Below are 72,089 nucleotides of genomic sequence, written 5' to 3'. Positions count from 1 at the left end.
CATTTTGTAAGCCTCATTATTATTTTCTTCTCTCTGTATCTATCTCATGTGTTGAGAATTGTCCACCCTAGTATAGGTGATTCTAAGGATACTTTGGAAGATTGTAAAGATAATTGAAGATAGGTTTAGTTTCTTGGTAATACTCTACGACAGAAAGGATACAAGGGTTAGAGAATATGAAGGAATGACTATTTCATTCTGCTGCGTATAATGTAAGTATTCTTATCATTATTTCTCTTTGAATTAAATTTTAGAAACATGTTCTTGGTTATCTAATATTAATTTGTTTAATATTATATCTACATGAAAATAAATAAAGATTATGTATAAGTTTTCCAACAACTGGTATCAGAGCCTTTCGTAATCTTTATTTTCATGCATGAACATGTTAAAATTAGATTTTTTGATATGTTTGAATAATTGGATGGTTTTCCATGTTTTTATGAAACATATTGATTTTATGTGATTATTAGCAATTTAAAGTTATTTTGTTGTGTTCTCTATGCTATTAAGTTTTATATATGTTTTATTTTGTGTAAAACATGCTAAAAATTAATTAAAAACGTTTTTGGTTTGAAAAATTGCACAAAAATTTATTTTTCCGATTTTTTTTTTTGCCTGACTACCCATGAGTGCGCACACCAGCGCGCGCATCACCATCTTGGGTACTCTTCATCCGTTTTTTTTTTAAAAATTAAATTGCGAAAATTAATTGTTTATAATCAAAGCCAAAAGTATCATACTTGTTATTGCATTTTATGTTTTTTAAAATAAGATATTTTTGTTAGTTGAGATTTAAATAAATAGAAAATTTCTACAAAGATTCAAATTCAAATTTAAAAATACACTAACAACTTAATTTTAAATCTTTTTAAATATTAAAATATTAGAATTAAGAAAACATATATTTAAGATATTTTCTTTTAAATTCTTGAAATTTGTTAGTTAGATATTTTCATGGATATTTGAATTTGTTTAACTGTTTTGAGATATTTTAGGGTTGTTATAATTAAGAATATTTTATTTTCTTAAAAAATGGTTAAAATATTAGCTAATAATTGTAACAACACAAGATATTTTTTTAAAAACAGTTAAGATATTGATTTTAAAATTTAAAATTAGTTAAATTTTGAAAAATATCATTTTTTTCAACCAATAAATAATATATATTTTTTAATAAATGAGATTTAAATTAACTTTGGTTAATTGTTGATAAATCCTATTTAAATTAAATTAATATTTTTTCAAATTAACCTAAAACCAAGTTAATTGTTGATAAATGAAATTTAAATTAACTTTTGTTAATTGTTGATAAATTTCATTTAAATTGACTTATTTTTGTAAAAAATTAATTAATTCGAATTTTTTGATAAATTCTAGATAATTAATTGTGGTATTTTGGCACATGAAATAAATTGTGGTATTTTGGCATAAATTCATAGACTTGCTGATATAGTAACATGATTAGGCTCATCCAATTATAACATGTCTGTGTGCACTATATGTGATATTTTTGCAATTAGGCTTAGATTCATATAGTGGCCCATATGTTTGTTAGATATATGGTTTTTGCCAAATAAAATATTCATAAAATGATAGGTTTTATTTTAAGAATTATATTCGATCTCCACCGTTGGTTTAACACAGTCTATAACTTAATGGGGACTTGAGACACTTTGATTCATCCCCATACGGAAGGTGTTCATTAGTTATTTTGACATGGTTAGATTTCGAAAGATAGATAATTATAGGTCAAATTCTACTAGACTCACCCCTACGGTGACTACTAGAACTAAATCTATGATTATCAAAACCGTGGGTCTAGCTCATAAAATAAGAGATTTTTTTCTTATTTTGATCGAATAATAGGTTGTTAATGATGGTGTCCATTATTAAATAACTTTACAACTTTATTTAACTAGTGGTATTTTTTACTCTCGCCAACCGGGACAAGGATATCATAGATTAGTTCAAAACTTAAAGAAATAGAGGCATGATTATTTTGGTATTTTTTTTCATATCTTACATATTTTTGGTATATGTTGTGATATTTCTTGAAATTTGTGTGAATAGGAGTTTTATTGAGCAAAAATGATTGATTTTTATTTTATTGATAATCGGTAGTTTTAAGTATGGTTGTGTCTACTCCCATCTTTTCTCAACTTTCGATGGAGAAAACTTCCTTAAAGGGAAGCAAAACATCAACATTGGGTTGATTGGTGTCAACTCCAAGTTCGTCATGATTGAGGAACCCCCAGAACGAGCACCGTCACCGCACGTTCGTAATGGCACTGTAAATGCTCGTATAGCACCATCTCCGCACGTACATGATGGCAACGTGAATTCTCGGATGGCACCGTGTCCGCACGTTTGTGATCAACTCAACTGTGGTCTGACGCAGCTCATGAACGAGCTTCAAATTTTTGAGCCTATCATGGGTGGACCTAGTAAGGGAGGAGAACATAAGACTACTGTTGTTGCTGCTGATCCAGCTAAGGCTAAAGCTAACCAAGCTTCGTCTTCGAAAGCTAGAAACAAGAGGAAAGGTGGAGAAAACAACAACCCCAAGCCTGCAAAGGCTGCAAAGATGAATGCACAACCTAGTGCACATATGCCTAAGGGGATAAACAAGAAAGGTAAGCATAAGTGCTTTCACTGCAAAGAGATGGGGCATTGGAAATGAGATTGCCCCAAGTTTCTAGCAGCGAAAAAATAAAGGTAATGACTATAGTTCAATTATCTTAGAAACATATGTTTTAGAGAATGATAAAACCATTTGGATTATTGATTCTTGATCTACCAACCATGTTTGCAACTCTTTACAGCTTCTTGAATCGTGGGAGGAAGTGGACGAAGTCAGCTTAAAGCTTAGAGTTGGGAACGGAGCGTTCGTTGCGGTCCAAGCTAGAGGAAGAGCTCGTCTGAAGTTCGGAAATAAATACTTAATTTTAAATGATGTATTTTTTATTCTAGATTTTAGTAGAAATTTAATTTCAGTTTCCCTGTTGCAATTAGAACAATTTGTTATGACTTTCACAAGTTCTAATATATCTATTTATTTCAATGGATCACAATTGTGTATTACATGTTTGGAAAACGAGCTTTATATTCTGTGACCTAACAAACCCCTCGCTCTTAACAATGATTTATTCAAAGTAGTTAAACCTATGACCAATAAACGTCAAAAAATCGATAACGATAATATGACGTATTTAAGGCACTTGAGACTAGGTCACATTGGCTATAATAGGATTCAAAGACTTACAAAGGACGGGCCTTTGAAGGAACTCACCTTAGGTGAATTACCTGTCTGTGAATCTTGTCTAGAAGGTGTTACGGATTTTCTACACGCAAGTATACGTGTTCGTTTAACATGTAATATAATGTAAGAAAGGTTGAACCCACAAGGACTGTTACCAAGTACCAATCATTAATCCTAATATTCTATTTGGTTAACCATAATTTGATTATAAGAATTAAGTAAAACTATTGAAATAATAACGTAATTGCAGGAATAAAATAATAGCAAAAGAAATAGAATTCAATAATTAAATGAACTATGGAAATTAACTTCATCTACCATCCACTTTATATTTTAGTAACACAAATTATACTATTCAATTCTCTCTCGTGATAGCAGGTCAACAAAAGTAACTTATATTCTTACTAGGATATACAAGTCTCAAACTTATGTAAATTTTCTACATCTCTGTGATAAATGAACATAAGAAAGGCATTAAGCAAGACAACCCTAAAGCTACACATACCAAATAGGCACTCTCGTCCTATAATGAAATCTATGTCTATTAAATTACAGCATAATCAATTCTCACTTCTCAGATTTCGAATCAAAATCATGTAATAGATGGCCAGTCAATCACAAGCATTAAGCCTAAATTCAAATAGATCACAAGATAGAATAGAAATCATAAAACTTGCATTAATTCAATATAAAGTTTCAAGAGAATCCATTATCACCCTAGAAAAAAGAGTTTAATTCATGACAAAATTCATAATAACCATAGAAGAATTAAAAAGCATCCAAAATACAGAAATTCAAAGTAGAAAAGAAGAAAACTGTTATGAATTCTTTGATTCCACTTGCAATCCTCCACAATGTGCCTCCAATCGTCTCCTAAGGTTAATCTCCCCCTTAAAAACGTCATTAAGAAAGCTTTTATAATCCCTAATTAATTCAGTGCAAAAAGACAAAGTTGCCCTTGAAAAATGTCCTAAATTTGGCTTCCGTACGGACTGGCGCCGCAGCTCTAATGCATTTTGCGATCCAGATTTCGTCTCTGGATTTTGTAGCGTTGCAGCGCTGTCTGATAGAGCCGCAGCTCTAATTCTAATTTTAATAGAGCCTCAGCTCTGTCTGATAGAGCTGTAGCTCTAATTCTGGCAGATTCTTTTCTTCTTCTCTGAAACTCTTAGGGCTGCAGCTCTACACCATAGAGTTGTGGCTCTATTTCCAAATTTTCACCAAATCATCAATTCGACCCCCAGTTTCGCCTAGTTTCCATTCCTTAGCCCGTTTAACACCATTTCTTCAAGAATTAAGCGCTTTTCCTCCAAAGTCAATCTATTTCCTTAATAACCACACTTAATCCTGAAAACACAATAAACACCGGCATAATATCGCACAAAACCAAATAAAAGACTAAAATTTCATCTTAAAACACGCCATAAAAACATACCAAAACTAGTCCTAACAGAAGGAAACTGACCAAGCATCCATTCTCTGCAAAAGGGTGATAGAGCCACTGAACCACTTAGACTTGTTCATTCAGATGTATGTGGACCTTTGAATGTACGAGCCAGGGGTGGTTTTGAGTATTTCGTCACTTTCATTAACGATTACTCTAGATACTCATGTCTTTACCTAATGCATAGGAAATTAGAAACATTTTCAAAGTTTCAAGAATTCCGAGCAATGGCTAAGAACCAATTAGGTAAAATGTTAAAGATCTTGCAATCTGATAGGGGGGGAGAATATTTGGATATACAGTTCCAAGATCAATTAACTAAACTTGGGATTTTATCACAACTTACTGCCTCAAGTACTCCGCAACAAAATGGTGTGGCGGAACGCCGGAACAAAATTTGACTGGAAATGGTTAAATGAATGCTTAGTTACTCACCTCTACTAACTTCGTTCAGGGGACATACAATTGAAACCGCGAACGGCATTCTCAATGTCGTGCCATCTAAATTAATCCCCAAAATACCTTTAGAATGGTGGAATGGTCATGAACCTAGTTTACACCATTATAGAACCTGGGGGTGCCCCGCCCACGTCCTGAGGATAAACGAGGGAAAGCTAGAACTGTGAACTGAAGTTTGCATGTTTTTTGGCTATCCTAAAGGTACTCGTGATGGAATTTTCTATATTCATTCATAAAATAAAGTGTTTACTTGTACGAATGCTACTTTTCTGGAAAATGACTATGTTCAAAACTTCAAACCATGCAGCAAAGTAGTTTTAGAGGAGATGGTTAAAGAATTGACTCCAACCAATGTTCCATCGTCATCAATGCGAGTTGATGATGAAATTCCCACTCTTCATGTCCAACCGACGCAAGTCAATTTAAACGAAGAAAGTACCAATGTTCCTAAGCAAACAGTCATAGAGCCTCGTCATAGTGGGAGGGTTTCTGGGAACCCAGTTTGCTATGGTTTGGATTGTGAAACCAATATGGTTATTGGTGACACTAGTGATGATGATCCATTGTCTTTCAAACACGCAAAGGCTAGCCTTGAAAATGAACTATGGCTCGAAGCCATGAAACAGGAAATGGATTCCATGTACTCAAATTCCGTATGGGATCTTGTGGAAGCACCTAGTGACTTTAGGGCCATTGGGTCAAGTGGATCTACAAGATGAAACAAGGTGTTGATGGAAATATCGAGACTTATAAAGCTCGATTAGTGGCAATGGGTTATACCCAAAAAGGAGGCGTGGACTATGAGGAAACTTTTAGTCTGGTAGCCATGCTCAAGTCCATTCGCATCCTCCTATCCAAAGCAGCCACTCTCGACTATAAGATCTGGCAAATGGACGTCAAGAAAGCTTTTCTTGATGGAAAGCTTGACGAAGTCATTTATATGGATCAACCAGAAAAATTTAAAGTAGCTGGACAAGAAGGAAAATTTTGCAAGTTGAATAGGTCCATCTATGGACTTAAGCAAGCTTCTCATTCCTAGAATCCTATTGTTGACGGTAAGAACTCGTCAACGATTGATGGTTAGAAAACTTCAATCTCTATACAATAGGAAGCTTTGAATCAGATAGAAAGAACTCTAAACAACAGGAGGAAACTCAGGCCACCATGAAAACCAGAAACATATATTTCTTAAGTCTCGTTTTTACATTAAGTTTTTCAACCCCTTAGCCTGAGGGGTTGGAGCCTATTTATAGGGGGGGGGGGGGGGGGGGCTCTATTGGCCCTGGATACAAACAAGTCCTAGACCACAGGGACGTACACAGGTACTCTGATAGTGTAGTGGCTCAGGGCGTAGTGGTGTCTACCCTGATGGTGTCAGAGTCGTGGCCTAGGACATAGTACTGTCGGCTCTGGCGTATGGTCGAGGGTGTCCAAGTGGTACCACTACTCTTCGTACAGGTCTGTACCGCCACTACTCCTCAGACGCAGATCATAGGGCCGTGCCTCTATTCTCTCCACAACCGTACGTCCCGTGTCAGTGCACGTGTTCCGTACTCGGTCGTCCTCATCAATCCCCGTTCAATGCTCCATGTTCGTTTAGCATATCAATAAGGTTCCTCCAAGTGATCCCGTGCCTATGTCAAGGAGGCTTCAACCTATGCGCGTCCTGAGAAGTCAAGGTGCCAGGGGTCGGGGCCGACTTATGCCGGTCACATGGACACGAGGCTCGCAGCATGGGCCCCGCAACGAAGCCACACCCTCGCATAGCGAGGCTGGCCCTCTTCCCTCGGGTGTAGGCGTGGCTCGGGGTACGGGTGCCGCGGCAAGGCCACACCCTCGCATAGCGAGGGTGTCTCGCGTAGCGAGGCTGGTCTTCTTCCTTCGGGTGTAGGCATGGTGAGGTCCGATGCCTGAGGGGTCAAGGCATTCGCTGATGGCCATCCGAGGACTCTCGCATAGCGAGGGTGGCGTTCGGTTTGGCGAGTGGCCAAGGGCCCTCGCATAGCAAGGGTGTCTCTCTTAGCCCAACTCCTCCAACGCCGTGTGATATCCTCATCCCCTTGTACGTGCACTAAGTAGCATGTAGGATGCCTCGTAGCATAGAGCTTCACTTGTGAAATAAAATTCACAAAGGAAAATTTTCCACATTTACACTTCCCCCCAAGTCTATAAGTATACTTTTAAGTGTGCTTGTAGACTCTCTCTATTTCTCTTGCTTGACAGGCACGGCCACCCTTGGGGGACTTAGCCTTGGAAATTCTTCAACGTCACTCAAAGAAGTACGAGGTGAGGTTTAGAGTTGTGTTTTTTTTTTTTTTAGACTTAAGGGGCTCTAGTAGGTCCCTCTTATTGCGGTTGTTCGTGGATCACATATATTTCTTTGATCTGATGGCGATAATCTTTTCGGTGCACCTTGATTATACTTGTAAGGACACATTAACCCGTTGGGTTGTTGGGGTCCTTTTATATTCATTGCGCGCGCTTGTTACTTTTTGTGAGAAGCGTCCTTCTCGTCCTTATACATAGTACTATTTTTTCCAAGGGTCCCTTGTAAGACCCTTTTTGGCTAGCCGGCTTAATGGCCGATCTAGACTTATTGGGTGATTCCCTCCTTACGGCCTCACCTCTTGGGGTGTCGGCCTTTAGTTAGAGGTCATCCTTTTAGACTGTTCCCTTGATATTCATAAGGGTAGCTAATCCTTTTGAATATAAGAGAGATTTTTTTTTTTTTGCTCATGCCTCCTGTCCTACCCCCCAAGTGCTTGGTGAGATTTAATTCAGCAGGCAGTTCGGTTGATGCTCGTATGAAAAAGAAAAAATCACATGTGAAGTTGTGAACATTTTCATTTATAGCAGTCAGATTACAACGGCATGCATATAGAAGGCTTACATCTACTTGGGAGTTATGTAGGTAACCTCTTTGATTCTTGTCTACTGAGATTGCCTATCCTGCGACAAACTAAACACAGCTACTGCCTGTGCTGGGAGTGGAAGTCTTACTGGTAGTACTTCCTCAGGTGCTCCGCGTTCCATGCTCGGGGTATGATGGTGTCGTCCATGTGCGCCAGCTTGTAAGTGTTCGGGGGTATGCACTGAGTCACCTGGTAGGGCCCCTCCCAATTCGCCCCTAGCACTCCTGCGCCTGGGTCTCACGTGTTAGGGAGTACCTTCCTTAGCACCAGGTCGCCAACTCTAAAAGTTCTCTCTCGCACCCTCGAATTGTAGTACCTTGCGGCGCGCTGCTGGTATATCGCCACCCTCATTTGTGCTTTTTCTCTCTTCTCTTCAAGCATGTCTAATCTTTCGGTCAGGGCTACGCGGTTGGCTTCATCTCCATATGCCTGTACCCTGTGGGACTCGACTTGCATCTCGATTGGGAGCACGGCCTCGCACCCATAGGCCAAGGAGAATGGGGACTCCCCAGTAGTCGTGCGTGGGGTGGTTCTGTAAGCCCACAGCACATTTGGTAGCTCATCCACCCAGGCTCCCTTCATCTTTTCTAGCTTTGTCTTCAGGTTCTTCTTAAGGACCCTGTTTATGGCCTCCACTTGCCCATTGGCCTGGGGGTGCACAACCGCGGAGAAACTCCTCCTTATGCCCCTTTCCCTACAATATTCATCGAAAGCTCCTCCCTCGAACTGGGTACCATTGTCGGAAATAATCTTGTAGGGTATTCCATATCTACAAACAATGAACTTGTTGACGAAAGAGGTGATGTGCTTGGCGGTTATCTTCACAAGGGGTTCTGCCTCTACCCACTTAGTGAAATAGTCCACTGCCACCACCGCGTACTTCGCTCCACCCCTGCCTGTAGGAAGAGCGCCGATTAAGTCTATCCCCCAGATAGCGAAGGGCCAGGGGCTGGTCATGCTGGTCAGTTCACTTGGGGGTTTCTGAGGGTAGTTGGCGTGCCTCTGGCATTTGTCGCATTTCATGGCAAAGTCATGCGCATCTTTCTCCATGGAGGGCCAGTAGTATCCCTGTCTCATGGCCTTCCTAGCCGTGGAGGGTCCGCTCTCGTGGTTGCCGCATTCTCCCTCATGTATCTCATGTAACACTTTCAACGCCTCTTCCTCTTCTACACGCCACAGGAGTGGCATTGAGAATCCTCTTTTGTAAAGGACCCCATCTACCAGGGTGTATCTTGCGGCCTTGTACACCAACCTCCGGGACTTGTTTTTATCTGTAGGCAAGGTTCCTTCTTCCAGGTACCTCTTGATTGGCTCGGTCCATGATTCCCTTGGGACACCAATCATGTGCACGTCCGCGCCTTCGATGCTGGGCTTGGCTAAGTATTCCACGGGTACTGACTCCAAGATATCACCATCCTTGGTAGATGCCAGCTTTGCGAGTGCATCGGCATGGGTATTCTTTTCTCTGGGGATTTGCTCTATATTATATGCCACCAACCGTCCCAGATAGCCCTTCACCTTTTCCAAGTAGGCTGCCATCTTGGTTCCCCTTGCCTAGTACTCCCCCTTTACTTGGCATACTACCAATTGAGAGTCACTGAAGATATGAAGGTGCGTCACTCTTAGTTCCTGGGCCAAACGCAGGCCAGCTAGGAGCGCCTCGTACTCCGCCTCGTTATTGGAGGCTTCAAACCCAAATCGGATTGCGCAATACATTTTGTGTCCCTCGGGCCCAGTCATCATGATGCCCGCTCCTGATCCTCCTTCATTTGACGCCCCGTCAACATGAAAACTCCACTCCTCCAAACCTCCTAGCTCCTCCTCCATAACAGGCTGCTCCCCTTCTTCATTCCTTCCTTCATTCGATTGATGGGTGAGTTCTACTATAAAATCTGCCAGCACCTGTCCATTGATGGAAGCCCTTGGAGTGTATACAATATCAAATTGACTTAGCTCGATTGACCATTTCATTAGTCTCCCCGAAGTCTCAGGCTTATGTAAGACCTGTCTCAAAGGATTGTCTGTTAGGACTTCAATTGTATGTGCATGGAAGTAAGGCCTCAACTTCCTCGAAGCCACCACTAGTGCGTAGGCCAATTTTTCGATCTCTGGATACCGGTTCTCTGCATCCACCAAACGCTTGCTGATGTAGTATACGGGTTGTTGCTGCTTCTTCTCTCCCTTAACCAAGGCTGCGCTGATGGCATGCTCAGACACTGCTAAGTATAGGTACAGCTTCTCGCCCTTCTCTGGCTTTGCCAATAGGGGTGGCTTCCCCAGGTGCTCTTTCAGCTTGACAAATGCTTCCTCACATCTTTCATCCCAAGCGAACTTTTTGCTCCCTTTGAGGATGTCAAAGAATGGGAGGCACTTGTCGGTGGACCTTGAGATAAACCTATTAAGGGCCGCCACCCTTCCCGTTAGGCACTGCACATCCTTCTTATTCTTTGGCGGGCTCATCTCTATTAGTGCTTTTATCTTGTCAGGATTGGCTTCGATGCCTCTGGAAATGACCATGAAGCCCAAGAATTTTCCTGAGGATACCCCGAAGGTGCACTTGACTGGATTCAACTTCATCCGGTATTTCCTGAGCGTGTCAAACATCTCACCAAGGTCTTTGTTGAGCTCTACTGCTTCTTTGGTCTTCACTAACATGTCATCCACATACACCTCCATATTCCTTCCTATCTGGTTGGCGAACATTTTATTCACCAACCTCTGATAGGTGGCTCCCGCGTTTTTGAGCCCGAAGGGCATCACCTTGTAACAGTAGAGCCCTTTGTCTGTAATGAATGACGTTTGCTCTTCATCTGCTGGATTCATTGGGATTTGGTTGTATCCTGAGTAGGCATCCATGAAACTTAGTAACTCATGTCCTGCCGTCGCATCTACTAGCTGATCTATCCTGGGAAGTGGGAAGCTGTCCTTAGGACAAGCTTTATTCAAGTTCGTGAAATCGATGCAAGTTCTCCATTTCCCATTCGGCTTCGGCACGAGTACTGGGTTCGATACCCACACGGGGTAGAAAGACTAACGGATGAACCCGTTGGCCTTCAACTTGTCAACCTCCTCCTTTAATGCTGCGTATTTTTTTGGGTCTAGCACCCGCCTCTTTTGCCTAACGGGCCTTGCTTCTAGGGAGATGTTCAGGTGGTGGCACATCACACTGGGGTCTATACCCACCATATCCTCATGACTCCATGCGAACACGTCTAGATTATCTTTCAAAAATTTCATCAACTCCTCTTTCACATCACCTTGCAGGCTCCTCCCTATCTTCAATTTCCTTAGGGGTTCCTCCGTCACCGTAACCTCCTCTACTTCTTCTACTGGTTCTGCTCTTGACTCATCCACGACCCGAGGGTCCAGCTCCTACGGACCCCTCGTGGACATACGTAGCGCCTTATGTACCACCATGGCCATTGGCTCACACGGTTTCACAGGCGCATGGAGTGAGGTGTTGTAGCATTCCCTTGCCTCTTTCTGTTCTCCCTTCATACTAGCGACCCCTCCTGGAGTCGGGAACTTGACAACCAAGTGATATATTGAAGTTATGGCTTTCAATTCTCTTAGAGAGGGTCTCCCCAATACCACGTTGAAAGCTGATGCACAATCTACTACAACAAAGTTAGACATGACTGTAGTCTGCCGGGGTTGCCCCCCCATGGTGAGTGTCAATTCGATCATTCCAAGGGGTTGTACTGAGTCCCCTGTGAATCCGTATAGGGACGACTGGCAGGGCTTCAGATGACGAATGCCCAGCCCCATCTTTTCCAAAGTTGGGCGATATAGGATGTCCACCGAGCTCCCATTGTCCACTAGGACTCGATGCACACGCATATTTGCCAATTGAACTGTCAACACCAACGAATCATTGTGGGGAAAGTGCACCCCCCGTGCGTCCTCCTCAGTGAAGGTGATCGAATCGTTTTCTCCCTTGAAGCTTTTCCGGGGTCGTTGTTCCAAACTCATGACACAGGGTGGTGGACTTCGCCTGGCTTCTCTAGCATACCGATCTCGTCCTCTGCCGGAGTCCCCTCCAAACCCTGGACCTCCGAAAATAGTTCTCACTTCTCCTCGGATCTCTGGAGCGTCTCTTTGGCTTATCCTCCGACTTCGGCCTTTCTATCCTGGGGGTGTTACTGGTGGAGTGTCTGGTCCTCCCGTCGTCTACTGGGACAGTGGTTTCCCGACCCTTCTCTTTCCTCTTCGGCAGGGTCACGTTCGACTTACCTTGCGACAAGCCATTCAGCATCTCCTACATGCTCTCTAGGGTAGTCTCCAGTCTTTGGTTTTTACGGTGCAGTTCACGAATCTCCTCTTCATAGAAATGAGATTTAGAACTCGAGCTCATGGAATGGACCCAGGGTTGCTTATCATGTCTACGCGTCGAGGGGCCCGGGTCTTGCCGGCCGGAGTTCGGTACCTGTGGTGGTTTGGGAGGAGGGAACTCGTTGGCATTCCCGGGTGCTGCAGTAGTTGTCCTTGGAGGATTTTCACCGGGCGGGATGGCCGGTGATGAGGCCTCCCTGTCATTCTCGTGAACCTCGGGGTCCCGTAGGGGATCTATGTCTCAGGGTGGAGGTGGATCCTTCATGGAGGCCTTCAGCTGGACTCCGGTAAGGTGGACCTTTACCTCTCGAGGCTCCCTGAGTCGCTTCGAACGTCTTGGCATTTCTCCTTGCTGGAAGTAATGGCAGAACAATAGCTTGGTGCTTACGTTCCCACAGACGGCGCCAAACTGTTGACGGTAAGAACTCGTCAACGATTGATGGTTAGAAAACTTCAATCTCTATACAATAGGAAGCTTTGAATCAGATAGAAAGAACTCTAAAAAACAGGAGGAAACTTAGGCCACCATGAAAACCAGAAACATATATTTCTTACGTCTCATTTTTACATTAAGTTTTTCAACCCCTTAGCCTGAGGGGTTGGAGCCTATTTATAGGGGGGGGGGGGGGGGGGGGCTCTATTGGCCCTGGATACAAACAAGTCCCAGACCACAGGGACGTACACAGGTACTCTGATAGTGTAGTGGTTCAGGGCGTAGTGGTGTCTACCCTGATGGTGTCAGAGTCGTGGCCTAGGACATAGTACTGTCGGCTCTGGCTTATGGTCGGGGGTGTCCAAGTGGTACCACTACTATTCTGTAATACTGAAACTCTGCCAAAATAGAGAGATAAAAACAGTAATAATATAGACTCGTGGACTAGGTGGATTTTAACCACTGAACCACGTAAAAAGATTTGTGTCTTTGAGAGTTTATTTCTTATTTTGGTTTATTATTAAGCACTAACCAACCTTGTTATTTTCTTAATACACTGTTGGCAAAAAATCGCGTCAACAGATTGGTGCTTTCATTAAGAGGAGAAATTAGTGCTTTCATCAAAATCCCAGTCAAATCTCATCATGGTGGTCACTCGCTCAATGCACAACAATGAGATAGAGCAGCCTGGTGGGCAGGAGGCCCATCATACCGCTGTTTCAAACGAGCATGGCCCTGAAGTTCAACAACGTCCGGGAAAGCAACCAATGGGCCACGACGATACTGGGAGTTCGGCGTCATTGCCACCGAATCCAAACCCAGACTACTTAGTTGCGGTTGAATTGGAAAATATGCAGTTAAGAAGCTATCTTGCTAAGGCAAATAGGAAAATTGAGGAGGTTTTGGCTCGGTTACCCCCTCTTACAACCGACGTTAATGTCGGAAAGAGGCAAAGTGGGTCTCATAAGTCCCATAGGAATAATTGATCCAAACCGAGTTGGTCAGTCAGAACTGCCACCCCAAGTTCTATGCCTACGGAACGAGATCGCCAAAATTCCCATCCTAGTGGCCCTCATAGAGGTCATCAGCACATTAGTCGATCGGTTATAATTGCGACCCCAAGTTCGGTGCCTCTGTCGCACGTGCCTGGGAATACCCATGGCAACCCACGAGGAGGGGCTAGAATAGGTTCACAAAGACAAAAATTTCCAGCCAACCCTCCTGTGTAACGATCGGTTCATCAGGCGCAAAGAGCTAGAAATGATGAGGCGGAATAGAGGTAGGCTAATTTAGTTTGCCCTAATGGGATAAGGATTTCCTCGCCAAATAGGCATCCCCCGTCACCCATAAGACATCTGACGCCACCTCGTCCTACACGGGACATTCCTGCTTATGGAGACAGTAGAAGAAATCTTCCTCCCTCTGCCCGTACCTATGTTCCACAGACAAGTGGTGAAAATCCGAATCCTCGGCCTCAACCACGAACTGTTAGCTTTGCAAATGGAAGTTATTGGACGGAAAGTTGTCGAAGTGGTAGGTCCGAGGGCGATCTAAGGAATCATCTAAGTTCAGCTCAAAGCCCTCAATATGATCCACAGCTTGATCTGCGTGATCACCTAAATTCGCAGAGAAGAAATTCAGCTCGGGATGAAGGAGTCAGTTACACTCATCGAGAGGGAGGTCTTTTCAATGTACGAGATAACAGGATTGTCCCACAAAACCAAGCTCGAACTTGGAGGGACAACAAACTGCCAAGTGCGTCCGATAAGATGGGAGTTGCTGAACAACCCCAGAATAACCTGGGGACTAGGGACTAAACCCTTGAAAGGCTAGCCTAGATGGAGGAGGTAATGAAGAAGCTTCTATCGGAGAAAGAGAAAGATGAGTGTGACTCAGAGGATGAGCTCGAGCTTTTCGCCCCAAATATTACGGCGGCCGCATATCCAGTGGGATTTAGGATGCCACATTTGTCAAAGTTTGACAGAGACGGGGATCCGTCTGATCACCTGAGGATGTTCAACACCATAATGATGGCCCACAACATCGGGCCCGATCTAAGGTGCCTTATATTCCCCTCGACTCTGATTGGGCCAACCAGGCAGTGGTTCAAACAATACAAGAGGCATTCAATCAGCTCGTGGAAGAGTTTTTCCACTGATTTTAAGAGAGAATTCAGGGCTCCCCAGGCATCTCGGATTAAGGCTAACTCATTGGCTAATGTAAAGCCGCAGCCCGGTGAACCGTTGAAAGCATACCTAAGTAGGTTTGCCAATGCCGCTGCCGACGAAAGCTCCAAGCTCATGGCAATGAGGATGGAAATTCTTGTTGGAGGCGACCTGTGGCAAGAGTTACAGAGGAAAGGAGTTAATACTGTCGATGAGTTCTTGACACGAGCTCAAAGATGGATTAACCTGGAAGAGGCACGAGCTTCTGTCGCAGGAACCATCTAAGTCCCTGTCCAGCCTGTTGGAGCAGTAACGAATGTTGCAGCTATGGCTCAAACCGTTGCCCAGAATAACCAAGGGGGAAAAATAAGAGGAAGGGAAATGGTGAGGGCGACTAGAGTGGAACAAAGAAAAACAAGTCCGTGGAGAAATTTAAACCAGTCTACACAACATATACCAATCTCACGGATACTAGAGAGCGCATCTACTTAGCTAATTCTACTCGCCTTCCATGGAAGAAGCTAGAACCGCTAAAAAACCAAAGAGCGAAGAGAGATCCTTCGAAGTTTTGCCGATTCCACAATGATATTGTTCATAATAGTGATGACTGTAGACAGCTGAAGGATGAGATCGAGACTCTCATCAAGGCGGGACCTTTGGCCCAGTACGCCCGGAATCAAGCGACTCTCAGTCAGCCCGCTGGACAAAATCCTCTGTTAGCTCCTGAGGCTCCAATGAATCAAGTTGGAGCTCGGGTGAATCAGGACAATCCTCCTCCAATAACAGGAGTAAATATAGGCACCATTTTGGGAGGACCTCATTAAGCAGGCAAGAGCAGAGGTGCCCAAAAGAGGTACATCAACGAACTGAAGTCCCATAATGGAGTGGAGTTCGTCTCGGAACAACGGTTATCAAAGCAGTAGCGATTGGAGAAACAACCAATCATTTTTAGAGAGGAAGATGCTAGCCATGTCCAGTTCCCACATAACGATCTTCTGGTCATAACTGTTCAGCTCGCCAACTGGAGAGCTCAGAGGACACTAGTAGACAATGGGAGTTCTGTGAATCTACTTTTTAGGTCCACCTTAGAAAAAATGGGATTGTCTGTAACCGAGCTAAAGGCAACCTCAATGATTCCATATGGGTTTTCTGGTGAAGGGTCGGCTGCCATCGAAACGATCGAATTAGTGGTAACATTGGGTGAAGGTCCATGAACTATCTCCAAGCTGCTTGAGTTCGTGGTCATTGATTGTCCAGCCGCGTACGATGCGATCTTGGGGCGACCTGCGTTGATGGCGTTTAAAGCCATAACCTCTATCTGCCATCTAGCAATCATATTCCCTTCATCTGCATGAATGTGCACCGTTACAGGCGATCAGCTCGCTGTCAGGGAATGCTACAACATTTCTATGAAGGGAAAATCACAACCTGGGCAGCAAGCAATGGCCATAAGTGACGGAGGTGAGGAGTCCCAGGAAGTGGAAGTTGCTTGCGGGACGGAAGAACCTCAACAAAACAAAGGATGGTGATGTCGCCCCAAGTGATGATATCGACCCACGAATGGACGAGGACAGATCAGAGCTCCAAGCTATTGAGGAGACAGAGGAAGTAAACATATATCCCAAAGACGCTTCAATAGTCATTAAGATTGGGAAAAATCTTGGTGATGAAAGGAAAAAGGAGCTGGTTAAATTTTTACAAAGGAATCTAGATGTTTTCGCCTGGTCACATGAAGACATGGTGGGAATAAGCCCGAGTGTGATTATGCACAATCTAAACTTGGACAAAAGCATGCCTGAAAAATCCCAAAAACAGAGACATTTGGGAACATTCCGAGCTGAAGCACTGGAGGAAGAAGTAACTCGGCTATTAAAGTGTGGGTTTATTCGTGAAGCAAAATACCTGATCTGGGTCGCGAATCCTGTGCTGGTCCCAAAGCCAAACAGAAAGTGGAGGACCTGGATCGATTTCTCTGACCTGTACAAAGCTTGTCCTAAAGATTGCTTTCCACTGTCTAGGATTGATCAGTTGGTAGATGCCACCGTGTGACACGATCTCATATCTTTCATGGATGCGTATTCTAGATATAACCAGATCGCGATGAATTCTGCGGACCAAGAGCATACTAGCTTTATGACTCCAACTAATGTATTTTGTTATAAATTTATACCCTTCGGACTAAAGATTGCCGGAGCTACCTACCAACGGTTAGTCAACAAAATCTTTGTTGGTCAGATTGGGAAAAATATGGAAGTGTATGTCGATGATATGCTAGTCAAATCCAAGACTGCCGATAATATGAGACTGAATCCCCATAAGTGTACTTTCGGAGTGGCATCGGGAAAATTTCTGGGATTCATAGTCAATACAAGGGGGATAGAGGCAAACCCTGATAAAATCAGATCATTGTTGGAAATGCCCTCACCTAGGTCGCGTAAAGAAGTTCAGAGTCTGACTGGAAATGTAGCAGCTCTGAACCATTTTATTTCAAAATCCACTAACAAGTGCTTGGCGTTCTACAACTTGCTCAGAGGAAACAAGAAATTTGAATGGACTAAGGAGTGCGAGCAGGCATTCCTCGACCTAAAAATGCACTTAGCCGAGCCCCCAGTATTGTTTAAGCCTATGTCTGGAGAACCTCTGTTCCTTTATTTGGTTGTGACAGAAAGTGCAGTCAGTGCTGTGTTAGTTCGAGAAGAAAACCGCGCTTAAAAATGGCATATTATATAAGCAAGAGACTTCTCGGAGCTGAATTACGATATCCATTGATGGAAAAGATGGCATTCTATCTAATATTGGCTTCCAAGAAGCTCAAACCATATTTCCAATCCCATTCAATCCACGTCATGACCGACCAACCCTTAAGGCAGGTATTGCAAAAACCTAAAACGTCGAGACATCTCTTAAAATGGGCGATTGAACTCAGCCAGTTCGAGATACTGTACGTACCACAGAACTCAATCAAAAGTCAGGCCCTTGCTAATTTTGTGGCTGAATGCATCAGATTTCAAGAGGAGCTTTTGAAGGAACCGGTGTAGGAGTTGTGGAAAATATTCTTAGATGGGTCATCGAACGAGAACGGATCTGGAGCTGGGATCATATTAATCTCTCCAGAAGGGCATCGATTCCATACAGCTCTAAGATTTGGATTCGAAGCATCTAACAATGAATCCGAATATGAGACCTTGCTAGCTAGACTTAGAGTGGCGACGGAACTCAAAGCAAAGGCCGTACAGTGTTATAGCGATTCCCAACTCGTGGTCAATCAGGTGTTAGGGGAATATCAAGCTCGAGGTACCAAGATGGTGGCTTACCTAGCCAAGGTAAAGGGGGAGCTATCAGAATTTGTGTACAGTACTGTTGAACAGATACCTCGTGAGCAGAACTCTAATGATGGCGCTTTGGAAAGACTTGCCACCACCAAGGAAGCTGAAACATTGAATTTAATGTCAATGGAGTTCTTGGAAAGTCTGAGCGTGACAGAAAAAATGGTAGAGATCGAGATGATCGATACAAGGCCGACCTGGATATCTCCCATAGTGGAATACCTTACAATAGGAAGGCTACCTGAGGAAAGAAAGGTGCAAGAAAAATACTCTATCAAGCTCCGATGTATGTGATAGTGGACGGTACATTATACCGATGTGGTCATTCATTGCCTCTCCTACGTTGTGCTCTGCCTGAGGAGGCTAAAAACATTCTCCAAGAAGTGCATGAAGGCTTTTGTGGAGATCATGCTGGGGGCAAAACCTAGCACTGAAAATATTGAGGCAGGGCTATTTTTGGCCCACTTTAACAAAAGATTCCATCTCGTATGTTTAGAAATGCAACAAATGTCAGTGCTTCACCGCAGTTGGCAAAGCTGCTCCAGCAGAGCTAACGATGATCTCATCCCCATGGCCATTTGTATTTTGGGATATTGACCTAATAGGATCCTTACCTATGGGAAAGGGAGGAGTTCGTTACGCGGTAGTGGCAATCGACTATTTCACGAAGTGGGTAGAGGTCGAGACTTTGGAAACCATCACTTCGAAGAGAGTCCTGGAAATTATGGTGAAGAATATTGTATGTTGATTTGGCCTTCCTAAAAAGATTGTGTCGAATAATGGGACCCAGTTCGACAGTGATCTCTTCACTAAATTCTGTGAAAAATACGACGTTATTAAGAGTTTCTCCTCAGTAGCATATCCACAGGCCAATGGCAGGTCGAGGCTGTGAACAAGACCCTAAAGGCGAGCCTTAATAAGAGGTTAGACGAGGCCAAAGGAGTATGGCTCGAACAGCTTTCGCAAGTACTTTGGGCATACCGAACTTCTCACAGAACCTCCACGGGACCCACTCCTTTTTCCTTAACTTTTGGAAGCGAGGTCGTCCTTCCAATCGAAGCTAGGGTGGCTACTCACAGGCAAAAGGAATTTAGCTAGGAACGGAATGATGAATTACTTAATGCATCTCTCGACCTGATTGATGATAAACGAGAGGATTCGCAGTTACAGCTCGCCCATTATCAACAAAAAATCACTCGTTACTTTAATTCTAAGGTCAAGAGACGAAGTTTTGGATTAGGCGACCAGGTGCTCCGAAGGGTCTTTCTGGCGAATAAGGATCCCAAAGATGGCATTATTGGCCTGAACTAGGATGGTCCATATTAGATTGTGGAAGTTTTGCATGAATGGACCTTCAAGATAGCTCGGCTGAATGGGAAGATAGTCCCACAGACCTGGAATGCCACGCATTTAAAAAAGTATTATCAATAATGCACTCATCTATGTAAGGCTTAAATATAAAAGCCACTGAGTTAAATAATAGATGGATTATTAAATGATTTTTCTTATTGAAATGGTTTTAAATAATTTTTCTTTATAAGGTTGTATTAGCTCGTGTATTGATGTTTGTAAAAGCACCCAAGAAAGTCTCTACATTCGGGTTACTTTGGGGGCATATAACCCAAGGCGGATCAGAATAAGATCAAGATCACCAGATACGTTTAAATCACTTAAACCTTGGATACAACCATGTCAATAAACTTAGGGAGCTTGGAAAATTGATTATTCGACGGCCTTTTAAGAGCTCGAGATGTCAAAAAACCTATCACGAACTAAGTTTAAATCAATTAAAACCCTAGATACAACCAGGACCAAAACTTAGAAGTTAGGAAAATTTAATATTCGATGGCTTTTCTAAGAGCTTGAGTCATCAATAAACCTAACACGAACTAAGTTTAAAATATTTAAAATCCCGGATATAACCGAGTCCAAGGCTTGATCCTTAACAGGTATGATATAAATCAACACGTAAAGTTTGGATATAACCGAGCTCAAAATATCTATCCTGATCTAAAAATAGATTCCTAAAATATTGAATGTACAAGTCTAAGAAGTCATAAACATTAGAGATAATCAAGGAAAGATAAATAGATTAAAAGTGATATATATAAATTGAAATTAAATTTGTCCCGAGGAGAAAAACCTCGACCTGAGCCCATGGACAATTGTTTACAAACAAATAAAAAAAACAAAAAAGAATACCATCGATCCCCTCCAGGATGCTCTGAGGACATGACCTCCTCGCCTTCCTGCTCGCCCGCTGCAGAAGTATCCCCTTTTTCTGACGATTCTAGCAAGATCCGAGCCTTTAATTTTTCAAGGTACGGTTCCCATAGCGTAGGAGACATGAAAGAAAAGTTGTCATCCTGGTTAAAAGCCCAGCAATGATACAACATATCTTCCATGAAGGACAGTGCAGCCGCATTTTCTTCTTTTACTGCAGCCTCAGCCTCGAGCAGCTTTGCCTTGGTTTCATCAACCTCAGCCTGAAGCTGGGCAGTTTAGGCATGGAGAGTAGCCAAGGAAATTTTTGCAGCCTGCTCGCTTTCCTGGGATGACGTGAGGGCAAACTTGGCATTTTACTCGCTCGTTTAAGCAGCAGCGAAAGCAGCTTTGGCGACATGCTCGCCTTCTTGGGCAGCGGTCAAGGCAGTCTTGGCGGCATTGATCTCGGCTTGGAGCTCGTCATTTATAGCCCTAGCCCGGGCTATGCTGCGATGTTGAGCCAGGGCAGACTACAAAATAACAAGGCAAGTTAGTTACATTCTTTGACATGATAAAAAGAAAGATGTCACCAAGGAAGGATAACTTACTATGAGGATCATCCCCAAGGCTGACTGCAGGATATTCTCCGGGCTCCGCTCCTCGATCGTCCTCAAGTCCCTCGAGCTGGCTCTGTAAGGGTGCCCCACCATGTGGATCACCGTCTCGTACAGGATTCCCCGAAAGGCTTCGGGGATCTTCTCCCGATCCTGGGGATCAACTGGTATGCGAAAAGTAGTAGTTGGGGCAGCGGGAGCTGGGGGATTAGCTTGTATTACTTGATCCCGAGAAGGCGCGAACCGAGGTGGAGGAGGAGGAGGAATCTGTTATGAAAACTTGTACAAGATCTTTATTTATTTTCATGTAGATCTAATATTAAACAAATTAATATGAGATAACCTAGAACATGTTTCTAAAATTGAATTCACAGAGAAACAAAGATAAGAATACTTACAGTATACACAGCGGAATGAAAGAGTCCTTCCTTCAGTTTCTCTAACTCTTGTATCCTCTCTGTCGCAGAGTATTATCAAGAAAATGAACCGATCTTCTATTTTCATCACAGTCTTCCAATGTATCCTTAGAATCACCTAGACTAGTGTGGGCAATTCTCAACACATGAGATAGATATAAGAGAGAAGAAGAGAAAATAACAAAGAGGCTTAGAAAATGACTTGTGTTTAGACAGAATCTAAAACCTATCAGAAAATCTGACTTGTGACTTTATGAACTTGTGTTTTTGACTTCTCCCTAAGCACTCATTTTATAGACTCAATTAGGCCATTTAATTTAATTAAAAAATCAATAAAATAATAGCCAATTTAAAGCCCTAGGTCGAAATTATCATGGGCTTTAGGCCCGTGAAATTTCCCATTTGATTATAAGCCCATTGGACTTATAATCAATGCCTGTATTATTTTCTATTGATTTAATTTATTAAATCCTTTATCAAATTAATTATTTATAATTTGAACCTTGATTTAAACATATTTATTAATTTAGATAACAACTTATCTTAATTAATAAATCTGCCATGATTTCTCTTTTCTTCTCAAAAATACATAACTCTATGAAACTATCCAAAATTGACCTGGTCAACTTTGATAATTCTAATTGATAATTAAATCAAATAGTTGAGACTATCTAGATGATTTTATCCAAGGTACAATGGGGACCATGGTCCTATGAAATCAAGCTCCAATAAGTTATCATAAATCTAACAAATAAATTTACTATAGACTCGGAATTGCACTCTTGAATTCATAAAACGCTCTATAACAAATATAAATGCGCTATTAATTATCCATTGTTACAACCATAATTGTCACTCAATCCTCTATAGACGGTCTACAATGGGATAGGACTAAAATACCATTTTACCCATCATTGTATTTTATCCTTAAAACACTTAGTTCCTTGTAAATGATATTTGAGTAAACTAATTTAATTACTGAAATGAGATCTCTATCATTTAACACCTTGAACCAAACTAAAAGGAAAGCATCATTTCACTTCTTCATCAGAAGCTATAGATGTTCATATCTATGATTAACAATTCCACTCAATTATACTACCGAGTTCCCAAGATATAAGTATGGGCTAGTCAGTAGGGTAAGCTGGTAACGAACAAGTCAAAGAACTCAAATAATACAATCACTTAGAATACTAACTACTCAGAATTGAGATTGAATTGACCTATGGTCAACTATATGATATGACTAGAATAGATAATTACGGTATGTTTACTTATCTTATCAACTGTCAATATCAGTCCTGTCCGATGTAACAAATACATATGATCTTATCTACTTTGCTAATGTTCTGGAAAGAACATAACACTGCAATGTGTAAGTAGATCATATCGTAGATTAACAAGTTAGTGTAAATCCTGTTTACTAACTAATCTTAGGACTAACTTATTTTGAACATATAATCATATTTATATTCCACTGTGATTACGTCACTATAAATACGATTAACTATATGCTCGGGATTTAATAAAAGTTTATATTAAACAAATAATCATGAAAATAAAACATGTGAGCAAAGTGATTGACCAAGTCAAAAAATGATTTCTATTCTTTTATTGATAATAAAATGAGATTACAAAGAATTTGGGTTTTAATTAAGGCATAAAACCCCAACAGAATCCTCTCAGTGATAGTAGACGTTGGAGTTGGCGAGCTCATGCCCTTCCTCTTAGTAGGGGATTTTGAGGCATTTCCTGTTGTTGGAGGGGCTTTCTTTGTATATCGGGGCCTCTTCACAACAGGGCCCGAGCCGGCTTTCCCAGCCTGGAAAGTCGTACGGAGGTCAGGAGCTCCGGGTTGTTTCATCGCGTCACCTGAAAAGAACCAAAAGGGAATTAGTTCACAAGTAAAGTAAAAAACATACAAAAAGAGAATAAATAAAGGTCCTACCCTCTAGGCTGAGGGAGGAGTCTATTATCACGACCTCTGGCCTTAGGACTATTGGAGGAGAAGGAGAATCTAAGTCTAATATTTCTTGGACCCTAGGAGGATTGGGCTCAGGTTCTACCTCGGGGCTAGACTCGTCTACATACTGCATAAATCTTGGGGAAAAGGCGCCCTGGAGTAGGGAATGCCAGGTCCTACGGTTGGTCTCGTACTGCTCAAAGATAGCGGACTTAAAGTTTAAATTATGGTAATTGTTGTCATGACGCAACACTAAGTGGTCCACACACTAGAGCAGGGTGACATTACGGTCTGGATTGTTAGGGTGATGGTGGATGAGCTGATTTGGGTTAAATCTAACTAACCTAAAATCGGCAACAGCCCTATCTAATGCCACAAAGGGGTATGGGTTACCTTGGCCAGAGGGGCCGGCTGCTGCCCCCGACGCAGCTCGTTCTAAATCGGGTTACAGAATAGCCTGGGGAACCCGCCTCTTCCACACAAGAGGCACCTCATCCACTTCCTGCTCCTCGCCTTCGGTGGTCGGTGAGTCCTCTTCTTGAAAGGGCGGGAGCTAGTGGATTGTCGGGAGAGTAGCCCAGGTCCTTCTTAAGGCCAACATCTGGCCTTGGCTAATCAAATTGCACGCCAGCATCGTGACATCATTCATGAGCTGGCGGTAATCCTTCTTGCTGGGTGGGAGCCTAGACAATGTTTCATATTGACCCCCGAGGGTCACTGGATTCCTCGTCCTCGCAAATATGGATGCACAAAAAATAAACTCAGTTAGCACATGCACAAGGAAAATGTCTTGAAAAGAGTAAAATTTTACGAGCTGAAATCAGAGACTAAAAAAAACTTACGAGGACGGTTGAAGTATCGGTGCTAACAGTTTTGGAACCCGTTCGACATAAAGAACTGGTCTTTGTAGTCGTTGGGGTGGCTTGGGAGCTCAATGACCGGAGCATAGTTTGGGAATCTGGTTAGGTAGTAGAACCTGTCACCTCAAACCTTTTATTTTTGGCTGGCTTTGAGGTAGAAAAAATACAGTATATCTACCGGAGTGGGGACCTCCCACTCGTGCTTCAAAAATAAGTATTTCAGCCCTTCCCAAAGCTTATGAGAATTTGGGGGGAGCTGAAAAGGTGCCAACTTCACTTAATTTAGGAATTCAGAAAAATATTGGTCCAGGGGAAGGAAGGCCCCCGCCTTCAAATGTTCATCACTCCAGGCCGCGAAGTCGTCCTGGAAAGGGGAGCAACTTTGTTCCCCTTCGAACGGAGGTCGGGAAATAAGGACTTCGGTCCCGACCTCGATGTTATGGCTCAACATAATTTTGTTGACCCTTCCTTGGGTCGTAATCTTGGAAGCGATTGTCTCCGCCTCGAAGAAAGCATTGGGGTCAACCACAACTTCCCTCTCCACCACTGGGCCGTAGTGAGGAATGGGAGATTCTGGGGAGATTTCTTTCCCTTTGTTTGTTTGCTGGGCAGCGAGCTGGGTGCGTTCTTCTTGGGAGCCATCAGATTGCCTAACGAACAAGAATTACGAGTTAGTTAGTAGGCAACCTAAGAGTTTTTATGGCACGGAAGTACGGAGGGGAATATTGTCTCTGATATACGAACTGAGTTAGTCTCAGCCCGTTGCATGATGCCACACACTATCCTAGATTACGCGCCTTGAATTTCTAACAAACCCCTGATATTTAGGGATTTGTGTGTCAGAGTGTCAGACTGCTACTTCCCTTGGGGGCAGTTTAGTGCAAAACCACCCAAGAAGCGTGACCCTTAAGCAACCTGGTTTCGAACCCTAAAAACTTTTCATCTTCTATATTCCGAATGAGTATTTCCTAAAATTACCCAGTTTTATGAATATCATAGTTCTAGAGATATTTTAAGACCTACTTAGTAAACCTAAGTCGAAGCCTATGTGCCAAAAACATTTGGAGAACAACCTAATAAGGACTACGGTGAACTGCAGATGGGCATAAAAAGAAAAAAAAAAAGACCAGTAAAAAAACAGAGTTTCTTCGAAATCAATAGACATGGCACTTACAGTGTATTCTTCAACAGAAGGGAATTAAGCTTTGCAAGGAAAAGTTCTTAGAAGACCTCTAGATAACTGGGTAGACCTCCGAACAACTAAGTGCAATGAACAATTTCTGGGTTTTCTGAGAAAGAAGAGGGATCAGATGTGAAGAAGAAAATATAAGAAAGTTTTCAAATGAAAGGTGGTAAAATCTGAAAAGTGTTTCCCCTATTTATACATAAACGGTATAAGCTAATTTGAATCATCCGATTTGGTTACCACAAGATCTAAGGGCCAAGGTTGAAAAGACAAAACGACGGCAAAAAGGTGACAAGACAATTATTGCAGTCCTCGAAACCCAAACAGACGCCAATTGCGGTATACCATGTGTCCAATACTCAAGTAGTGGGCAGGCATGGTTTAATGCAGCAGAAATCTAAAAGTCCCTACTGTGTAGGCCAGAAGGTGACATCATGAACCACGAGCACGGACTTGGGGGGCAAATGTTGTACCCTAATTTCAACACGATTCCTTCACTCAGCTCGGGTACAGCTGGCAAATAAATATGCGGAGAAATGAACAAGGAAATGATGTCTATTTATTATCCACGTAAGCAACTCCAGTTTCACTTGGGCACGAGTGATGTCAGGCATCCTGGGTTTAACCCGAGCTATAGACATGAAGGTTGTGAAGCACGAGCTCATGATATTCAAATGGCTACCGAAGTACGAGCTCAGAGAGATATCCAGCTCGTGGTAATTCTAATATATTGCGTACCTGCGAATCCCCGAAGACTTGGGTACTTTTATACGATCATTTATGGCCAGCTTGTAATATTTAATGTCCTAGATATTAGGAGACCATTTATTTCGTTATCAGATCATATCCTAGTATAAATGGAAATAGTTTATATTAAATGTAATAAATATGTAAATTTGTGATTGACTCACGCGGTTACCCAAACCTGTTCATGGAATTTCTCTATAAATACTAGGAATATTGGACAGGAAAAGGAACAATTATTCTATAATACTGAAACTCTGCCAAAATAGAGAGAGAAAAACAATAATAATATAGACTCATTGACTAGGTGGAATTTAACTACTGAACCACGTAAAAATATTTGTGTCTTTGAGAGTTTATTTCTTATTTCGGTTTATTATTAAGCACTAATCAACCTTGTTATTTTTTTAATACATTGTTGGTGAAAAACCGCGTCAACATTAGTCTTCACTATACAAATTTTCCAAATATACTTGAAGGATATTCCGATGCTAATTGGATATCAGGGGTTGGAGATAATGTCTCCACCATCGGCTGGGTGTTTACTCTTGGAGGAGGTGCAATCTCATGGGGTTCCAAGAAGAAAATGTGTAAATCACGCTCAACCATGGAAGCGGCGTTTATAGATTTTGCAGCAACCGACAAAGAGGTCGAGTGGCTTAGGAATATCATAATGGATATTCCTTTAACCTTGAATATGGTATCAACATTTTCAATACATTGTGATAGCCAATCCGCACTTGCTAGAGCATATAATAGTGTGTATAATGGAAAGTCTAGACATATTTGTAACACCCTGGATAGCCAAGACTGCTACACTATGTACTTATAAAGGTGCAGGACTTGCTAATCAAGTCATTAATTTAAAAACGTGTCACTAAACATGTATGAGCTAGGGTTAAAAAGGTTTTGGTTTCAAAAGTTTCACTTTATATAATTACACAGTTTTATACATGGGATCCCAAAAAGAAATAGAGTTTTAAAGTTGGTTTATAGAATCTCCAAAATATAGACAACCATCAGCCATACTAAGGCAAAATAGACATTTCTCGTTCTCGCGTCCCTGCCTAAACCCCAACCGTGGTGGCTGAGCAGCTGGTCATGTACATTAGGCTCACAGAGCTCTCCAAGTCAGGGCTGATCAAACTTGCCCTTGCCTTTACCTACACCACGTAGCACCCTTGAGCCAAGGCCCAGCAAGAAAACATAATGTGCAACACAAACAACAATAACATATAGTCAATTCTTTAAGCATGATCAATCATTAAATATTCCACATTAACCATTCAGCACACACTCAGAATCAAAGATGCAACTAATCACAAATAACATTCAAGTCTCATAATAATCAGCTCACATAATAGTCAGGGCCGACAACTTAGGCCGCACCCTCTGTTTACCCCACTGACTCCGACCTGCTTAAACCGAGCTCAGTGCATAATAAGCTGTCCTCGGCTACCAGTGGCAAAGCCGCGCCCTGTACGCTAGTGTAACCCTTGGCACTCTTAGGCTGTTGGTTCACTGTTTACATGGCATAATTCCATCCTTTCAAGTGTTCATATTAGGGAGCCCTTAGTCCCATTACAAATACACAACCGGGTGCAGTTTTCTTACCTTTAGTCTCTGCGTTCACTGATTACGAGCGACGCTCCTCCAGCACGATCCGTTCCCAAGTCCTAGAATTAACACCTAGTCACAACCAAGGTATTGGGTTCCATTAATATTCAAGTAAAGGTTTCCAGGCACAATACAAGCTTCCGGGACATCGAATTTCCACCAAGCACGGTGGGGAAATCGATCCCGAGCACCCTAGGCTAGACTCCCGCAGCTAAAATCCCCAAATGTTCAAGAATGCACCCAAGGGCAGCGGCCCTTGAAGCCTAGCCGCGACCCGCCTCTAAAACAGAGCCCAAGGCCCCCTGCAAGTAGACACGCGCCGCGGCCCTGCCCAAGGGCGCTGCGACACTTTCCCCTGGCCAGGGCTCCTTGGCTCTCTTGCTTCGTAGGGCCACAGTGCTCTAGAACAGAGCCGCGACCCTCCCTTTTGTGCCCAAAAAACCACCATTTCTAGTATCCTAACCCTATCCAAAGCATCCTAACTCAAAACCAACTATTCACAAAACTTTTAACTTGACTTTAACAACATAATCCAATAGAAATTCAGCCTAGAAACCTACTAAAACTCCATTTTGATCCTCTGAAACCTAGCAACCCAAAACACCAAAACCAATCATGCAAAACTCAAATTTTAACCTCTGAATTACAAATTGAAGCTTACCTATTTTGCTGAACCACCTTCTTGACGAATTTCTGAGCTAAAATCCAAGCTTCTCAGCTTAATTCAACCCTTAAGCATCAAAACCATAAACTCCCTTAATACCTAGTCAAAACTCAAAATTCAAATGCTCAGAGACATGATTGAGCCCTTACCTTAATCTTGGTTGAGTTCCCTTAGCTGAGCACTAGATTTAACCTAAAAGTTCCAGCCGAAATCACTAAATTCCAGCTGATTTCCCTTGGGTTTTCTGTAGTTTCTTGGGAGAGAAAAGAGAGAGAGTATGAGTCGGTTTGTGTTTTGTTCCCCTGTTTTTGATTAAGTTAATCTAATCCTAGCCAGTTAAGTCAATCCCGAGGCTCGGTGTACCGGAAATGTCCTCGAGGGCAAAACGGTAATTTTCCCCAATATTCCCGCCTAAGCTTTCTATCCTCAAATATATCTCCATATATTTATTTCCATAACCCAATAGTCTAAATAGCTACCCAATACCTAAGATACCCCTGACTTATCCAAAGTCAAATACTAAGCCCCGTTGTGACTTTTCCCGCTATCTATCTCCCTAGGATCGCCTTAAGTCGCTCACTGCAAATCTACCCACATAATAATGTGGTTCTCACAGATATAACATTTAACTACATTTACATTCAAATAATCATACAAGCATGCATTAAATCAATAAATTCACTCATAAGTCAATTATGCCTTCCCAGCACACTAATCAGGGCCCTTAAGCCATATTAGTGATTTTGGGTCGTTACAGCTATCCCCTCCTACTAAGAATTTCGTCCTTGAAATTTACCTGAATAACTCAGGATACTGATCACGCATCGCTGACTCTAACTCCCAGGTCGCTTCCTCAACCTTGCTATTTCTCCACAACACTTTTACTAACGGAATTGTCTTATTCCGTAAGACTTTGTCCTTCCGATCCAAAATCTGGAATGGTCGCTCTTCATAGGACAAATATGTCTGTAACTCTAAGTCCTCATACCTCATCACATGCGTTGTATCTGAAACATACTTTTGCAACATGGAGACATGGAAAACATCATGAACTCTTGACAGTGACGGTGGCAAGGCCAACCTATAAGCCACCCGTCCAATCCTTTATAGGATCTCGAAAGGTCCAACAAACCGAGGGCTCAGCTTGCCCTTTACTCCAAATCTCCTTACCCCTCTCAATGGTGAGACTCGCAGAAACACGTGATCCCCAACCTGGAACTCCACGTCCCTACGCTTAGGATCAGCGTAACTTTTCTGTCTTCTCTGGGAAGCGAGCATTCTGGCTTGAATCTTCTCAATAGCCTCATTAGCCTTCTGCACCATATCTGGCCCTAAGTACCTCCTCTCACCCATCTCATCCCAATGAATGGGTGATCTACACTTTCTCCCATATAGCATTTCATAAGGTGCCACTCCAATTATGGATTGATAACTGTTGTTATACGAGAACTCAATCAACAGTAGGTACTTACTCCAAGACCCCTAGAAATCAATCACACACGCCCTAAGCACGTCCTCCAATACCTGAATTGTCCTCTCAGACTGTCCATCAGTCTGAGGATGAAAAGCTGTGCTAAACTTCAACTGAGTCCCCATAGCTCTCTGTAGAGCTCCCCAAAACTTAGAGGTAAAGATGAGATCTCGATCAGACACAATAGACTTTGGAACCCCATGGAGACAAACTATCTCCCTCACATACAACTCTGCATACTGTTCCACTGTATAGGTCAACTTCACTGGTAGAAAATGAGCTGACTTGGTGTATCTGTCTACTATCACCCACACCGAGTCACGAAGTCCCACTGTCCTGGGTAGTCCTCCCACAAAATCCATCGTGATGTCCTCCCACTTCCATTCTGGGATACCTAAAGGCTGAAGCAATCCCGCTGGTCGCTGATGCTCAGCCTTTACCTGCTAACATGTCAAACATCTAGACACATACTCTACCACATCCTTCTTCATCCTGAGCCACCAGTATAATGCTCGTAGATCCTGATACATCTTCGTGGTACCCGGATGAAGCGAGTATGGCGTAGTGTGAAACTCATCCAGTATCTCTCGTCTGATCCCCTCATCTACTGAAACACAAATCTGCCCCTGATATCGAAGCATACCAGTCTCAGAGACGGAATAATCCTTAGCTGTCCCCGCTAAAACATGCTGCCTAACTTCCTGCAACTGTGCATCCACCAATTGTCCCTCCTTAATCCTCTCTAGCAGGGTCGACTACAAGGTAATATTAGCTAATTGGTCTACCACCAGCTCTGTCTTTGTCCTAGCCATCTCTTCAGCTAACTCTCTCGAGATCTGGGTGGAACTATACAATTGTCCTGGGCCCCTCCTACTCAATGGATCTGCTACCACATTGGCTTTCCCCGGATGATAAAGAATATCACAGTCATAATCCTTAACCAGTTCCAACCAATGCCTCTGTCTCATGTTCAGATTCTTCTGAGTGAAGAAGTACTTTAAACTCTTATGGTCCGTGTATATCTCACACTTCTCTCCATACAGGTAATGCCGCCAAACCTTCAGTGCGAATACCACTGCCGCCAGCTCCAAATCATGAGTAGGATACCGCTGCTCATACTCCTTCAATTGCCGCGATGCATAGGCTATAACTTTCTCATTCTGCATCAGCACGCAGCCTAAACCCATCCTCAATGCATCACAGTAGACTACAAATTTTCCTTCCTCTGAAGGAAGACTCAGCACAGGTGCAGAAATAAACCGTCGCTTCAACTCTTGGAAACTGTTCTCATACTTCTCTGACCAAACAAACTTCTGATTCTTCCTCCTCAACTCTGTCATTGGTGAAGAAATCTTTGAAAACCCCTCTACGAACCGTCTGTAATAACCTGCCAACCCAAGGAAACTCCGCACCTCCGAGGCATTCCTTGGCCTCGGCCAATCTCTTACTGCTTCTACCTTGGACGGATCCACCTTAATCCCTTCTGCACCAACTATATGCCCAAGGAAAGTCACCTCTGGCAACCAAAACTCACACTTCTTAAACTTGGCGTACAACTGATGCTCCCTTAACCTCTGTAAAACTTGTCGAAGATGTTGCTCATGCTCTACCTCTGAACTGGAGTAAACCAAGATGTCGTCGATGAAGACAATGACGAACTGATCCAAGAAGTCCTTGAAGATCTTGTTCATAAAATCCATAAAAGCTACCGGGGCATTGGTCAAACCGAAAGACATGACCAAGAACTCACAGTGCCCATATCCCGTCCGGAAGGCTGTCTTTGGTATATCCTCATCTTTGATCCTCAGCTGGTGATAACCAGATCGTAGATCAATCTTTGAGAACACCATCTTTCCCTGCAGTTGATCGAACAAGTTACCAATCCTTGGTAGAGGGTACTTATTCTTTATGGTCAACTTGTTCAATTCTCGATAGTCTATACACATCCTCAACATCCCGTCCTTCTTCTTAACAAATAACACTGGTGCACCCCATGGTGAGTAACTAGGTCTGATGAAACCCAGATCTAGAAGCTCCTGCAACTGTATCTTTAATTCCTTCAACTCAGCTGGAGCCATCCTATATGGTGCTCGTGATACTGGTTCTGTCCCCGGTGCTAACTCAATCTCAAACTGAATCTCCCTGGGCGGCGGCAACCCTGGTAGATCCTTAGGAAATACATCCAAAAACTCACACACCAATCTGGTCTCTCCCGGCCCTGCCGGCATAACCCTAGTAGTATCCACTACATTGGCCAGAAAACCTATGCATCCTCCCTGTAACAAGTCTCTGGCTCTCAATGCTGAAATCATGGGTACGCGAGGTCTACATACCGCACCCACAAAAACAAAAGGATCCTCGCCCTCAGGCTCAAAAGTCATCGTCTTCTTCTTGCAGTCAATGGTAGCCCCATATCTGACCAACCAGTCCATCCCCATAATCATGTCAAAATCCTCCATGTCTAACTCAATCAAATCCACCGAAAGTTCCCTGCTATCAACCATCACTAGCAGTGCCCTAATCCATCTCCTAAAAATTACCAGTTCCCCTGTAGGCAGTAAAGTCCTAAACCCTACAGTCCGATATTCACTAGGTCTACACAATCTATCAATCACTTTACTAAAAACAAAGGAATGTGTAGCACCAGAGTCAATCAATACAGAAAAAGGAAAGCCAGCGCTAGAAGGCTGACCTGTAACTACCGAGGGACTAGCCTCGGCCTCTGCCTAAGTCAAGGTGAATACTCGAGCTGGAGTCAAGCTATCCACCTTTCTTGCTTCACCTTTCTTCACTGTTGGGCAGTCTTTCCTGAGATGCCCCACTGTTCCGCACACAAAGCAAGCCTTGGCCCGACACTCGCCCAGATGGTGTCTTCTACACCTCGGGCACTCCGGATAGGTTCGCCATGCCTCGCCCCCACCCTGACGGCCACCCTGTCCACCCCGACCCCTCCTATCAGGACCAGCAGCGGTCGAAGTGTGAGGAGTCTTTCTCTTGAAGTCACTAGGGCCTCCGCCCCTACCTGTCCCTAAATAAGGAGGCACCACTCTGCGGCCCACGCGCCTCACCACACTTTCCCTCCAAATCTTGTTCTCCGCTTCCTCAGCGGTAAGAGCCTTCTCAACGGCCTAGGCATAAGTTGTTCCTCCAGGTACCGTTGTAATCTTGACATCCCAGGCTATCATAGCATTAAGCCCCCTGATAAATCTATCTTGCCTAGCAGCATCAGTAGGCACATGATCTGGTGCAAACTTCGCAAGCCTATCAAATTTTAGGGCATATTCAGTAACAGTCATATTGCCCTACACCAAACCCACGAACTCATTAACTTTTGTTGCCCTGACGGCAACAATGTAGTATTTCTAACTGAACAAGTCTCTGAAGCCTTCCCAACTCAAAGCAGTAACATCCCTGGTCTGCGATGCCACTTCCCACCAGATGCAAGCATCTTCTCTAAACATATACGTGGCACAGGCCACTCTGTCATGTCCCTCTATCCTCATGAAATCTAGCATAGTAGTAATCATAGTTAGCCATTGCTCGACCTTTAGTGGATCAGGTCCCCCCTTAAATATTGGAGGTTGCTGCTTCCTGAACTGCTCATATAACGGCTCCCACCTGTTCCCAACCTCCCCAGACTGTACAGTTGGTACCACTGCAGGTGGTACAATAGGGGCAGTGCTCCCTGATGCAGCCTACTGTCGCAATAGGAGAATCTGTTCATCCTGGTTCTGTAATCGAGCCTACATATCTGCCATAAGTTGCTGCCAGTTCTCAGGGGCTGGCGGAGGAATCTGGCCCTAGTCATCACCCCTGGTCCCAGACTTAGTGCCGGCTAGTCGCGTAAATTTTATTGGACGCATATCTATCCAAGTCAATCTGCAATCAACGACTCGGCAATCAGACCATGATGACAAGGTAAAAGCTTCTCCAAAGTTCACCAATGGTGCATAACCAATCACAAACAATCAACATATAGGCATTTATCCACATGCACCGGCTGCTAATTAGCATGACCCAATCTCTTCACACAATAGCTATGAATCAAGCATTCATCCACATACATTGTGATAGCCAATCCGCACTTGCTAGAGCATATAATAGTGTGTATAATGGAAAGTCTAGACATATTTGTAACGCCCTGGATAGCCAAGACTGCTACACTATGTACTTATAAAGGTGCAGGACTTGCTAATCAAGTCATTAATTTAAAAACGTGTCACTAAACATGTATGAGCTAGGGTTAAAAAGGTTTTGATCTCAATAGTTTCACTTTATATAATTAAACAGTTTTATACATGGGATCCCAAAAAGAAATAGAGTTTAAAAGTTGGTTTACAGAATCTCCAAAATACGGACAACCATCAGCCATACTAAGGCAAAATAGATATTTCTGGTTCTCACGTTCCTACTTAAACCCCAACCATGGCGGCTAAGCAGCTGGTCATGTACATTCGGCTCGCAGAGCTCTCCAAGTCAGGGCTGATCAAGCTTGCCCTTGCCTTTACCTACACCACGTAGCACCCTTGAGCCAAGGCCCAGCAAGAAAACTTAATGTGCAACACAAACAACAATAACAAATAGTCAATTCTTTAAGCATGATCAATCATTAAATATTCCACATTAACCATTCAGCGCATACTCAGAATCAAAGATGCAACTAATCACAAATAACATTCAAGTCTCATAATAATCAGCTCACATAATAGTCAGGGCTGACAACTTAGGTCGCACCCTCTGTTTACCCCACTGACTCCGACCCGCTTAAACTGAGCCCAGTGCATAATAAGCTATCCTCAGCTACCAGTGGCCAAGTCGCGCCATGTGCGCTAGTGTAACCCTTGGAACTCTTAGGCCGTTGGTTCACTGTTTACATGGCATAATACCATCCTTTCAAGTATACATATTAGGGAGCCCTTAGTCCCATTACAAATACACAACCGGGTGCAGTTTTCTTACCTTTAGTCTCTGCGTTCACTGATTACGAGCGACGCTCCTCAAGCACAATCCGTTCCAGAGCCCTAGCTTTAACACCTAGTCACAACCAAGGTATTGGGTTCCATTACTATTCAAGTAAAGGTTTCCGGGCACAATACTAGCTTCCAGGACATCGAATTTCCACCAAGCACGGTGGGGAAATCGATCCCGAGCACCCTAGGCTAGACTCCCGCGCCTAAAATCACCAAATGTTCAAGAATGCACCCAAGGGCTGCAACCCTTGAAGCCTAGCCGCGACCCGCCTCTAAAACAGAGCCCAAGGCCCCCAGCAAGCAGACACGCACTGCGGCCCTGCCTAAGGGCGCCGCGGCGCTCTCCCCTGGCCGAGCCTCCTTGGCTCTCTTTCTCCGTAGGGCCGCAGCGCTCTAGAACAGAGCTGCGGCCCTCCCCTTCGTGCCCAAAACAACCACCATTTCTATCATCCTAACCCCATCCAAAGCATCCTAACTCAAAACCCACTATTCACAAAACATTTAACCTGACTTTAACAACATAATCCAACAGAAATTCAGCCTAGAAACCTACTAAAACTCCATTTTGATCCTCTGAAACCCAACAACCTAAAACACCAAAACCAGTCATGCAAAACTCAAATTTTAACCTCTAAATTACGAATTGAAGCTTACCTCTTTTGCTAAACCACCTTCTTAATGAATTCCTGAGCTAAAATCCAAGCTTCTCAGCTTAATTCAACCCTTAAACATCAAAACCATAAACTCCCTTAATACCTAGTCAAAACTCAAAATTCAAATGCTCAGAGACATGATTCAGCCCTTACCTTAATCTTGGTTGAGTTAACTTAGTTGAGCACTAGATTTAACCTACAAGTTCCAGCCCAAATCACTAAATTCCAGCTGATTTCCCTTGGGTTTTCTGTAGTTTCTTGGGAGAGAAAAGAGAAGAGAAGAGAAGAGGGGAGAGAGAGAGTATGAGTCAATTTGTGTTTTGTTCCCCTATTTTTTATTAAGTTAATCTAATCCTAGCCAGTTAAGTCAATCCCGAGGCTCGGGGTACCGGAAACGTCCCCGAGGGCAAAACGGTAATTTTCCCCAATATTCCCGCCTAAGCTTTATATCCTCAAATATATCTCCATATATTTATTTCCATAACCGGATAGTCTAAATAACTACCCAATACCTAAGATACCCCTGACTTATCCAAAGTCAAATACTAAGCCCCATTGCGACTTTTCCCGCTATCTAGCTCCCTAGGATCGCCTCAAGTCGCTCACTACAAATCTACCCACATAATAATGTGGTTCTCACAGATATAACATTTAACCACATTTACATTCAAATAATCATACAAGCATGCATTAAATCAATAAATTCACTTGTAAGTCAATTATGCCTTCCCGACACACTAATCAAGGCCCTTAAGCCATATTAGTGATTCTGGGTCGTTACATATTAGTCTAAGACACGAATATGTGAGACAATTGATTCTAGGTGGAATCATATCGATCTCATATGTTAAGACAAGTGATAAATTAGCAGATCCATTTACAAAACCTCTTGTGAGAAGGTTAGTAAGTTATACTTCAAAAGGGATGAAATTGAAACTCCTTGAACAATAGATTCACCAAAGATGGAAACCCAACTCTCAACTTGTTTACAAATCAAGGGAAAGAGTTCAATGCGTAAGAACAGCTCATTGATAAGTGAATAGTTTCAACACTAAAATTTATGATGAGTTCCATCTGAGATGGTTAGTGTTGGTTGCTACCGAGTTAGGGTAAAGCCTAGCGCTTTTAATGAAGTTTAGTTGAGTGTAACAAGCATCTATAAAGTTAACAAATATGTGTAAGAACTTCACCTATGTGGACTTAGAGGTGGTGCTACCTCTCATGGGAGTTGGAGTTTCTCCCCGAAAATTCCATGAAGGGATGAGCACATGGCCATGATAATGCTAAGCGAGAAAGTGGGAAAACAAAAGATATGGTGGAGGTGTGTGAGGTATCACCAGTGTTATCATATGATATACTTGGTTCAAGCTTTAAGAAACGGATGATTTCGATAAGACTTTGCAGTATTTTCACTAAGGTAAAGTTCAAACTGAAAGATGCTTTATTTTATGCACCAAAATTGTTTAAGCTAGAGAATGTGGCTTGTATTTAACCAAGTGGGGATTGTTATGATTGGTTAAATACAAATGATAAATGTTAAAATACAAGCAAGGTATAAACACATAGTAGAATTCACATAATGAAGATGTGAATTTGTGCTTCAATTGTAGGCACTTATAAAATATAAATTTTGGTCCAAAGTGATAAAATGAGAGTATCTAAGGGTTCCCAAAACGTTTGGCGGCATTTAGACTAATTTTGGGTCCTTTGGAAGTGTCCAAAGTCAGAGAGGGTGGTAATACGTCACCACCCAAGAGGCGAGACATCGCCTGAGAGCTAGGGTTTCCAGAAACCCTAACAGGCAATGCATCGCCTGCATGCAGGTGACGTCGCCTGCTATATTACGTTAAATATCGTAAATGCTCTAAATGACGTGTTTTTCAAGTCTAATTATATTGGTTAGACGTAATGACGGTGCCTACTCTATATAAGGGTCAAAAATATTGTTTTGGGAGACTTGATCACTCTCTCAAATATCTCTCTATCCTCTCTCTCTCTCTAGCTCCAAGAATCTCTAAGTTTTCTCCAAGAAAGTGCTTGACTTTGAGAGTTGAAGGCTTGTTCAATCTCAATCCTCATTTCCTAAAGAGAAGGCCTCAAGCATCAATGGTGGCTGGGAAATAGAGTATTAGGACAGTGTTTTGCAACGTGTATAAGCCTTGGTTTCTGTTTTTTTTTTGCTCAAGGGTTTGCTCAAGGGATTCGCTCAAAGTGATGATCCTGCCTAGGGTTTTGAAGCTTCATCAAAGTCAAAGAACACCAGTGTTCTACTTGGGTTTGCATGTTCTTTCTCAATCTTTTTTAAGTCTTTGTCAATCCAAATTTTGTGCAGATTCTATTTCTTGTGGTTGTGTTATCTCACTCTCTCCCAACACCTTGAGGGGGTATTAATGACTGACACATGTCATTCTGAACACATGGTTACCAACCCAGAGCTCGAATATTTTATTGCCATGTGTCTGTTAGCGAAAAGTCTCCACCTCATGGTATACACTAGAGACTAGGGGCAAATGTTTCAAGTGTTTCTCAGGGGACGTTCCCACATCAGCAATTTCGGACACGTTGTCATGAAACCTTAGGCTTTCCAAGGAGTTCTTGGAAAGGAGATGCCATGTCAATAATCTTTGAGAAGTCATCTTGTAACACCCTCACTTATATAAGTTAAAACCATGTTTGAGGTGTTACGTTTTAAACTATATCATAATTACTTTTAGCGGAAGTGTGGATATTTTTTCTTAAAGCTTATTTCACATTATTTATATTAAACATAAAGTGTGTCTCAAACATATTATATATAAGTATCAAATAACCCAATTTGTTTTCAAAATATAACCTCACACTTTATTACAAACATACACATTGATAAACTAAAATAACCCAGATAAGGTCGATATGTTCATATGTACAAATCAGGGTCATGACCATGCTCCAGTTCTCCTTTGCCATTTATTCATTTCTTTCTTTAACTACAACACGAGACAATTGTGAGCCTGAAGCTCAATAAGCAAAGTAATGCATGCAATGCTAATGATTACCCTATGTCAATGTGCATACACAACTTCTTTTTAAATTTTGGGCCCCTTAATATTGTGCACATTGTTTGATTAGGCCAAGGCCTGCAGGGCTTGTTACACATATAATATAAAATCTCATGGGTTCTCCTCCGACTAGCCATCACCACAGTAAGGCGCATCAAAAATCATATTCCATCATTTCCTCGTCGAGCTCAAGATTTAAGGCAGCCACACACTGTGGTGTCAATACATATAACAATAACTCATATGAAGGAGAAATAAAAACGGGAACATGGCAAAAAATATAATTTGTTTACTAAAACCTAGCCCAAAGTATTGGGCTGCAACTAAGAGCCTAACTATAGGTCTTCTTTTATACTTACTTACACTCTTATTTTCCTTTTTCAAAACAGTGGCACTAAACTTAAACTTCTTATTACAACTTACTTTTATGTTGCATAAAACTTGCTAAGGCATCACATAATTAATCATCATGATATCACACATGGTCTTATATCACCATATCACTATTATGTCATGCATTAAAATTTATGATGAAGTGCTAATGTGCATGAATACAACTATTCAAAAAATATTCATATAATGCATACTTTCACATAACATGTAATTCTTGTGTTGTATTTGAGTATTTTACTTACCTTGTGTCCCAAATATATTTCATCGTGTAACAAGTGGTGTCTTAGGTGTTGATATGTTTATCCTTACAAGGGAATGAATTTCAAATCATTTTAAACATATGATTGTTCTTCGGATCTTTAATGACATATATAAAAATTTATCCCATTGTTTTAATCCTTTAGAAAAATCCCAAAATCATCATAATATCCTAATCACGACCTTGAGAAATTTTAACACTTAATTAGGTTACTATCACCTAATTTATAGAAACCCAATTTCACAACATAATGATGGCAGCAAGGCATTGAACTATCATTTAAAAATATCCATAAAACATCATATCAAGTTTCATTTTCAAATCATGGCTAAAATGCCTTAAATCACTTAGATCGAGCGTTAGATTTATCTTAGTCACTTGGACAAATTTTGGTAGAGTTTCCCCTTAATTTTTGCTTATCCACAAATATCAAAATCAATCAATAATCAACATCAAGTAACCTGCCATAACAACATATTCAAAGTACCAACATAATTCATCACAAAATTACCATATACCAATTTTGATAAAAAAAAAATTATTTCCAAGATCATCACCCAAATTAAATAACTCTCCATGTATATTCTAACATTTATAAATATATTAAACTTCTTATAAACTCAATCAAATCACCAAAAAAAATAAGTTTGTACTCCAAGAACCACAAAATCCTCATAAAACACAAACTTTCACTTACCGAGCAGCTTTTCGGCAGAAACAATCTCTTACAGGTTTTCTAAACCTCAAACCGCTTGGAACCCACCAAGAAATATCTTAAACAAGATAAAATACCATATATAATCTCTCAGCAAAATTCAAAAACGTGATTTAACTTCCAAGTATAAGAAATTATTATAAAAAGGTCAAAACTAAGCTTAATCCACTTCTTTGGCTTTGATTTCACTTGGATCTCCTTAGAATCTCTTCAATCTAGCCAAGAAATGTTTTTGGTTTTCATTTCTCTCTGTTTTTTAGAGTCTTGGTCATAGTAAGTCGTAAGGTTGATAATAATCCTTTATTTTCAATGAATTGACCTTATTGTATCAAAATTTGACACCTTTCACCTTATCACCTAACTTTTTGACTTATGAAAACCTTATCTCTTCAATAATTTCGACCTAATGATCAGATATACATATTTTCTTGTGTGTAAAACACTGACACCAAATCTTAGTTCCATATGAGTTCATAACCAATAGTTATGCTTACCCAATTGAGTGTAGCCCACTTATGCTAAGCTTGTTTTGACTTTATGTCAACACCACTAATTATGTATACCTCCCATCAAGACTTGATCCAATGGTTCCAAAACCATTTTTATTTCATAAATGATATGTTAATCATACCTCAAATATATTTAGTAATTCCACTAATACTCAATTTTACACTGAAACACTAGAAATCGGCATTGTACTATTTTTCACCGTTTAACATCTTTTGCCTTCTTTATCTTCGTTTTCTCACTTGATTCATGCATTGTGCATACTTTTCACACTTTCTTATATTTTGAGCACATAAAACACCCATAATAAGACAATTCAAATGCTACAGGGTTAATAATATTTAACATACACATAGCAAACATATACACAACTTTTATACTTGCATGAAAACACTTATAAAACATGCATATGCTCAAATTATAAATATTGTATGATATGTAATGCAATAAAATCATGTCATTATTGGCTATATGTTATCAAAATAACTTGGGTGCTACACATCTGAACCCGAGTATCTACTTAAGGGAGCTCGGATCCACCCGAAAGCCCCTAAGATAGAACTTCTTGAGAGATCCCCAAAGAGATGTTCGAAAAGGATGTGTACGTCGACATCTCGGAGAGGCCGAGGAGTCCCTTCGAGAAATAGATTAGATGATTTTTTGGAAGACATGGGGACCACAAAAGATACGCCAGTGTGAATCTTATTCTCGAGGTGGTCCCTAACACCTTTCCGTTAGGATTTCGGGGACCACATTTCACCTTTAAAATGTTCCAAAATTGATTACCGCCTAATCAATTGTATTGCTCGAAGACACGTGCCAGGCATCCTATGCATAATGCATAACCCCCACTTATTAAGGAAATTAATGTAAACGTTTTATGATAATTATTCTGTCTTAATTCCATCATGTGTCACCTATAAATAGGGATGAAGAGATCATTTGTAGGGATCTGAAACCCTAATTTTTGGGACTCTCATTCTATCTTGGAGCAAGACAATCATTTTCCCAAGTTGTAAGACCCTAAGAGGCTTGTGATTCCGGCAAGTCTCCCTCAATACAGGTGACTCGTGGACTAGGCCTCGTGAATGGGAGAACCACATAAAAAGTTTGTCTGCCTTTTTTATTGTTTTCTACAAGCTTTTTTCCTCTATTTTGTAGTTGACGGAAATTTGGCTCAACAATCTTCATTTGAATTTCAAATCCCGTATCTCTAGAATACGTCATCTTGTAGGTCAAACATGCATCTGAAATTGACTTTGCTCATTACACACGATATTGTAGGGCTTTCAATAAGCTTTCTAGCATCACCAACAACATGTAAATCAGATATGTGAGTAGGGAGATATATTCAAAATATCGAAACTATCTCAGATTCAAAATATCTAAGATTGTTTTATTAAGTTTGAATTGTCATTAATCTTATCCAATGATAATATTTCAAATAAATTTTAAAATATATCTCAAATATTCATGTAATATATAGCAACCTCAAAAATTCTACAAACCACACATAAAATGAACTAAAAATATATATAAAAAAAGCTTTAAAATAACTAATCCTAAAATGTAACCTAAATCTATCTCATGAGTTATATGTAAACATATATGTTCTTACATTTTTCAACAATAATATTGATGGTTTCGATTTAAAGGAGTGAAAGATGTATAGTGATTTTTTTTAAAAGAACCATCGCATTATTTTTCTATATATCTTTAATAATTTAGGATGTATAATATTAGTGTTGGATGCCGAACTGGTTCTTATTCACAAATCATAGACATAGCTGGATCACCATGGGATAATGGAATGATGTCTGACACCTTCTTAGACTAACTACTCAAGATTAAAAGCTAAAATCTGTTTAGGATTGCTACAACTCTCTCTTTTTATATTAAAGTTTGTTCTAGGTTTTAAAAACATTGTAAATCAGTTAGTACGTAGTACTAAGACCTATATATTGCAAATCAGTGGATAATTGTAGTATAAGCACTTTCAGCGGGGTAGCACATCGGAGATTGTAGCTTCATTGACCGAAGAAGAAGTGTCAACTGGCCGAGATTTAACTGCACTTCCATCATGGTTTTCATTTCTATTTGAAAAGGCTGGCTTTTTGGGAGTCACCATAGCTGCGTTTTCGTTCTTGAGCATTGAAGAAACTTCCAACATGGATGGCCTGTCGTTTGCATTTTCTTGTACACATAACAAAGCTATTTCCATGCATTTCGTTAACTTGCATGATGAAAGTGAGTCCTCAAGTGAAGGATCCATAAACTCCTTTCCTTTTCCAGCTTTCCACAGTTCATATGCCTGAAACCATTCCAAATATGTAACATCAGCTTTTTGAACACTAATTGAATTAGCTAATTAATAAGAAAAAGAAAACATTGGTTGAATATAACTTATTACATATTCGAGGAGGTTCATATCTTCATTTAAACCATAAAGAAGGGCATATCTTTTGCCACTTATGATCTGAAGAAGTAGTACTCCAAAGCTATAAACATCTGATTTGGTGGAATATAAACCTTGCTTAGCATATTCTGGTGGAATGTAGCCGCTGCATTTCATGGTTTATGACACAATTAATGGGAATAGAATAGAATTATGAAGTGAGTTAAAGATAATGCTAGATAGAAGAAGTTTTATTGAGAGGCTTACTATGTTCCAACGATGCGGCTTGTGTTTGCTTCAAGTCCATCTTCTGTAAAAATTCTAGCCATACCAAAATCTGATATCTTAGGCTTCATCTCATTATCAAGTAATATGTTGCTTGCTTTCAAGTCTCGATGTATTATTGTCAATCTTGAGTATTCTTGTCGATAAAGAAGCCCTTGGGTAACTCCTTCAATGATGTCTACGCGCTTTTTCCAATCCAAGACATACTTTCTAAGAGGATCTACAGATATACAATTTTATTGAAATATTAAACTTATTTATTATGGTTAGTTTCTAGAATTTTTATGAATTTAGAGTTTCTAGTGTCTTCATTTATTTACTAGAGTTTCTAGAATGTTCGTGTATTTACTAAAGGTTGTTGAGTGTTTAGTATTCTAGAATTCTCCTTTCTTTGTTAATATATAATAATTATCTAGAATAATCTACTAGCTAATAATTTAATTATATTTCTAGAAAGGTTCATAGAGTCCTATAAAGAGAGATGTAGTCTCACTATTTTTTATCATGTCAAAAACACAAGTTGAATTCTATAATAGAAGCATCTTCCATGATAATATTATCTCTCATATAAACCTTTGTTTTCAACAAAGACTTCAAGTTATCTCTCATATTCATCTTAGTTTTCAACAAATTTATCATTAATGATCAGCATATGGTTTATAGGGACAACAAAAATCTGTTGCTATGACCACTATTTCCTGTAGTGACAAGAACTAGCATTTGCAGAAATTAACAGTTTTTCCATGTTGGACCACTAATGTTGCATTGTTTTATACTTAACTGAGACTGTTTAATACTAAAATTAAGAGCAAGGAAAGATGGCAGACCAAATAGGTACAAGTCCAAGCTCTTATTTGGCATGTACTCATAGATTAGCATTTGTTCATCTAGTTCAATGCAGAATCCCATAACTCGGACAAGATTAACATGCTGAAGTTTCGCTGTGAGTACAACTTCATTCTTAAATTCCTCGAATCCTTGGGTGGAAGCAGCTGACAGTTTTTTAACTGCTATTTCTTGTCCATTTGAAAGCACACCCTAGCAAATAGACACTCAGTAATCGATATGGAAGTACTTTATATGTTTTCTTTGTAATACAATAATGTTGGTTACTTGGTTGTTTAAAAAACAAATGTCAATATTGATGAAAACTGACCTTATAAACAGGACCATATCCACCTTCTCCAAGCTTATTTTCAACTGAAAATCCCTCTGTAGCAGCCTCAACATCAGCGAGGCGAAACACTCGGAGATTAGGAGCATTGCTACTAAAATCTCCTGCAGCTGCTGCACCCTTCTCTGGAAATTTTGATACTTTAACTGTTATATATAATGTCACCCCAGGTCCAAAGCAAAGATTTATAGTAAATGTTGGTTAGAAAGCTGAAAGAATGTTATTTTCACAGATAAAAATAAATAAAAAATAGGATTTCCATAAAGGTAAGAAATTTTTGTAAATATATAGTCCAAGAATATACCTTTTGATCTGAGTTTTCTCTTCAGGAAGTAATATAGCAAGGCAGCTACTATAAAAACAGTAGTAGCTGTTGATGTTAAAATGATCACTAACAATCTCCACTTGTTTTTAGTCTTTCTTCCTCCATCTTTTGCTACAAGGATAATTAATATTATCATTACGTTATAATCAGAGGAGGACGTGGACAAGTGGAAAATGATATTTTTATTTATATATTTTCTTACTTTGTAAAACTCCCTAGTTTGAACCCGCATAACAAAAATTGGGTTATATGCTATCTTTGTTGACATTTTACTGGGATTATACAGGAAATTCCATTTTTTGTCTTACCATCCAAACTTGTCTAAAGGGTTAAAACAAATTAAAAAATGCTTTTGGTTTCCCGCAAGATAACAACGAATGAAGAGTGATTGCAAATTTTACGGATATTATTGGTTAGTTTCAGCAATAGCATATACCTAACGAGAAAATTTCAACAATTTTAGTTACCCTATGAACTATGATTTCTATGAACTAGGGCCCTCTGATGTCATAATGTTTGAAAATTAGAGAAAAGGACTTGGCAAGGTCTCCAACTAGCAAGAAAATTTGTCAACCAAACACAACGGAAAAATGAAAATTATTTGTTACTTAATTTTATCTCTAAATAATTAATAAGTAAGAAAAAAAAACATAGATTCCGAGTCTTTTGCAGTGGTGTAAACATAATAAAGTTGTACAGAAAAAAGTTTGAGAAAATCTTGTAACTGAGAATTTTGGATTGTTACCTGCAAGAGAAAGCACCCAATTGTCATCATTTGCTATATGCCAGGCAACGTAACCAAGCAAATTCTTCTTCTTGGCATAAGAAACTTTAGCTTTAACAGCTTCAACATCATCAAACCCAATCCAAGTTGATCCAACAGAGAAGTAATTCACCACATAAGTATTATTATATGTTACTTGAGCATTATAACTCTTAATGTAACTTTTGATGTCCCTGTAGGTCATTGACCCATCTTCTGATATAGCTGGACCACTTGCTGGTGCTCCAATGCTGTTTTCTTTGGGATTCACCAGTTTCCAAGCATATCCATAGTAAGGCAAAGCCAAAACCAATTTGGAAGAAGATATTCCCCTACCAATCCATGAGCTGATACCACAAAATCTGTATTACTGTCGCTTGAAGGGTCGAATAGAGCAGCTTGTGCAGCAGTTGAATTCGACCACTGAGGCATGAAGTAGTCATAGGCCAAGACATGTATCCAATTCAAGTGGCTCCGGATTGAGTCCACAGGGAAAGAAGTATCTTCAACATCTGGTGAGTACTGAACCGCAGCGGTTAAGATCAGTTGTGCCTCCTGGTTAGATGAGTTGCTAGCAGCCTCAGAAGTAGCAGCATCTCGCCACTCTTTGAATAAAATTCCCATGTTTGACATGTCTGAGCTTGTGTTTGCTGAAACCCAACAAAGGTCTAGGCCTTGGAAACCATTGCGCCTGGCTAGTTTTATTGATGAGTCAATAAAAGACTTTCTGTGAGATGAATTTCTGACCATTTCTGAAAAGACCTTGTAGTCTGCATTTCCTCCTCCAATGGAGGGAAGTGTTGAGACTAAAGGGTTCTTTTGTTTGACAGTGTCTGTGAAAGTGGAGAAGTATTGTTCATTTGAAGAAGATATAGAGAGCTCATAGGAAGAAGAGTTCACATCAGCAAAAGCACAAATGAGATGAGTAAAGAGTTCAGAATTTATCTCAGAAATTGGGAACTCACTACCAGAATACCAGTACCCTCCTCTGACCCAAGATTGTGCTTTTGAATATTGGAACTTTAAAGAAAGGAAAAACAAGAAAAGAGTGATGATAATCTTGGATGCCATGAAGAGTTTGATAACTAGATATTAGTCATAGCATATTTAATTTTAGGAGATTTCGTACCATATATATATTAGGTATATTATTATATTGCAAGTCAACAAGTTAAAAGACTTGTAATTCAAATCAATTGTATAAACAATTCAAATATGAACACAGAGGATATTTCAGGAAGATCATACTTTATGATGTTTATATCTCCCATACATTATAAAGTTAAAAAAAATGAAGATGACATCTAGACAAAGCCAACGAATTGCAAAAATATCCTCACTCACTATTACGTCATTTAATGCGAGGGCGAGCCAAAAAGCAGCCGGCAAATTAATTTCTTGGGTCGTGCGTAGATAAAGTATTTACACGCATATTGACCATTTCAAACTAATTGAAAGTTAGTTAACTACTCTTACTCAATCAATTTCACAATGAATTAATGAAATTAAAATCAGATTTGAATTATAATCAAGTGCAAGAAAAGATAAAAATGACACAATTATTTTTACATGGTTCAGCCATGATTTCTCACAACTTACTCCATGGGACCTTGTCCAGAGGTGAAGCAAATTCACTAAAATAATCAGAGTTATTACAATTACAAACAACAAAATCTCAAATTAAAACTCCTTTCTAATTTGATTTATAATCAATAAACAACTCCCTATTTTGTGAAAGCCTTCAAGCTATACCAGCCTCCCACTGGTTTTGAACGTGGCTGGACTCCCTCCAGCTATTGCTCAAGCTCTCCTTGAGACTTGTCTTGAAATCCCTTCAAGGTTTACACCAGAAATCTACAGATAAATGGTGAGGAATCACCAAAACGCCATAGGCAATGAACAATGAAGCATCAAGAGCTTCAGACCTTTTACAGAGTGTGTTTCTTGGAGAAGACACTTTTTGGCTGCACAAAAAGGTAAGGGAAAAACAAAACAAACGAATATTTATGCTAGGGCTAAAAATAGAAAACCAGCTAAGCAAGACATATGCTGAAAATAGAAATCATGTGCTACTGGGCTTTTAGTGTTATTACATGGAAACAATGTTTAAACATGAAAAACAATGCACGACAAAAATAACAATTACAAACTCCCCCTTTGGCATGCATATGAACAGTGAACTGATTTATATTTTTAGCACACAAAGCTGACAAGAAATAACAGCAGACGGATTTGATAATAGCAACTAACTACTTTAGATAAATTGTCATATCAGGATACCAATAACAAAACCACCTGCTCAAAATACAATCAGATACTAACAAAGAGAATTCAAAAGCAGCAAGTAGTAAAAATAGTTCAAGCTCAGCTAAAAGGACAACAGACAATGTTAGATAACAAAAGAGAATCTAAAGAAACTCCCCCTCAATGTTCAGAGGGCATGCCAAAGCTGAACCACAACTACTAGGAGGAAGAAGGTGGCTTCTTCTTCTTGCGACGCTTGAGGGTGCCCGGCGGCACAAAAAATTCCCCCTGAGGGGAAGCGGTAGAAGGCACGGACTGGGTGACAGCAGGGCGGGAACCAGTGGCAGTAGTACTAGGGACTTGCTCCCCCTGAGATGGCGGTGCTTCCTCAAAAAAGTCATCAGCAGCAGAGGACGGAACTGAGAGAGGAGGTAGACCAAGGTGACTAAGAACTGTAGACTGAAATGATTGATTCTGAGCTTGGGCCAATCGGAACTCAGATTTGAAGGACCGAAACTCAGTGATGAGAGAATGAATCCAGCCAAACAAGCGATACTTCATGAGGATGGTTTGACACCCAAAGAAGAGGCAGCCATAGGGTCCTTGACTGAGAGACCTTTCTTCTTAGCCTTGGACCTAGTGGAGGCCAAGTTGATGGCCTTGAGAGAGAGTCGGGTGTCCAGGCTTTTGGAGGGGACAGCAGAGAAACAGTGATCCATGCGTTGAATCAAACAAGGCAGGGGCAACATCCTAGAGACCCCAGGCCACATGGCAACCTCCAATATAACCTGAAACAGACAACGAGGTAAACTGATAGACTGGCAAGTACCCACAGCAAAGAGAAAGCGAGCCAGATCAGCCCCAACTGTGGACTTGTGAGCAGTAGGCTGCCAATTGAATATGGCAACCACATGCAAAATGCGGTAGAGAGGGGTCAGTTCAGCAATAAGAACCGCATTCGAAGTGGGCCAAGTCGAAGAAGGGTTGCCAGTGAGAGTGCAAGCAACCACATCCATGTCCGGATTAAACTCAGCAGAGAATGTAGGTGCATCAAGCAAGGGCAGGTGTAAACATTCTGCAATAACCGATGGAGTAAACGGAATCCAATTGCCACGCAAAAACACTTTCCCAAAATTTTCATGAATCGGATCAATAACATCAGCAGAAAGGTTAGAATAAAATTCATGAACCAAAGATGGACACGGTACACGCAGAGTAGACACAAACTCTTTCCACCCATGAAACTCAATAATGTCATACAAGCCCAAAGAGGTAAACTCCGTGGAATCCAACAATCGTTCAGGCAGCAATTTTCGCAAAGAAATAGTCTCAATGAACCATTTTTTATAGGTGTAATTCAGAAAGATTGTACCTTTAGATGATGAGGAGGCAGAAGCCTTGCCTTTGAAGAACCAAAAGGAAGACAGGGCCTTTGGTGCAGGTGGGGGCACGAACTTGGGCTTCTTGGCAGGACGCGATGGATGCGGAGAGTCCGGAGTGGACTCGGGCACGACAATGGGAGAGGGCTTCCGTTTGCGAGCCAACGTCTTGACCCGACCAGGAGACTTGGGCTGGGCAGAGGGAATGGCAGGGAGTGAGTGGCGGGTGCGGGTACGAGAGGCGATGCCAGTGGGGTTGGGTGGAAGAGAGGGGGCACGGGGAGGTGGAGAGGGAGGACAGGGAGGAGGGGAGGGCTCACGGGGAGGAGAAGGGATAGCCGAGATTTTGGGTGGAGGGGAGGGTTCATGGGTGGGTGGGTCGAGAGTTGGGGGCGGAGGAGAGGGTTCACAGGGAGGGTCGATATTTTGGGGCAGAGGAAGATGTGTTTCAGGGAGGATGGGGTTTGGGTAAGTGAGGGCTGGGTGGTCAGGAGAGGGAGGGGCGGAGGATTCAAGAGACGGAGTGGGGAGTCGATTACGATGGCGAAGGGCGTAGAGGCGGTTGGCATTTGGAATCGGCAACGGAGAGGGAAGGGAAGAGACAGCTTGGGGAGAGGGGAAAAAAACTGAGACAAATAAAAGTGATGAATTTTTTTTTAAAAAAAATTATATATATAAAAAAAAAACGACAAAGAACATACATTATATATATTATTTAATTTTTTTTTAACTTTGTGATTTGAAATTTTTTTTTGTATATTATATATATATATTTTAAAAAAAGTAAAACTGCTTGGACACTAGAGAACAAACAGAATTTGAAATATTTGAAGAGAGAACAAATAGCATGAAACGAAACACAATATAAACAGAGATAAACATCAACTGAAAAGACACAAAGCAAAATGAAAGACTTTCTACACATTGTTGAAACAGACATATAGCATGTTGTAACATAGACCTGACAGATGCAAAAGTGAGCCTTAGTAAGACACAAAGTCGATCTCAGCAAGACAGATGCAGAGAAAGTCAATCTCCATTTGTGTGTGAAGTGTCCTCATGAGCTGCCTGCTATAGAAGTACCAGGTAAACTCGCCCTCAAAAATATTATTAATTTTTGTATATTTTACTTTTTTTTTTTGTATTTTTTTGTATTTTGTTTTTTTTTTAAATCCCCTCAACAATTACCAAGTAGAGAGCCAAGCATATAGGTAGCCCTCTCCACGGGAACACAGTCCTAGGTGAAGGAGCAAACTACACAGAGCAAAGTGACCCAATGGTAGCTTTTACACTAAAACATAAGGCACCCCTAATAAGGGAGACAATTCAATGCAATAACCAAGACTGAGAAGACAAGCATCAAGTAAGACTACTACTGAGCATAAGCAAGCCTACATCACTTCAAGACATATGACTGTGAAAATCAAGTTGAAGAAAGACTCGCACATGTAGATAATCAAGTTAGAAGATGAAATCTCAACCTATATTGCTTATTTTCAAATGCCACATGTGATCACTCAAACATACAAACTCCTATTGACTTTCTCAAGTGAACAAAAGTTTGGGAACTCAAAGCCTTTATAAACAAACACTACTACAAAATACCCTTTACGGGACACTTTTTTAGGACATGCACATAAATGCAAGTCCTTAAAAATATTTATGGAGTTTTTAGGACACTCATTGAGAGTCCTGAAAAAACATAATATAGGACTCGCAATGAGTGTCCTAAAAAAATATGCGAGTCCTAAAAAACTATGGGCTAAAAAATGAGTGTTTTACTTAACAATTTTAAGGACTTGCTTTGGGAGTCCTTAATACTCTTTAAGGACTCGCTTTGCGAGTCTTAAAAACACATTGGCGAGTCCTAAAAACACATTGGCTGAAAAATTAGTAATTGTGACTTTTAAAGACTCGCTTTGCGAGTCCTAAAAAAGTATTAAAGACTCTCAAAGCAAGTCCTTAAAATATTTTGTAAAGAAGCATAAAAACACTATTTCTTTCGAAAATATAGGATAAAAGGGATTTATTTTAGTCTCACCCAAGATATTTTTAATTTAAATAAAAAAAATTATGTTAACTAAAATAGAATTTATATATTAGAAATCTAATCCCTAATATACCACTAATGGATTGTAGCCGCAGACCCTCACCCTCACTCTCGAGATCTCCGTCGACGCACCCCTCACCCTCGATCTCTCTGTCGCCGCACCCTCACCCTCCCTCTCGATCTCTCCGTCGCCGCCTCTACCTCAGCCAGCCGATTGTAGCCGCACCGCCACCGTCGCCGACCGAATAGCACAGGCAGAAGGGACGATTCGCACGGAGCGAAGAGCACAGGCCGAAGGTATTAATCAATAATAATTTCCATTGCCAATAATAATAATAAAAAGGAAAAAAAATCAACCTAAGTTCTTGATATCTAAGCCAAGTGAAGTTGTTCAATATTAGTAGAAATGATGAAAATGAAAGAAAAATCAAGTCTGTCAACTTTTATTTTCTCATTTCTTTCTGGATATGATGCATGCTGGTTAATTGTATTTATGTATTTACATATTTTATAAAGATCATTGAGTCATTGCCTCGTTTGTTTGAACTTCGAACCATATTATTTTAGTTTGTGCTTTCATTCTATTGTAGATTGTGTGTATCTGGGTCTGGTTTTTCTGACCAATTTGAGTGTTGTTGATTTGTCTGGATTTTTTTGTACATATGTTTTTTTTTCTGTTCATTGGGTGATATCAAATAAAAGAAAGCTCGTGATTTTATTTTATTGTTCATCGGGGTGTATCACGGGATCCGTTTATTTCATTTATTTTGTTTTTCTGATGCATTCTTTCTGCCTGACCATTCAAGTAACGAAAATAGCATTTATAATTTATTCCATTGTTTGACGAAGTTTAAATATATTTGCGTAAATTGGTAAGCAGTGAATAAATTTTGCAACTTCAGAAAGTAGACCAATGTTATTCAGATTCTATATATATATATATATATTCATATAAATGGGGTGATAGTCTATAAAACCAGAGCTCACTGTGCAAGCTGAGCCAATCATGGACCCTTATGGCCCTTCTATAGTTGATGAAAATTTGGAAGCTATAGTGGTCAGGTTAGTTTTGGATTAACTTCTTTTTTGGGACATTTCATTGAAATTTATACATGATGATAAGTATTATGATCTGGCCATTAAACTGGTTTTTCAAGTGGATTAGTTGAATTTTGTTTGATTAATGAGCCAGAAGAAGAAAAGTTGGTTATGGCAGTAAGGAGACTTTACCAGGTGGAGTTTCAGTCAATAAAAAGAGAGTTGAAAAAGGGCTTTCACAACTAAAGGTTTTCACTTTGTTTCTTTCTACTCTCTTCTGATTTTGGATTATCAAACCCAGTTTTAGATATTATTCAATTATGGAAGTTTATGGAACTAATAATAAACTATATTATATAATATAATCTCTTATACTATAACAAGCTCCCCTTTCTCCTTCAAGCAAGAGATGTTGGTCTCATTCTCACTTTCGTCTTGAATAGTCTTTTATTTTTGTCTTTGGAAAGCAATTAATGTATGTATGCTAATATATAATATATTAAAAGCTACATGTGAGGATATATAATGATAACTTCCATGTCTAATTTCAGTAGCTCTAGTAATTAATAATCTCCAAAAAGGCCCGTCGGCAACATCATTCAATTCCTGTTATGTATAATTCATCCCAATAAGGTTAATTAATTTCTCAATATATATATATATGTTTGCATAGCATGTTATATAGCTTGGTTCTTAGCAAAAATGGCATATATATGCATGCCTCTCCCCCTTGTGGTATTGAGGGTAATCAAATACTATCGATCAGATCATCACACTCTTCTTTGTATAGATTATTGAGTGGAACATCATCTATACCACTCATTAATATTAGTTTATGTAGCTATATATAGTTAATTAATTAGGAGACTCTAGCTATATACATGATATGTTTCTTGAATTTGGTTTGTCTTGTTCATGCAGCTTCTAATTGATGATAACTTATTATTACAGTAACATAATTGCTGGTCCCTTTTGTGTGTTTATAATTTGTTTTTATTTGCATATTGTAATGTGGTACTGACAGCTTAAAACAATGGCCATGAGTACTTATCCCCAAAAAAATCAGAGCTCTATCTCGCCGTTCTCCTGACTCCGCTACTCTCTCCATTTCGCTGTCATCTCTTGGTTTTCCGAGGTACTCTTGCTCGTCTTTGGTGTGCGTGGCGTCGTCTCCGGTGGTGGCTGTTCTCTCTTCTTGTTAAAGGTTTGGCTGTTCTTGGACTTAGTGTTACAAATAGCATTTATTTATACTATGTACATTTGCTTTTGTTGATTTGTTTATACTATCTAATATTTTACAAATTTTTAGTAACGTACTTTATTAGAATATATAAAGCTGCTAATGTTTCCATTTGCACAAGTGTGGAGGTTGTGCAACTATTGAAATTGGTTTTGCAGCTTTTGAATTTCAAAGCTGGGATGGTTAGTTTTTATCTATTTAAAATAGTATAGATTTGTTAAGGATTAATATATATGTAATCACTGTAACTTTGTGATTTGGAGAGGGCTATACAAGGGTCCCGTTATTAGAACTGGAGAATTTCTTTTTTTGATGTTCTTTACATTTTAGTCAAATTTGTTTACTTGATAGGTGTACGAGTTTATATAAGAGTCTTGCTAGGAAGTTGCAAGGAAGAGTATATATTTGAGAGTTATATATTGAGAATCCAATTAAAAGAAAGTGGAAAGGATCAATGAGAGAAGTTGACCGTTGTTTTCATTTGGTTTCAGTTTAATTTAAGAGTTTGGTCAAAGTATGTAGTTCACTAGTTGCTCCTGGGCCTTTTAAACAAAAAAATCTTAGTAGCTCCTGGACCTTTTAAACAAAATATCATATGGAGCGTTGTTATATAGGCACCAGTAGTGGTTGGTGTCTAACACCACGACATTTTGATGGGTACAATTTACTAGCAGATCATATGTATTTTATTCTAAATAAAAAAAGCTCTTAAAAGTGTTCATTAGACAAATGATAGTTGATACAAGGGTGACATGTAAAAGAATATACAAGTATGTATGCATATATTTGTTGTGTTGATTTTAACCGTTTTAAAAGAGCATGTCAACATCTGACATTTTTCTTTTTTTATAATGTTGATTAAAATGAATAGGTTAATATTTTGATTGGTCTTAAAGCATTGGATTGGTAGTTAATTGCAAGAGGTATGTTGCATTTGATTTAGTTTTAAAAAATTTCAATATTTTATAATTTTGAATGATAACTGTACTATTTTAGTGGAGTTTGAATATCTTAGACATTCATCCGTAGTGAAGTAGGTTCTGGGAATTCTGTGTGTTGCGGTGATAACGGAAGATTGAGAACTTGCATGTCTTAGTGAAGTAGGTTCTGAGAATTTTGTGTGCTGCGGTGATATATGGATGAAAACCTGTGTGTTGTTTGATTTGATTGACATGTTGGTGTTGATTGTGACAAATGTCTAGGCTAGTAAATTAGGGGATATGTTGTCCAATTTTCTATAAATTTTTTTGTACTTAGTTTTGTGTGGAAATATAAAAAGGATGACTGCCACAATGATAAATTTGTGATCTGGATATTTAACATTTGAACCCTCATATGAACTTGGTTATCAAAATAATTTTTGATCCCCTCTTATGAATGCTCAGCGTGCCCTCTTTAATCATTGAAATGAATAAAGTATATGTTGCACTTGTTTAGTTTCACAACGGGTACAGATCTAAAAGCTCACTATGTACAGATCTAAAAGCTCACTATGTTCTTAAAAAGACAAAGATAAGCAAATAAGTTGTCCCATCAAAAATTAAAATCACACAACTGCATTAGGCCAACATAAGTGACATTTTGTGTTTACTTTCTTGAATCATCCGTGTATTTACAATGCATGGTATTTTTCCTTTTCATGGAAGATATATATATATATATATATATATTGTTGTTGAATTTGTATTATGGACTTATATAAACTTTATGCTGATGAATTTAACATTAAATAAAAAACTATCAATAATATTTCTTTTTTAAAATTTACATTAATATCTCAGTTGACTGGTCTTTGTAGCACCTTAATTTGACTTCCATAATAGCAGCTATTTGCCTGGCCTAATTTAGCTTTGGTCTCTAGATATGTCTCAAATAATTTTGATGTACTTTTGCCTCGTCTGTTACCAAACATTGGTCCCAAAACAATTACTTTATTTATTAAGTTGGATTTGTGTAATTAAAACAATATTCAATCATGTCAATAATAATATTGGTTAAAAGCATTTTAAAAGTAGTCCCAATATAATAGGTGAACTTTTAGGGGAGTGGTCCAGTAAATTAATTCAAAAAATTTATGTAATGGTTGGCTCAAGTAAATGTATACCAAAAAAAAAAGTATGGTCCAACTTTACTACATCACCAGCTTTGTATAAATAATTTGGTTATTGCATTTTTATGACTATTTTATACAATAAAATAAATTAGTTGCTTCAGACAATTAAAGGATCCCCTCCTATAGAATTAGAACAACGTTAATCAAAGATTAGATTTAATAATTGGTTAACTTTTGTGAGTCACTTTTGAGTAATTGATTATATACTAATCCCTATAATATACTAATACAACATATTGAATAAAATGATGATAATTTCTATGTTTTGTTGTTTCATGAGAAATGAGAATCCAAACTTTTTAGATAACGTGACAAATTGTGTGATGTTCAACCAAATATTAATATATCATATGAAGTTTAGTACTCATCTTGTCCGTGAGCTTTGCTATTTTAATTGTCACATCAGTTTTGGTATCAATATATATATATATATATATATATTAATCAAACTTCCTCAAATATGTCTCAAGACATTTTTTATGCTTAGATTGATAAATATCTTTATTTTGGCTCACTTGTTAATATGAATATATATATATATATAAATTTTCATGTTATAACAAATATTTCAGGAATGATTTGTGTGTGGTTTAGACATTTTGTGAGGTATTTTGATTGATCATGAGCAAATATTAGTGAGCAGAATAAGTTGATTGTATATTTGCTAATGTGCTATGAATGATTAGTAATTTGGTTTATTAATGTCTATGTGATTTGATAAACTAACTAGCTTGAGCACTTTTAAATTGAGACTAACAGATATGTATTCCTTAGTTTAAAGAACTAAGACTAACTACTTAAGCCATGAGAAAGTGTCGATATTCTTAGCTGTACAAGGGTCTTGTTTTTAGAACTTGAGAATTTCTTATTTTGATGTTCTTTACATTTTAGTCAAATTTGCTTTACTTGATAAGAAACATTGAGGGGAACTATGATATATGAGTGGTTGAAATGACCATGGCTATATATGCTTTGAATTTATTACCACTAATATAATTATAATTAAATTTTTTTTTTTTTTTTTTTCAGTTCACCTTCGACAAGTCATATACTACTCAAGAAATCGATGAAGTTAGAGAAGAATGGGCAATGTTATTTTTACATTTGGTTAGAGCAAAATGAATGATGTTATAGCTAGCTAATTACAATACATGTTTAGAAATTTTAAATTTATTTCGTAAAATTTTTTGCCATTTTTTTAGTATTTTCTTTTCAAATTCTTTTGATACATATTCGACACTCAAATGGATATGTATATTTTTAAATCAAAATTAAAATTGTAGCTGTATTTTTTTTTAAAAAAAATTACTTTTAAGGTCATGCAAAGCGAGTCCTAAAAAATTACCCGCGAGTCCTAAAAAATTACTTAAAGGCACTCAATCCGATTTTTTAGGACTAGTATTGCGAGTCCTAAAAACATTTTTTTAGGACTCGCGTTGCGAGTCTTAAAAAGTTACTTAAAGGTACTCAACTAGATTTTTTAGGACTCGCAAAGATTTTTCAGGACTAGCATTGCGAGTCCTAAAAAGTTACTTAAAGACACTCAACCAGATTTTTTAGGACTTGCATTGCGAGTCCTAAAAACATTCTTTTAGGACTCGCAAAGCGAGTCCTAAAAACTTAATTAAAGGCACTCAACCAAATTTTTTAGGACTCGCAACAATTTTTCAGGACTCGCATTGCGAGTCCTAAAAAGTTACTTAAAGACACTCAACCAGATTTTTTAGGACTTGCATTGCGAGTCCTAAAAACATTCTTTTAGGACTCGTATTGAGAGTCCTAAAAAACCTTAGTTTTTAAGGCTCTCAAATAGAGGACTCGCGCCCCGCGAGTCTTAAAAATTTTTTTAGGACTCGCAATGCTAGTCCTAAAAAACCCTTTTTGTAGTAGTGAAATCAGCAAGTTGACTTTTAGATGCAACATGAGATAAGACAATAAGTTTAGACTCAACTAACTCACGAAGAAAGTGGTGGCGGATATCAATGTGCTTGGTACGAGAATGTTGGACAGGGTTTTTGGAGAGATTGATGGCACTGGTATTGTCGCAATAGATGGTCAGGGTGTCAAGACAGAGGCCATAATCACACAACATTTGTTTCATCCAAAGAAGTTGAGTGCAACAACTTCCTGTCGCTATGTACTCCGCTTCAACAGTGGAAAGCGAGATGGAGTTTTGCTTTTTGCTGTGCCAAGAGACCAGGTTGTTCCCCACATAAAAATAGCCACCTGAAGTGCTTTTCCAATCATCAAGGTTACTTTCCCAATCTGAGTCACTAAATCCAACCAAAGAAAGATTTGTATCACATGAGTACCAAACACCAAAGTCAGTGGTACCAGCCAGGTATTTAGAATTCTTTTTGCAGCAGTAAGATGCAGTTCAGTGGGGGCAGGTTGATATCTAGCACAAACCCCAACACTAAAACAAATATCAGGACGACTAGCAATAATGTAGAGTAAACTACCTATCATACTTCTATACAGTGTTGCATCAACCTTTTTACCTGTTTCGTCTCTGATTAATTTGGCAGTGGTGCCCATAGGAGTGCGAGCATGTTTTGCATTCTCTAAACCAAACTTTTTGAGCATATTTTTGGCATATTTAAATTGAGACAAGAAAATGTCATTTTCTAGTTGTTTGATTTGTAAACCAAGAAAGTAACTTAGTTCACCAACCATGCTCATTTCAAATTCCTTTGTCATTAGTTGAACAAAGGAGAGAGTGTGTGCCTCACAAGTGGATCCAAAAACTATGTCATCTACATAGATTTAGGCACAAACAATACCGGGATTCAGAGGTTTAATAAACAAAGTTTGATCAGCATTACCTCTAGTATACCCATTATCAAGCAAGTAAGATGTAAGACGATCATACCATGACCGAGGGGCTTGCTTAAGCCCATACAATGCCTTGTTCAGTTTGTAGACATAATCTCCATGATGAGGATCCTCAAATCCAGGAGGCTGCGACACATAAGCCTCTTCCACAAGGATGCCATTCAAGAAAGCACTCTTGACATCCATTTGATACAACTTGAACTTCATGTAACATGCCACAGCCAACAAGAGTCTTATGGATTCCAATCTAGCCACTGGAGCAAATGTTTCCTCAAAGTCTACTCCCTCAATCTGAGTATACCCTTGAGCGACTAATCTGGCCTTGTTGTGCACCACATTTCCCACTTCATCAGTCTTATTTCTGAATATCCACCTAGTGACAATGATGTTAGCACCCAAAGGACGAGGAACAAGAGTCCATACTTCATTTCTCTCAAATTGATGAACTTCATCTTGCATGGCAGATATAAAGTTCTCATCTTTAAGGGCATCCTTGACTGATTTAGGCTCCACTGAAGAAAGATAACAAGCATTAGCAATTTCGTTTGCTAGTTTCTTTCTAGTCACCATCACCTCATTTGGATTGCCTATAATGGAGGATAGAGGATGAACTTTGGGTATCCATGTGGGTGGTCCCTTCTTCTGATGAATTTTTAAATCAGAGGAAGCAATATTTTCTGGAATGGAAGACACATCGGAAGCCTCAGATGTTTCAGTGGTAGAATCAATCTCCTCAATTTTAGATCCACTTGGTTCATCTGTAGTTTGCAATGCAACATGCAGAATGGATGTGTCAACAAGAATGTGGATTTCTTCTTCTTCTGAGTAACTAGAAAAGTCTTCTAAGTCACTAAACACAACATTGATGGATTCCATGACAACTTGGGTTCTCATGTTGTATATTCTGTAGGCACGACTGTTTGTAGAGTACCCCAAAAACACTCCTTCATCACTCTTGGAATCAAACTTACCAAGATTTTCTCTATCATTGAGAATGAAGCACTTGCAACCAAGCACATGAAGATAAGCCAAATTTGGTGTTCTGCCTTTCCACAACTCATAAGAGGTTTGTTTAGTACCAGGACGAAGATGCACTCTATTGCTAATGTAGCAAGCAGTATTCACCGCTTCATCCCAAAGTCTCTTGGATAATTTCTTGGCATTCAGCATAACCCGAGCCATCTCTTGAAGAGTCTGATTTTTCCTCTCCACAACCCCATTCTGCTGAGGAGTTTTCATCGCTGAGAACTCATGAGCTATCCCTTCTTGGTTGCAAAAATTAGCAAAGATGTTGTCCTCAAATTCCTTGCCATGGTCACTTCTAAGACGAATCACTTTCTTAACCTTTTCACCCTTTTCAGCTTGCAAAGAGAGACACAGTCCCTTGAAATTTTCAAAAGAGTCAGATTTTTCTCTATGAAATCTAACCCAAGAGAATCTAGTGTAATCATCCACGCATACCATAACATATCTTTTGCCACTCAGACTTTTTGTTTGCATAGGACCCATCAAATCAACATGAAGCAGCTCTAAAGCTTGGGAAGTTACCAGAAATTTCAAGGGAGGATGACTACTTTTGACTTGTTTACCAAGTTGACAAGGACCACACACTTTGTCTTTCAAAGGATCCAAGTTTGGAACACCTCGAGCCGCTTTTAATTTCACAAGTTTACTGAGATCTCTATAATTCATATGTCCTAACTTGTAGTGCCACAGTTCAGTTTCATCCATCTTTGCCGCATTGCACACTAAGTTAGTGCTCAAGATATAACAATTGTCATTAGATCTAATCCTTGTTAAGACATGGATTCCAGATGTTGAAACAACAGCACAGTCAGTCTTGGAGAAAAGAACCGTGCACCCTTCGTCACAAATTTGACTAACACTTATCAAGTTAGCCTTCAAACCTTCAACATAGAGTACATTTTCCAGAGGAGGTAAACCATGTAGATGTAACTTCCCTCTTACCATGATTCGACCTATGCTCCCATCACCAAAGGTGACATATCCCTTAACATAAGACAAAAGATTAGTGAGAAGATGCTTTGTTCCGGTCATATGGCGAGAACACCCACTGTCAAAGTACCACTGGTCACTGTTATAAGCTAGTAGAGAAGTATGAACCACAAGAGCCTTAGTATGAGAATTTTTCGGTCTCCACTATTTTCTTCCAACAAGAGAGACTTGAGCCTTATCTTTAGAGATGTTTATAAGACGAGACAAGTAGAAATTCAACTTGTAATATCTTGGACGAATATGACCCTTTTTTCCACAGAAATGGCATATAGGAATAAATTTTGCTGTGGCTGGAGAATTTTTTGAAGTAGCAAGAAATGAAGGGCTAATGGGAGGCACTTTTTGAGATGAACTTGGGAGATCTTTCTTTTTGATAGCCAATGGTTGATTGAAACCAACTCCATGTTTCTCTCCAGCAAACTGACCAATTCCCATCATGTTGTCAAATAAATCTTGACCAACAATGTATGTCTCAATGGTTTTATTAGCATAGTCCAGCTTTTCTTGCATTTCTTTTAGAGCAACCCTCTTCTCTTCAATGTCCAAAGTAAGAAAATCAACTTTTCCTAACAAGTTTCTCCTTTCTTCTTCGAGTTCTCCCATTTTAATCTCCAGGCTTTTAGCTTTCTTTATCACGCTAACCCATTGATTGTACATTTGTTCATAGGCAGTTTGCTGGTCCAAGTCATCCTCATCACTACACACTCCATCTGAGTCAGTGTCTGAACATGGTGTTTCTGGTGTCTTAACAGTGAAAGCAACAAAGTTTTCTTCCAAACCTGAACTTTCCTCTTCTGCAACTTTTTGATCCTCTTCATTGTCACTCCAGGTTGCTGCCAGAGCTCTCCCCTTTTTCTTCAAAGTGTTTGCACACTCAGCCTGCATATGCCCGAAGCCTTCACACTCACGACATTGAATACCCTTTGGATTTCTCTTTTCTCCCATATGAGTAGTCTTTCGAGGAAAATTAGGTGGTTTTCTTGAGTTTTCTCCTTTGAAATCATTACTGCCTTTTTTCATATTGTTCCTCAGAAACTTAGCATAATTTTTTGTGAGCAGTGCAACCTTCTCCTCATCTAAATTCTCAAGAGAATCTCCCACAAAAATATTTTCGACAACTTTGTGAGATAAAGCAACTCCACTAGAAACCCTTTTTTCTTTCTTTTCTTTGGACCACCTTTTTATAGTGAGTTCATAGTTCTGCAGTGATCCAATCAGCTCATCCAAATCAAGGGTATCAACATCATGGCATTCCTCAATGGAAGTAACTTTTGACTTGAACTTTCTAGGGAGAGCTCCGAGAACCTTTCTTACAAGCTTGGAGTCCGAATAAGTTTCACCTAGAGCAAAAGATTCATTAGTAATATCACATAATCTAGCATGAAATTCAGTGATAGACTCATCATCTCTCATAGTTAAATTTTCAAATTCAGTAGTGAGAGATCTCAATCTAGATTTTTTGACATTTTTTATTCCTTCATTTTTAGTTTGCAGCTTATCCCATGCATCCTTGGCTATTTCACAATTTGTTATAGCCTTCATTTGACTCACAGAAACTGCATTAAATATAGCATGAACTCCTTTAGAGTTCCAACTTGCCTTTTCAATCTCAACCGTAGTCCATTCTGACATGGGCTTTTGCTTAGTGTCCTCACCATCCTTGATGGTTGGTGGAGTCTAGCCGTCAACCACGGCACTCCAAACACGCTCATCCATAACTTTGAGAAAAGCTCTCATTCGAGCTTTCCAACAAGCATAGTTGGTTCCATCAAGCATGGGGGGTTTAGTAGTAGACCCGCCTTCTTTGAAGCAATCCATCAAAACAAACACAGCAACAAAAAAAAAGGCCAAGAAAATGCAGAACACAGTAGCAAAAATAACACACTCACACAGCTCCTAAGGAACCAACTCACACAAAAACTAGAGTAGAAGCAAATATTAACTAAAGACAAGCAATGATCAATACACAAGCTCTGGTACCAAATGAAAGTTAGTTAACTACTGCTACTCAATCAATTTATCAAATTAAAATCAGATTTGAATCATAATCAAGTGCAAGAAAAGATAAAAATGACATAATTATTTTTACATGGTTTAGCCATGATTTCTCACAACCTACTCCATGGGACCTTGTCCAGAGGTGAAGCAAATTCACTAAAATAATCAGAGTTATTACAATTACAAATAATAAAAACTCAAATTAAAACTCCCTTCTAATTTGATTTATAATCAACAAACAACTCCCTATTTTGTGAAAGTCTTCAAGCTACCAGCCTCCCACTGGTTTTGAACGTGGCTAGACTCCCTCCAGCTATTACTCAAGCTCCCCTTGAGACTTGTCATGAAATCCCTTCAAGGTTTACACCAGAAATATAGAGATAAATGGTGAGGAATCACCAAAACGCCATAGGCAATGAACAATGAAGCATCAAGAGTTTCAAACCTTTTACATAGTGTGTTTCTTGGAGAAGACACTTTTTGGCTGACAAAAAGGTAAGGGAAAAATGAAACAAACGAATATATATGCTAGGGCTAAAAATAGAAAACCAGCTAAGCAAGACATGTGCTGAAAATAGAAATCACGTGCTACTGGGCTTTCAGTGTTATAACATGGAAACAATGTTTAAACATGAAAAACAATGCGTGACAAAAATAACACTTACACTAATATTGCAAAAAGTGATCAATTGGGGAAATATACATACCCTCATTAATTTCGTCAAGTGAATATATATCAAAAGGTTGCCCTTGTATGTCCTCAAACCAAGTAATTATATCCCTTGAAAAAAAAAGTAATTATAGAGACCTCTTATGGTTTTTTTTAGTAAGACATGTTATTAATGGGGTATTTGCCGTATAAATAACTTATGTTTTCGGATTTAGACACTTATATACCTAATCTTTTTTTTCGACGGATTAAATACCGAACATTAAGTTTTTGTTACATCCATCACTACCAAGTCCGTTATGTGCTGACATGACTGTTGTGATGACACGTGTCTCACTACCATTCAACCACTTCATAATATTTTAAAAATATATGTAAAAAATAAAAAAAAAACTTATTTTTCTTTTTCTTTCCCTCTCTCCCCGTCTCTTTCTTTTTCTTTATTTTCTCTCTCCTTCAATTCTTCCCCCGACTTCTTCTTCTTCTTCTTCTTTGTGGTCTCTCCATATCACCCAAACCCAAAAGCTTAAATCCCAAAAATTTCCTCTCTTCAATCGTGAAAACCACAACCCCCTCTCTTTGATTTGCACTTCACCTCCGACATCTTAACCTCCTGCATCCTCGTCCATGGCAGATCCACGATGGCGGGGCTGGGCTTCAAGGAAGACCATGATGTGTTGGGTTTCAGGGACAACGATGGTTGGGCTTCAAGGACGACAATGGCGAGGCGAGGCTGGGCTTCAAGGACGACAACAGCGGGGCTAGATTGGGGTTCAGATCTACGATGAATGTTGCTAAAATTTCTTGTTGGTTATTTGCTTCAGATCTATTGGGTAAAAAAATAGATAGATGATTGTTGCTTTAAATCTGGTTTGGTTCTTTGTTGGAAATTTGTTGTTGATGAAGATGATGGTTGTTATTATCTAGTAATGGGAATTAACGTGATGAAGGGGATAAAAAAAGGAATGAAGAAAGTTTAGTTATTGTTTTTAATTAATTAGATTTTTGTATTTTAAAAAAAAAATAATTAGATTTTTCATTTAGTTTTTATTTTTATTGATTAAGTGATTTTAATTAATTACATTTTATTTTTTATTATTTTATCAATTAATAAGTTTTTTTTAAAAAAATCTAAGGTGGACCACAAATATGTTGACACATGGCATTTTTATCCGTGTGTACTATATTTAACGGAGATGTAGTGACGGATGTAACAAAAACATAACGTTCGGTATTTAATACGTCGAAAAAAATTAGGTATATAAGTGTATAAACCTGAAAACATAAGGTATTTATGCCGCAAATACCCCTTTATTAATTAAGAGGGTGGATTTTTCCTTCTACTTGGCATCCAACTATGTTTTATTGTCTATTTGATCATATTGATGGGCTACGGCTGTGTATTTTTCAACCTAACCCTTTAATTGATTTGTCCAAACTATTGCCAATTTTATTTTTGTTTCTATTGAACGAAAATATATATAAAATAAAAATATAGCAATATATATTATTATAAAAAGTGGTATCAGTGAAATTAGTGGAGATGAATATCCTCCACATTTCTCTCCACCTTCCCACGGTCTACTCTCACCACTCTTCACATACTCCACTATCTTTCCCACTTAACGTAATATAGAGTCTATAAAAAGGGAAATAAATCAGACACAAGAGAGGAGAAATGAAAACTCTGTCAAAATTGTGAGAGATATTACAATAAAAAAAAAAACAAGAGAGAAATTAAGGAAGAAATACAAAGAATTAAGATTTTCATCTCCAAGGATTTCTACAAAGTGAGTACTAAGGTTTGCCCCTATTTTCTTCTTGGTATTCCAAACATCTTTTATTTTCCAGTGATTTTTTGCTTTTGTCTTTGGTCCACTTTGACCTAGGCTTTATAAGCCACAGAAGGTCTTCAAAAGTGAGATATAGCCAAAGGGGAAATGAGAAAATCTGATTTCTCTATGACATTATGTTGTCCAGATCTCTCCTAAGATTATAATTGATTTTCATGTTGTTCATGGTCTACTTTGACCTAGGCTTTGCCAACAAAAGGTCTCTAAAAGTGAGATATAGTCATGAAAAAAATGATAAATCATAAAAATTCATATTTGGTTATGCTGTCAAAGTTTTATTAAAAAATAAATTTTGCCAAACAATAAGATCAAGAAAACAAAATTTGCCAAAATCCAATACCTCAATTGAATTTCAAAGCCGGCGCCTAAGAATGTAGAAATCTAGTTAACTAAAATGGTTGTTGATCTAATTTCTCTACTCATAGGCAACGTCCAAAAAAGAAAGTATATATGTATGCTAAAGCAATATGTTGATATGCAAAAATTTCATATATATGCGTACATATACACATGTATTCGATATACAATTGACATGGGCTACTTAAAAGAGAGAGAGACATACGTGTATTCAAAATACATTACGAAAAGAATCATATCCTCAAAATTGTCATTGTTATACATATGCCCTTGTATGAGGAGCCAGTAGTCCATCTGGTTTTGGGATATAGAAAAAAAAAAAGGCCAACATATATTAACGAATGTTATATGGATCACATCTGTAATACAATACATACCATTAAAATTCTAACCTAAACATAGACTTTATTCTTGCAAAGGATGGATTTATATGTTCTAAAGTTTTATATAAAATATTTAACATGTATATGTATATACATATAAAATAAAATAAAATGAGGTGTATTGTACATATACAAAAATATATATTTAAAAGGGGCTCACCCTAAGTATAACAAAATTGTGTGAATGCTCTGTCAAAGAATGACAGTTTATTTTATGACTCTTACTTTATCTTTGTAAGGTTATTAAATAGATTGAGAGATATAACTAATAATCAAATAATATATTAAAAAACAAAATATCTCAAATTCGAATTCAAATTTTAAGATATTTATATTATTTGATAAATCCCAAAACATAAATACAGTCACATTTTATCTCACAATTTTAAAGTAAAATTTGAATTTTAAAATAGTGATATTATCTGATATAAAATTTTAGATTTATTCCTCAAATTTTTTGGAATAATCAATTAAAATATTAGTCAAATAAACTCTTTATATATAAAACAAATTCTTGAAATAAATAAATATATATATATATAAAAAGATTTCAAGACATAAAATTGTCATGAAAAAAAAAACGACAACAATCTAAAACCATGTAAATGGTATAACTTTTTCAAATCACAAATGAGCTCATTAAAGCATCTAAAATGATAAAATTAATTTTTAATGGTATCTCAAAGAGATCTTTTACCTCAACAAAAATCCCAAAAGAGGTCTTTTACCTCAAAATTCAAAAGTGCACTAAAGTAACTTCCAAACCATATAAAATGGTATTTTAAAGAGGTATTTCACCTCAAAGCATCTCCAAAATAAGAATACCCAAATTTCAAAGTGAGTTTGTCAACTTTTAAAAAAAATTCTAAAATATCATAAATGCTCTGAACTATGCTTGACTTGATTCCTCTAAAGGATACATAGTCAACTTAGTCACTAAAACTAAGTGCAGTCACATGAACCACAAATTCTCAAAATTCTCAATATCAAACACAACTCTCAAAATTCCATAAAAGGTCCTTCACCTCGGAATTTTTTTTTTCTAACTTCCAATATATTAAATAGTTCTATGATATGGTCATCTACCGGAATTTCATAAATTTATAAAAATACCATGAATTCCTATGAATGGTCATTTACCAGAATTCTTCCACTCATTTTTCAAAATATCTATCTAGAATTACAAGTAACTTTATCCTTCGTAAAGAAGGCATGTAGGCAGCTCAATCAGTCAAATTTACTGAGTGCAATCGCAATTCCAAATTCCTCAAAAAATTTCCAAAATTATACAAGTACTTAATATCTTCATAATTGGAATAAAAAAGTTTTCCTTTAAATAAAAAGGGTAGTGATTAAGAGGTTATTATTATAATCTTGGATAGATCGAACTCAAATTAATAAACTTTTACAAAATTGGCATAGGTGAAATTGTGTTTGGCCTTAAATTTAATATATTAAATTTGAAATTTTGTCCAACAGTTTCCTTTGGTTGCTTGCAACTCGTGGAAGAAATGTTAAGCTTAATTATGCCTAACTTTGCACTCCATTTCGTCTAAAACACATATGAGTCCACTACAAAAGAAATTGGTTTCTAACGACAGCAAATGTTGTCACCAGAGGCTGTATAGATAACTGTTGTTGGTACAATATTTTCGGTAGAACTTTATCGGTAGAAGTTCACTTTCTACCAATGACATCTTAAATGTTGTCGGTACAGCATATACCGACAACACATAGTTGGTATATGCCCATTTCAAGTCATCGACAACACGTAGTCGGTATATGCCCATGTCAAGTCGTAGGCATTACCGACAACAATTATTTTTTATATTTTTATTTATTAAATATATATTTTTTATTTGTATAATTAACAACATAACAACAATTTGTATACAATATGATTGAAAAAAATATGACTAAATTATAATAAAATACTTTTATTAAACACTTAAATATATATGATTTTGCAAAGTTAAAGTTAACTAGATGAGTTATACTCAAAATAAAAAAGTAAATACATGAGTTGTATTATAAATAGATAAGTTTTGTGAATACAAAACACATAAGTGTGATCTCGACCTACTGGCTCGGCCCTCCGACACAAGATCCTGAGGTGATCGAGGCAGATCTAAGATTGTGGGTTAATGCAAAGAGTCTAGATTTGCTCCTCCAACTGTCTAATGCGCTCGAGCTTCTCGGCCATCTCGTGTTCTCTAGACTAGTGTGGTGGCAGAGATGGCTGAGGTGGAAGGATCTGGGTATAGGACGTCGAATGTGTAACGTCCCTCATGGTAAGTATACAACTGTAACCCATCTGATGGCCTAGACGCTTTCTGAAGAATGTATGCACTAGTGACAATTCATCATCTAATGGCTGAGCTGACTGGGTTGATGGATCCTCAGTGGTAGACTATCATACTTGCGTTTGACAAACAACACATAATTTTTCCTACCATACACAAAAGAAAAAGTTATGACTTGCAAATTAATAAAGTAAAAAAAAACTTAAATATGTTAATAAAAGAACGTTAATATACCCAGGTTTGTTCGATTGTTTCCATCACCCACCATGTGCCTTGTTTGTGGTGAGTACTCATCCAAGCATATACGATCGGTGCAGGTTTTGTAGTCTCGATATTGCGCTATCACATACGTAAAAACAAAACAAATAATTTTTTTCAAAATTAATAAAAGGAAAAGTAAATAAGAGAAAAGAAAATTAGAAGGATATTAACATACTTTTTTGTATCACAAATCTGGTATAGACTGAGAACCCCTGTGACTTGGTTATTTCCTCTTTTTCCTATTTTCTGAGTTCATAAAAATACATTTTTACAAGAAAGGATAATTGCTATATTAGTATGTTAAATTTAACATGTTAATTAACAAAAATTGACAAATGAGAATACCTTCACTTCTGGCCATGAGGAGTACTCAATGTACTTCTTCCACTGCTCTGCTGAACATCAGTGTGTTGATTTGCGGACCCAAATTTCTTAATCTGCTCACCCAAATCATGCTTTCAATCTGCATGTCGTTTTGCACAGGATTTGTCTATTCCTTGCAAGTTTCTTATGAGGTGCTTTAGTTCATATCTTTGTCGTTTGATGTCAAAAAGATCATCCTAGGTGACAAATATATATATACATATATATAAATATTAGTAAATATGATATGTAAATAAGGAAAAAAAACGTAAATATAAAATTATTTACCTCCAGCTGCTGTAGTATCCTTCTTTTAGAAGTCACCAATACGCTTGCTTATTCTTTACATTTAGGATATGTATACTGTCTCACCAATAACCCTACCTTCTATTGAAACAAGATGTGTAATCTCCTACCTCTTTATAATTTCGTTCTCTTACATCCCACTCAAGAGGTAAAGGATGCTTTAATTTTTTTCCCTCTCCTCTCTTGTGTTTAATCATTTATGGTGTTAACATTTTTTGAAGCGGTTATTATTTAAAAATTAAATATGTAAACATAAATATTAATAACCTACATTAATTAAATAAAATAAAATCATCTGTAATTACCTCACTCGCAGTCAACAGGAATATTTGATGGTCCAGGGGGTGGATTAGATCCTCCATCACCCTCATGAGATTGAGCAACGACTGTCGACATATCTAAGAAATGTACATAACATCAATCATATAAGTACAAAATCACTTATTATAAAATTAGCATCTATAATTATAAAAGAATATTATAAAATTATGACATATACAAAATCACTTATTGTAAATTTACCACTAATTATTCATCATTATCATAATCTTCATCATCGCTATCAACTTGTTCTACGTCATCATCTTCTTCTATTTGTTCATCTTCCTCTACATCATCTTCTTGTATGTGTTCCTCTTCTTCCCCCTCTTCAAACCCTTCCTCTCTGTCCTCATCTTCCTCCTGCTCCCCAATTGCAACATTATCTAAATTGACAAACTCTAATGGAGCCTCTGTACGTTGGAAGCTAATTTCTTGTAACGTACCAAGATCAACAAACACTTGGAAATCAGATGAAGTAGTATCATGCATAATGCCTACTTCAACGTCCTCCAATTATTCTTCAACTGGTGGAATGCCCCACACATTTCTATGATGTACTTCTTGGACAACTTTCTACAGAGATTTATTTTTAAGATCATCAATGTAGAAAACTTGGTTAGCCTGAGTTGCCATGATGAATTTATCATTTTTGAATGCCTCTAAACTAGTGTTGATACTAGTTATAGATTGCTCAGACTTTAATCTTCCTGAAGATCGATTAGTGTCAAACCATTTACACTTAAATAATGTAACAAAGCAACCACTAAGATATGAGATCACGAGAAATTCTTCCAATTGGTCGTATTAAATATTATTTTCAACTCCAACTATGAAGACACCACTATTTTTAGTCTTACGATTCTTGTCCCTATCATAACACATAAATCTAACTCCATTTACAACATACCGAGAGTACGAAGCAACAAGATTCGAGGAGCCCCTAGCTAAAGAGAATAACTCATCAGTTGCTTCTGGAGAGCCCATTTCTCTGAGATCATAAATTTAATTGTAAAATCACATAGGAAATCCCTTTCTTTGCATCTGTTGTGGGTGTTCAACACCTCTAGATTGAAGAATTTCCATATGATCTCTAATATTTAGAAAATAAAGTCATTTAAGAGTTCTTGCTGCATAATGATGTGGTAGTCATGAGATTTCAAACCAACAATCTTGTTTTCATTATCAATCATGTTCCTCTTTAGGTTAGATCCAAAACCATCTAGAAACTTCACTAATTTTAGAAATCGACAAAGCCTTTGACGATCTCCACGAGTGAAAGTGTACTTGGTAGCAGGTTTCTATAGCCGACCATTAACCTTTTTCAGTCGTAATTCATGTATCATATTCATCTTCTCCAAGTCTAATCTTGCACTAACTGTATCTTTGGTCTTATTCTCCAGACCAACAATTGTGCCAACTAACTTGTCACACACATTTTCATCAACATGCATAACATCTAAATTGTGTTTCGGCTTCATGTCGACACAATATGGGAGCTCGAAGAAGATACTTTTTTTTCGCCAACAAACTTGTTCATTTGACCACCGTAGCTTACATGCTTGCCAGGAAAAGACTTAGGTATAAAACTCATCTGTGTAAACATATTTTCCATTGCGTCTGGCTCTAGGGGTGGTCTTTTCTCAACCGAACCATATGTTTTCTTGTCCCTTCTAATACCGTGTTTGGTTGGTAAGAAATGCCTATGGCAATAAAAAACAACATTCTTATGTAAACGAATAGAAGGTATTGCCACATTGCATGTCTGACAAGCATAATAACCTTGACCACTCCATCCATAAATTTAGTGTCTCAGAATTTCACTTAGCTAGATAGTAGTAGCTTGTAGTATTTTAGTTTTCGTGGTTATTGGTTCAAGCCAAGATTTAGTTGGAAACTCATAGAAACATTTGCAAATTTTATAAGTTTAACCTATAGTTTAGAAATATTAATTATAACATAAGGTTTGATTAGTATAGCTGGTCCTAGAATATTATTTATTATAAACTAAGGTTTAGATAGAACTAATAAGAACGTGACACTTGTCACAAGCTTGTTTATTAAGGATTTAAGCATTTTGGATGAATAATTTAATAAAGGATAAATATAGAAGCTCTAGATCCTTCCAACTGCTGTTAGGATCATGTTTTACTCAGTCAAAGTTGTTGAAAAAAATTCAAAATATGCTGAAAGAGTGCAAAAACGTGTTTGATATATCAACGTATGTCGATATATCGCAGCTATTGTTGGGAAAACTTATACAGGATCTTTGTTTATTTTCATGTACATATAATATTAAACAAATTAATATGAGATAACATTAAACATGTTTCTAAAATTGAATTCAAAGAGAAACAATGATAAGAATACTTACAGTATATGCAGCAGAATGAATGAGTCTTTCCTCCAGTTTCTATAACCCATGTATCCTTTCTGTCGCAGAGTATTATCAAGAAATTGAACCGATCTTCAATTTTTTTTCAGAGTCTTCCAAAGTATCCTTAGAATCACCAAGACTAGAGTGGGCTCTCAACACACGAGATAGATACAGAGAGAAGAAGAGAAAATAACAAATATGCTTAGAAAATGACTTGGGTTTAGAGAGAATCTAAAACCTATCAGAATATCTGACTTCTGAACTTATGAACTTGTATTTTGACTTCTCTCTAAGCACTCCTTTTATAGACTCAATTAGGCCATTTAATTTAATTAAAAAATCAATAAAATAATAGCCAATATGAAGTCCTAAGTCAAAATTATCATGGGCTTTAGGCTCGTGAAATTTCTCATTTGATTATAAGCCCATTGGACT

General features: G+C 38.8%; 3 protein-coding genes, 1 long non-coding RNA gene and 1 pseudogene across 4 annotated transcripts; 1 reads left to right on the top strand and 4 right to left on the bottom strand.

Annotated features, from left to right (window-relative positions):
• Positions 1 to 38,597: 38,597 nt before the first annotated feature.
• Positions 38,598 to 40,354, bottom strand: LOC133784379 (uncharacterized). The gene is made up of 2 exons (XR_009871311.1): positions 40,084 to 40,354; positions 38,598 to 38,945 (listed from the first exon to the last, which is right to left on the bottom strand). It is a non-coding gene; the product is annotated as an uncharacterized LOC133784379 (long non-coding RNA).
• Positions 40,355 to 42,419: 2,065 nt separating this feature from the next.
• On the bottom strand, positions 42,420 to 46,795 carry LOC133782891 (cysteine-rich receptor-like protein kinase 10; annotated as a pseudogene).
• Positions 46,796 to 48,351: 1,556 nt separating this feature from the next.
• On the bottom strand, positions 48,352 to 50,098 carry LOC133785807 (uncharacterized). Its single transcript, XM_062225022.1, has 2 exons — positions 49,987 to 50,098; positions 48,352 to 49,799 (listed from the first exon to the last, which is right to left on the bottom strand). Exons 1-2 carry the CDS (start codon positions 50,096 to 50,098, stop codon positions 48,352 to 48,354), a joined length of 1,560 nt encoding a protein of 519 aa, XP_062081006.1.
• A 92-nt stretch (positions 50,099 to 50,190) lies between these two features.
• LOC133785806 (uncharacterized) lies at positions 50,191 to 56,807 on the top strand. Its single transcript, XM_062225021.1, has 6 exons — positions 50,191 to 50,217; positions 51,313 to 51,520; positions 52,204 to 52,285; positions 52,440 to 52,509; positions 53,286 to 53,465; positions 56,644 to 56,807. Exons 1-5 carry the CDS (start codon positions 50,191 to 50,193, stop codon positions 53,349 to 53,351), a joined length of 453 nt encoding a protein of 150 aa, XP_062081005.1. The 3' UTR covers positions 53,352 to 53,465; positions 56,644 to 56,807.
• Positions 56,808 to 69,487: 12,680 nt separating this feature from the next.
• On the bottom strand, positions 69,488 to 69,769 carry LOC133785805 (uncharacterized). The gene has a single exon (XM_062225019.1). It carries the CDS (start codon positions 69,767 to 69,769, stop codon positions 69,488 to 69,490), a length of 282 nt encoding a protein of 93 aa, XP_062081003.1.
• Between the last annotated feature and the right edge of the window lie 2,320 nt (positions 69,770 to 72,089).

This window comes from Humulus lupulus, chromosome 6 (assembly GCF_963169125.1).
Source record: "Humulus lupulus chromosome 6, drHumLupu1.1, whole genome shotgun sequence".
NCBI lineage: Eukaryota > Viridiplantae > Streptophyta > Magnoliopsida > Rosales > Cannabaceae > Humulus > Humulus lupulus.
The sequence above is the reverse complement of the archived record's forward strand: the minus strand, read 5'-3'. Positions and strand labels throughout refer to the sequence as shown.

Bases quoted from the DNA above. Each gene is read 5' to 3' on its own strand.
- LOC133785807 (XM_062225022.1), bottom strand. From the start codon at position 50,098: ATGTGTAGAAAGTCTTTCATTTTGCTTTGTGTCTTTTCAGTTGATGTT. The intron at 49,800-49,986 runs GTTTGTTCTCTA...TATTTGTCTCAG, and splicing joins CTTCAAATATTTCAAATTCT to TTTTTTTCCCCTCTCCCCAA.
- LOC133785805 (XM_062225019.1), bottom strand. From the start codon at position 69,769: ATGCATGATACTACTTCATCTGATTTCCAAGTGTTTGTTGATCTTGGT.
- LOC133785806 (XM_062225021.1), top strand. From the start codon at position 50,191: ATGCAGAGAAAGTCAATCTCCATTTGT. The intron at 51,521-52,203 runs GTATTAATCAAT...CTATAAAACCAG, and splicing joins GCGAAGAGCACAGGCCGAAG to AGCTCACTGTGCAAGCTGAG. The intron at 52,286-52,439 runs GTTAGTTTTGGA...TGGTTATGGCAG, and splicing joins TTGGAAGCTATAGTGGTCAG to TAAGGAGACTTTACCAGGTG.